At 38.8% G+C, this 52,556-nt stretch overlaps 7 protein-coding genes and 1 long non-coding RNA gene across 14 annotated transcripts; 1 reads left to right on the top strand and 7 right to left on the bottom strand.

Moving 5' to 3' along the window:
* The first annotated feature begins 221 nt into the window (after positions 1–221).
* On the top strand, positions 222–2,025 carry LOC131331505 (uncharacterized). Its single transcript, XR_009201395.1, has 2 exons — positions 222–729; positions 1,814–2,025. It is a non-coding gene; the product is annotated as an uncharacterized LOC131331505 (long non-coding RNA).
* Positions 2,026–4,806: 2,781 nt separating this feature from the next.
* Positions 4,807–11,047, bottom strand: LOC131331504 (G-type lectin S-receptor-like serine/threonine-protein kinase SD2-5). 2 transcript variants are annotated; one of them, XM_058365492.1, is made up of 3 exons: positions 8,855–11,047; positions 8,263–8,824; positions 4,807–4,836 (listed from the first exon to the last, which is right to left on the bottom strand). In XM_058365492.1, the coding sequence occupies exons 1-2, from the start codon at positions 10,799–10,801 to the stop codon at positions 8,318–8,320; spliced, it is 2,454 nt and encodes an 817-aa protein (XP_058221475.1). In that variant the 5' UTR covers positions 10,802–11,047; the 3' UTR covers positions 4,807–4,836; positions 8,263–8,317. The 2 variants fall into 2 exon arrangements, with proteins under 2 accessions (XP_058221475.1, XP_058221474.1); XM_058365491.1 differs by having other exon boundaries at positions 8,263–11,047.
* Positions 11,048–13,858: 2,811 nt separating this feature from the next.
* On the bottom strand, positions 13,859–16,237 carry LOC131331503 (uncharacterized). The gene is made up of 2 exons (XM_058365490.1): positions 15,587–16,237; positions 13,859–14,368 (listed from the first exon to the last, which is right to left on the bottom strand). The coding sequence occupies exons 1-2, from the start codon at positions 16,163–16,165 to the stop codon at positions 14,141–14,143; spliced, it is 807 nt and encodes a 268-aa protein (XP_058221473.1). The 5' UTR covers positions 16,166–16,237; the 3' UTR covers positions 13,859–14,140.
* A 4,475-nt stretch (positions 16,238–20,712) lies between these two features.
* On the bottom strand, positions 20,713–23,471 carry LOC131331502 (G-type lectin S-receptor-like serine/threonine-protein kinase SD2-5). The gene has a single exon (XM_058365489.1). It carries the CDS (start codon positions 23,392–23,394, stop codon positions 20,830–20,832), a length of 2,565 nt encoding a protein of 854 aa, XP_058221472.1. The 5' UTR covers positions 23,395–23,471; the 3' UTR covers positions 20,713–20,829.
* A 2,207-nt stretch (positions 23,472–25,678) lies between these two features.
* Positions 25,679–28,614, bottom strand: LOC131331501 (G-type lectin S-receptor-like serine/threonine-protein kinase SD2-5). Its single transcript, XM_058365488.1, has one exon. It carries the CDS (start codon positions 28,396–28,398, stop codon positions 25,936–25,938), a length of 2,463 nt encoding a protein of 820 aa, XP_058221471.1. The 5' UTR covers positions 28,399–28,614; the 3' UTR covers positions 25,679–25,935.
* Positions 28,615–31,227: 2,613 nt separating this feature from the next.
* On the bottom strand, positions 31,228–33,895 carry LOC131331500 (G-type lectin S-receptor-like serine/threonine-protein kinase SD2-5). Its single transcript, XM_058365485.1, has one exon. The coding sequence runs from the start codon at positions 33,799–33,801 to the stop codon at positions 31,336–31,338; it is 2,466 nt and encodes an 821-aa protein (XP_058221468.1). The 5' UTR covers positions 33,802–33,895; the 3' UTR covers positions 31,228–31,335.
* Positions 33,896–36,795: 2,900 nt separating this feature from the next.
* LOC131331498 (protein GRAVITROPIC IN THE LIGHT 1-like) lies at positions 36,796–41,604 on the bottom strand. Of its 6 annotated transcripts, none has more exons than XM_058365481.1 (3): positions 41,271–41,604; positions 40,962–41,009; positions 36,796–38,613 (listed from the first exon to the last, which is right to left on the bottom strand). In XM_058365481.1, the coding sequence occupies exon 3, from the start codon at positions 38,611–38,613 to the stop codon at positions 37,279–37,281; it is 1,335 nt and encodes a 444-aa protein (XP_058221464.1). In that variant the 5' UTR covers positions 40,962–41,009; positions 41,271–41,604; the 3' UTR covers positions 36,796–37,278. The 6 variants fall into 6 exon arrangements, with proteins under 6 accessions (XP_058221464.1, XP_058221466.1, XP_058221465.1 ...); XM_058365483.1 differs by having other exon boundaries at positions 40,962–41,056; positions 41,271–41,538; XM_058365482.1 differs by having other exon boundaries at positions 40,962–41,056; positions 41,275–41,538.
* Positions 41,605–43,932: 2,328 nt separating this feature from the next.
* Positions 43,933–48,540, bottom strand: LOC131331497 (uncharacterized). The gene is made up of 7 exons (XM_058365478.1): positions 48,347–48,540; positions 46,386–46,759; positions 45,751–45,978; positions 45,312–45,666; positions 44,927–45,051; positions 44,600–44,735; positions 43,933–44,489 (listed from the first exon to the last, which is right to left on the bottom strand). Exons 2-7 carry the CDS (start codon positions 46,727–46,729, stop codon positions 44,250–44,252), a joined length of 1,428 nt encoding a protein of 475 aa, XP_058221461.1. The 5' UTR covers positions 46,730–46,759; positions 48,347–48,540; the 3' UTR covers positions 43,933–44,249.
* Positions 48,541–52,556: the final 4,016 nt, after the last annotated feature.

The raw sequence follows: 52,556 nt of genomic DNA, 5'->3' as shown, positions 1-52,556 counted from the left end.
ATTTTGTTTAAAATATTTCATTTTGGGTCTCTTGTAAAAAATCATCTCAATCTGATGTCGGTAAAAACAATTACGAATCATCCAATTTTGCTTCTGAGCGGCTCAGGTCATTTATGGGACCCGAGACCGGCGTTAAAGGGATCTCTATGCGGCTGCTGCACTCCTAACTCCTTATCTTTACTGTTTTTTTTTTTTGAACAACTCCTTATCTTTACTGTTATATGACGTATAATCAGACCCCTGAGTTTTTCAGAATAGGAATCGGCTATAAGTAGACAAACTAACTTTCTAACTCAATCCTCCTGCAAATATCCAACATAGAAACCTAATCATTCTTCTCCTTTTCCCCTCCATGATTGTATATCCATTGATTGTATGCCCTGCTCTTGCCTATTTCCCCTAGAACCTCTCTCTCTCTCTCTCTCTCTCTCTCTCATGGCCACATCCGAGACCTCATCATCGCCAGAAACTTCGTCTCCAACCAGTAGTACTCCAAAGGTTCAGATTGTTTCGAAATCTTTATCCGACAGACTACTAGGCAAATACTTTGATGCTTCGGAGTTCGACTTCGATTACGAACAGAGCGGGCTGTGGTCTCCGCCGGTTCCTCGACGGGTGTTCTTGGACTCTCCCGCGGGTAACATCTGCTCCGACGACCACTTCTTTGCCAGGCTCATGACTGTGAAGAAGGCTCACTGGCTAATTTCAAGCCTCAGCTTTTGTTTCAGTGTACGTACTCAATTGCAATTATTTCCACAATCATCTCTCATATAGTAATACTTTTTCCCATGTAGTGCAGTAATGAACTAGTAATTAAGGAGAAATTCATCAGTGCCGAACGGGCACGGGACAGCCGGTGCCGAACACGTATCTCGGCTGTCCAAACGTGTTTTGAACGGCTCAGATCTATTTGGGTAATTTTTTAGTGTAAAATTATCAAAACACCCTCTCAAGCCCAAACAGATCTGGACCGTCCAAAACAAGTTTGAACAGCCAAGATTCGTGTTCGGCACCAGCTGTCCGTGCCCGCTCGGCACTGAAGAATTTCTCGTAATTAAGGGGTTGTAGTGCACCTCGGTGGGCATCTCCGAGATCTTATTACTCTGATTTGAACTGCTTGTTTCATCGGATATCGATAGTCATATGATCGGCCAACATTTTGTATGTAGAAAATAAATGATGATTAACAGTGCCGGTCCTAATGTTTGGATTGCCCAAGTTTTTGAGAAATTTTTTATGAAAGTAATGAGTGGAAGTATGGATAATGAGTAGAGAAAGATAGAGGGAGAAATAAAAATAATGATTGAAAGTATGGGTAATGCGTGTTTTTTGAGTTGATTTTTTTTTTTCCAAATCTTGATCCAAACAAGGCATAAAGACATACAAGTTTAAAAAAATCAAGGTTGCATGTTAAGTATACATAAAAAAAAAATTTGTTGCCCCATGGTGGGGGATTGGCCAAATCCGTAGATTTGTGGGGGTTGCCTGGGGCCGGCTCTGATGATTAATACAATTCCAAAAATAAGTTTTATTTCAATGATCAAGTGGCTAGTTATCAATGTCGGCAAACTCTATAAATGAACAGTTCAGTTTATGCTCATGGTAAGCTACAATTTCTTAGTACGTTTGGTGCATTAGAGGTCGATCACCGGTCCTTAGCAATAAATACACGCGCAATTTCTCTTCATATTTTTTCGCAGACTAACGTATAGCATTTTAGGTTCATTCATTTAAATTATTACACTCATTATTTTGTAATTTAAAAGATTGAGAATATGTAAGTAAATAAGATCCATATTTGTCCCTTTTGCAGGCCTTTTGCAGCTCTTAAAGGAGAACATGGAGCCTTCTTCAAAATGCAATTTTATCCAAAAGCTTGTTTTGCTATGGATATCACTATCTACACAGAGATTGGGCAATTTCATTCAAACTACTGAGCCAAAAGTTCAGTCAAAGCCCCGGGATGTGTAGCTTTGTATTTGCAATGTACTTATTGTATCTATATATAATTGGGTATATTGATCATCTCTCATTATTATTATTTTTTAAATAATTAGATGTCTGGACTAGTTCGGACGCACCTCAAATAATTCAGGAGGCCTGAAATTAACGGTCACACATCTCTCATCGGTCTTTTATGCTGTGGTCATGTACTTCTTTTATCCAATCCTCATATGTCCGGGACCCCAAACATTCATTTTCAAGTGGGAAAATGTAGATTTTCTTGTATACTAGTAGTATTACTCACCAGTCCACGGTTCCACAAAGGGGACTCAGAGAAAAGCTTTGCCCAAGAACATGTTACATATTCATGAGTATTCTTCGGTGCTCGAGCACCATCATGTGGGCTTCAGGGGCCTCTACAATCACACATTCTTATTAGATTCACACATTTAGCAGTGCGAATTCAATGAGTACACCATTATGTGCACACCAAATGTACACCGCCTTTTGTATGACTCACTTCGGGGTCCATCACAAATGATCGGAGCCGCTCAATTTGTTTAAAATATTTTTTTAAGCCTCCCTGTAACAATTCAACTCCGTTGAATATCCGTAAAATACTTGATCGATTCTACGCCCATTTTGCTCTAATCGAAATGTCCGCCAAGAATGATGTTAAAAAGGAAAAAGAAAAATCCTTCTGCCACAAACATTCTCTGCTTTGATAACATACAGAATCTCAGACTGCAGGTTCGGTTTGATTATAATCAAAAGATGGGGACTTTACATAATCAAATCAAAACTTAAAAAGAGGGACCCCCCCTGCTAACTGGGTCCCAATCTTTCCTTTTGTGAATTTCTTTTTTATTCAATTTCCGGCGAGGCCCTCAAGTATTTGAATTCGTACAGCGACCCTTCAACAACCGTACCGTATGCCATGCATATATGCGTTAGCTTACAAAAAGAATCTCAGTCTTCAGTTGTCTGCCAAGGCCAGAGATCTGCTTTGGCCTTTCAAGAAACAATGCTGCATGTAATCAGAAGGGTACTGTACTTCTAACGAATTTGTCTGATTTTGTCTAGGGATGTGCGAAGGTCCGGTTTCGGGGTTTGAATAAAGGTCGATTTTCGGGGGCTGAATCAGCCGGGCAGCCTCAAAACCGACTGCCAACTGGGTTTTTTTAGCGATTTCGTACCACGGATTTAGGCGGGTTGGATAAGGGAAAAGAAGAGTTTGAAATAAGAAAGCAAAAAAGAGAGTGCAATGTTAACAGTGGTCATCAAACAAGAGCAAAGAACGACTCTTCAACTACAAAAGTTGGAAGTTGAATCGGACTTCAGTCATGATTCAATTACTTGCTACGCATTAGGATGAAACACACCAATTGAGTGCTTTATTGAACGATTGCAGGTACCGCCTCTTGCAGAAGCTAGGTGTGACTCAAATCAAGCATAGCTTTCGAGAATGCAATGCATGTGCAGACCGACTAGCAAATCTGGGTTTACAAATGGAGCTTGGATTTCATGTTTTAGTTAATATGCCTATATGTATTTCTATTCAATTAAGGGCGGATGCGTTTTATACCCTAGACTTATGTATGCTTACTACTTAGTTTTATTTAAAATCCCCTGTTAACCAAAAAAAAAGAGAGAGCAAAGAACAACAATTTAGGTCATAAATGTTACAGAGCACATTAGATTTTAAAAGTTTAAAGTCAATGTGATGGTTATTTTCAACACAAATATGTAGCAGGGGGCGGGTTGAGAGGATTTAATCTCAATCAACCCAACCTGCTACCACACGGCTTATCACCTGCCCAACCCGATCCTTTCATTTCCCCAACTGCGGGTGTCAATGCAGGCTGGCTCGGGTTGAGTCGGTTTAGCTGGGTTTTTTTTTTGGCATACTCCATCTTTTTCCTGCTGTAGCTCGTGTTAGATTCTCTTTTTGCATTTTGCAAACTCATTTCCCACCTTATTCTATAATCATGTGTGGGATTAGCAAATCCGTGCTGACAAGTATGGCTGCTAAAAGAGAGTTATGTATGATGCTGAAATTGATTAAATTAAAGCAAGAGATAAGGGATGAGGTCTCGGGCACAAAGTGAAACAAGAGCTTCATCACAAAATAAGTAGGCCTACACGTTGTTGGAAGAACCGGGTCAGGGATTCAAGTACGTCGTTTTCTTTTTTACTCGTACATTCTCGGCTCTACAATAGGTTGCATGGTAGGATGTTATTTGCTGTACTCATTTTCTTATCTGATTGATTAAGACTTAGTGCTTAATGGTAATTTCCCCGCCCCCTAAAGTTATGCATATGCGGGTTAGGACTCAATATGTTCACTTCTTGTTTGATGAATGTCTCAATGAAAATGCAGACGAACTAGGTACATAGCCCACCATTGGTAACACAATCGCGTCTTGAATTCCTATTGTGCCAAACCCTCATTAAGTCAGTGAACTGTTTTAACAATGCTCATGAACAGTAATAAAAAGACAACTAGAACTATACTAGGAGGGAGATTCTTTGGTACCTATGATGGGCTGAGATCCTAGCAATCAGGCACCCAAAGGGTCGCCGAACGATCATAAAGTGAACCATAATAACTTATAAAATGACTGTGAGCTGAGACGATGGGAATCTGATGTGATCATTGATGGACATTACTCAAAAGGTTAAAACTCTGCGAACAATATGGTATACAATTGAGAAATAAGAGGCTAGCTTTCAAGTTGAAATGAAAGAGTTGAATCCTGACATAGATAAGCTAATTAGCAGCCAATAAACAGTAAATCTTTACATGCTTGATCTGGTACTGTTGGTGAAATTTTTTAATGTACATCGTCGCAGAATGCTTGAAACGCTAAAACTTCATATGCTTGCATGAACCTGACAAAAAATAAGATGTCAAAGTATATATTTACCAACAGAGTCAATTACCTTACTCATAATTTGGGTCCTGATATAAGTGAAGCCTCCGGTAGAAATGAAATATTTGAATCAACTTGCCACCAATGTGGCTCATAGTTAAGAAGTGATGATCGGTGATGAGATCCGTATCTACTAGAGAATGATGTTCGCAGCCATATAATTAACGTTGATATGGTGTGGTCAAGGGGCTTCTATTATCTCCACGAGGAGTGTCATAAGAATGTAATTCACTTTGATATCAAACCCCAAAATATCCTTCTTGATAGAGATTTTAATGTCAAGATTTCTGATTTCGGGGTAGCAAAATTGATTGACAGGAACCAGAGCCCAGTGTTGACAACGTTAAAGGGAATAATAGGGTATTTGGCTCCTGAAATGTTTCGGGGGTTCAAATATCTCAGTTAAAGCTGATATCTATAGCTTTGCGATTGTCATCTTGGAAACTATCTGCACGCCGGAGGAAGAGTGTAGACACCTCTCATAAATCGATGGCTTTAATTGACACGTCTCAACTTGTTTATCTTCACGACTGTTGCCATACAGGGCCTTCTATCATGGGTATGAAGACGCCATAGACCGATCTTTATCATCTTACTGCTTCTTCTTTGAGGCACCAAATATCCTTGTCATGATCATCGATGAGATCGTACAGTTGATCCTCTTCTGCCTTTATTTTCCCAATGCAATTGGAGCCTTATATTCATGAGACGCGTCTAAATTCTTCCTCCCGCGGATAGTTTTCAAGATGACAATCCCAAAGCTATAGATATCAGCTTTAACTGAGATATTTGAAACCCAAAACATTCAGGAGCCAAATACCCTATTATTCCCTTTAACATTGTCAACACAGGGATCTGGTTCCTATCAATAAATCTTGCCAAGCCGAAATCATAAATCTTGGCATTAAAATCTCCATCAAGAAGGATATTTTGAGGTTCGATATCAAAGTGAATTATACTCTCATGACACTCCTCATGGAGATATGGAAGCCCCTTGGCAACTCTTGCCGAATTTTCCAGCCAAGTGCAACATAATCGGTACTGGCACTAGTAGACTAAACAGGACTACCAAATCCATCTCGCGAAACCTTATCTCCTGCTGCTGTAAAATCTGGAGTTGCATTCTCTCCCACCTGACCGTTTCTATTCACAGACCATAGGACCTGTAGCGGCATTTGTGATCAGAGTTGGTACTCGCTGTTAGAAGAGTTCTTAGTAGTTATACGTAGTCGTGTCATCATGATGAAAACTACGTAGAAAGTAGAAATCCGAATTGGGAGTCCAAGTAGAATTTGAAGTTTTGCTTGTGAAGAACCAAGACTGGATGGAGGATAAGAGTTGGTTATGTTGTACTCAAGGAGCATTGGCCTCAAGGTGGAGCCAGTGACGAAATCCATACTTTTTCAAGAAAAGAGGGAGAGTCGGCCAATCTCAAATAGTATTGCATGGAATATTTTCGCGAAGAGTGCTCTCAACATCAACAAGTGGCACATAATTAGTGGTCGACCCAGTTAACTAATTCTTTCTTTTTTTCAAAAAATACTTCGAAGTTTTTTTATTTATTTTTAAATGACCCCTTGATTTGTGAGATATTGTTTTTCAATTATAGTACCCCGTAAACAATAAAAAACAGTCACATTCACGACAGACACATTATATAGATATTCCCCATACGAAATCTTCAATCTGATTTAGTTTCAACATTTGAAAACATTCCATGATCTGAGACATGTAATTTTTCTTCAAAAAGTGAGATTTCTGCCTTCCGAATCAAGAGCCAAGATGGTGCCGTACCACTCTGAGAGTTACATGCCGCAGATCATGGGTGCCATCTAGTTTTATTTTTCTTCAACTGTTGAACAAGCGCGTGCTCTCTCTCTCCAACCTTTTTCTGGGGAAGTAGCCACACCCGTCCGAGTTCATAGTCTTAGAAGGGTCGCCTCCGGAGTTGCCAAACAAGCAGTAGGCCTAATACTACTATGAAGTACAGATTATCTAATTACGAATGAGAATCTAAAACCATGTCAATCTACATTGAAAATCCCTCTAAGACACAATTCAACCAATAAAATTTGTACTCCAACATCTGTTAGACCTATCCAGGGAACTCTCCCACTCTGAAATTTCCAATCTTTCATTTACATTATAAACTAACAGACACTAGAATTAAGTCTATCCTCTCAGTTATACAACTCTTCATCATTCTACCTCTAATACCGAGACCTCTCCATCAACTCAAGTACATAATATTTTCATCTTTTTTTGGTATCTGGATACACTTTTAGTAGAGTGGTCGTTTCTTGGCGTTAAAATCTCCTCTTGAAGGATCGGTTACACACTTTGGGTCCATCCGCGACGACTGTGCAACTTCTTTTTTGTGCTTAAGTATTCGCCGCAAGAAGTTTGGTAAGAGCCAAAGCTCTTCATCCAAACGCTAACCTGTAAATCCATAGATTTATTTGATGCTTTTGTATGTTTCTATGGGTTGATTACTTTGTGTTCTTGAGTTTGGTAGAGGACCTTAAGATAAAACCTGTCCACAGCATAAGATTACAGTTAGATCATAAATTATGTCCAAGTGGCCAATAATTCCCATAGTCTTTAACTATTACATCATTAACAGACATAAATCTGTAATATTACTTCATGCAAATATATGTGTGTATATATAATATACGCACACGTTTGATAGAATATTGACCGAGTATATAAAAAGAAAGTAACACTAGTTGTCACCATCATCATCTCTCTCTCCGCGCAACTCATTGCCGGCCATCCCATTCTGGCAGCTCACCCTTGAAGGCCGGTAATCTCTCTCTCTCTCTCTATGAAAAATATTTATCTACGAAAAAGAGCAAAATTTTCCCTTACAAACATCTACAAGCATTATTTAACTGCAAAAGTTTGTAGTTGAACATTTTCATCCAAAAAACCACCGGAAAATTTTGATTGATCGCTAAAATTCCATAAACTTCGATTCAAAAAGGGAGGATCGGACAAGGCAGAAGGGCCATCCCTAAATCATCATAATTGTACTGTTATACGAAGATCAACATTGGATCTTTAAGTTAACAGGGAAAATTTCAAAAAATAACCTTCGTTGAGAAATAAAAAATAGCCTGTAATTTGAAATGAAAAAACTTGAATCCTGAATGGGTGACCTAATAGCATCCAATAAACAGCAAGATGTTAATATACTTGGCCGGGTACCATTCCTGAAATTTTAAATGTACATTGTGGCAGAGCCGCAGAAAGCTTGAATGCTAAAACTTCATATGGTTTCAATTTCATGAACCTGACATGAAAATCAAAAGGAACATTTAGAGGAGATAAAATAGAAGCGAAAAATAATGAGTTTACCAACAGAGTTAATATATATACTCACTCGTCATCTGAATCCTTGCAGAAGCGAAGCCTCCGGTGGAAATGAAATATTAGAATCACCTGTTATGGTCAGTGATTAGATCTATACCTTCAGAACCCTCCAAAACCTTCACGACCGTGGACATACAGGGCCTTCTATCATGGGTTTGCAGACACCATATTCCAATCTTCATCATCTTTATCACTTCTTCTTTATGCTGCCAGATATCGTCGTCTTGATCATCGATGAGATCGTATAGTTGATCCTCTCTGGTCTTCATTTGCACAATCTCAACCAAAGGCATAGATTCTTGATCAGATTTGCCTAAATTCTTCCTCCCACAGATAGTTTCCACGATGACAACCCCAAAGCTATAGATATCAGCTTTAACTGAGATATGTGAACCCCTATACATTTCAGGAGCTAGATACCCTATTGTTCCCTTCAACGACGTCAACACTAGGCTATGGGTCCCATCAATCAATCTTGCTAAGCCGAAATCAGAAATCTTGGCGTTGAAATCTCTATCAAGAAGGATATTTTGAGGTTTGATATCAAAGTGAATTATATTCTTATGACACTCCTCATGGAGGTATTGAAGTCCCTTGGCCACACCATAAATGATCTTCTGCCGAGTTTTCCAGTCAAGAGTTCGTTCTTTGTCTCGGTTGAATATCCATTTATCTAATGATCCATTGAACATGTGCTCATACACCAGAAGCCTATTTGATTTCTCAGCGCAGTACCCTATCAGCCTCACCAAATGGCAATGTTCAACTTTTCCTATTGTGTTAACCTCTGCCAAAAATTCTTTTCTTCCTTGGACTATTGAATCCAATTGTTTCACTGCAACTTTGATACCATCATGTAAGACCCCTTCAAACACAGCCCCAAACCCTCCTTCGCCAAGCTTGGTCTGGAAATTCTGCGTGCAATACTTCAACTCTTCAAGAGAGAACTTAGTCAATGATTGTGTAACTTGATCATCACTTTCTTCCCCAGCATTATCTGTGTGCTTTAGCTTTCTGTAACAGTAGCACATTCCACCTATAAAAGTAACAACTAGTAGGCCACCAACAAGAGGAGGTACCAATACCGGTGACAAAGATACAAGTTTATTTCGGCTGGGCACTTTCTGAACCTTGATAGATGCATAGGAACTAAAAATTTCACTGGAGGTCATGAAAGAATAAAGCTCATCTGATTGCAAAGAACAATTACCTGATGAGACATCTGAATCATACCGAAACAAGGCAGCTTTGCAAGAGCAATTGTTCAAACATGCCTCTTTGCATTCATCTATGGTGGTAGCGAAAAGTGTGGGCACAAAATCAAAGTAGGTGACATTTGGGAGATCCACGAATGTATGGTACTTTGAACCATGATCACAAGAAAGAGGAGTGATTTCTGCACATCCAATACCTTGTTCAAACGGCCAAAAGTAGTTTGAAGTTCCGGTGTTGTCTTGTGGACAAGCGCACAGTCCACCCCCAGAGCAAACCCCATAAGACCCACAAACTGCTGGGTAGCTGCAGTCTCCGAAAGAATCAATGATGGCTGCCAGTAAGTCACTACGTTGTGTGACTGCAAAAGTGTAAGGGAAAGAGGTATCCACGAAGTATAAAATTATATGGCCATTTGGTTCCAGGACGATAAACCGAAAATCAGTTGGTGATGCTGTGAAATTGAAATAGAAAACTGCAAAGTCGGTATGCAATCGGATTGCATTATATGCGTTCCCGAAAGCAGGACCACCTAACGCATGAAAGCTTCTATCAAGTAAAGTTGCATATTCTTCCGGGGGATCTGAATCAACAAAAGCCCGAATTCCAATGTAATCCTCTTTATCAACAGTCAAATAGTATATACCTGTTGATAAATTTGAAGATGAATTACTAGCCGTTAGCCTTTGGCCATTGTTGATCTTCTGGTTGGGGAGCCATGTGTCTGTCGGGTGATCATATGACTGCCATACCATGCCGTTGCTACCGTTCAGAAGCATTAAGTTTCCGGTCACACCTATCTCCATCCGAGCAACATACTTGGTACTGGTATTGGTTGACCAAACAAGATTACCAAATTCATCTCTCAAAACCAAATCTCCTTCAGCTGTGAAATCAAGAGTCGCATTCTCTCCCACCGGACTGTCTCTATTTGCAGACCACAGGACTTTGGGCGGCATAGTTGGAATAAACTGGTACTCACGATTGGAGTTGTTATCACTTACAGTTACTCTTGTCATCATGAAGACAACTAGATAGAAAACTGAAGTGGGCATTGAAAAAGAAATCGACGTTTTGTTTGTGAAAAACCCAAGACCGAATGGTGGATAAGACTGGGTTACGTTGTACACAAGGAGGATTGGCCTCAAGGTGGAGCCGTCGGCAAAATCCAAACTTCCTTGTTCATTGAAGGGGGTGTTTTTCCAGGAAACCGAGAGATTGGCCGACGGGAAGTCGGCGTAATAGGCTTCTGTGCCACAAGGGAAGTGGGAAAAGAGTGGGAGGAGAATCAGCAAAAGGATGGTAACCCAGCTGTTCATCAGACCGGCAGTAGCCATTGGTAGAACACCAGATACTTCGGCAAATTTTATCTTATGGCGCTTGCCGCCTTCAAATGCAATCAATGTCCAAAATATTTGACCGTATCTAATTTTAGAACGTAATACAGGTAGGGATGCGAGCAATTCGTGCTTCCCAACCTTTTTGCATTTGAATATTATGTGAGTAGAATGTGGAAAACTTTCTCACACTTAATTTTTTTAACGAATGGCCCATTCCCCTCAGTTTTGTTTTATGTTAATCTTTTTCACAAAGCAAAGCTTTTTGCTGATTTGGAGTCCCTCTAATGGCTTTATTGATTTCTTCGTAGCTTGCAATCTGAAAAGGGCGAAGTCCACTTTCACTCTCTTAGTTATCGCCATGTGCGGATTCCTCCTCATGGTTTAAAACTGACCACATAATCTACTTGTGGTTTTGAAAATGTGCGAATAAAACCTCTGTCGTCATGTTTTTCATCCATATTAACGGATGTGTATCTTACACGGCTCTAGAATATAATCTGAGTCGTTCATAATGTATTAAATAAAGAATAGAGTATTTATGTAAAAAATCATCTCGATCAAGTATCAATAACCCAATGATCTAATTTTTAGTAAATTTAAATTTGAAATTTTAATTTCATAACAAAATCGATTCGACCACGAGCTTTTCATTTTTTGATTGACTTAAATTTTGGCATAGATGTAATACTCGTCAAAATTTACAATATCAACTATTTGGATTCAATTTTTGGTATAGGAGATGGTGTGGTTAGATTTTAAAAAAAGAAGAATCAATGGACATAATGAGGATATATCGGTCTTTTAATGTTGTGTCCGTTAATATGGATGGAAAGCATGATGGTAGGGGGTTTATCCGCACAATTTCAAAATCACGGGTAGATTATGTGGTCAGTTTTAAACCATGAGGAGGGTATCCGCATATGACGATAACCACATAGGATCAAAGTGGACTTTGCCCATCTGAAAAATTCTTAGCACGTCTACTTTTTGTTTCCTTTTTTATTACCTTGTAACTTTTTTGAAGATTTTTGTCGGCCTCATTTCATTCAAAATCATGTCCCATGGTCCTTTTTAAAGAAGAGCTGCTGAATTCGGAGTAACAAACAGGTAGTCATATGAGGAATTCTTCCCGGGGGGAAAAAAAAAAATCAACATACGAAGAACTGAACGTATTTTGAAAATTCTTGTAATTGCCGTTCGACTTAGATATGAAACTTCCATGTTCGAAAAAAGCATTGTGAACAAAGTCTGACCTCCAATGTACTAAAACACAGCATGAGGCTCGTGTCTAGGAAAAAATCAACATTTTAAAGCAGACCGAAAAATGATTCGGGGTATAGTGCCAGTCAGTCAGAGAAAGAAGTGAATATTAACCAAAAATTCGTTAGGCTCCAATCCAACACAGATAATCCTAATCGAATCCATGTTCATATAGATGATTAAATGGTGTTTTACTGTGTTTTTTAAAAGGACTCTCTCTCTCTCTCTCTCTCTCTCTCTCTCATCTGTAGCTTTCAAGAATTCCAATCTTCCCATGAGCATTAAACAAAGATGATCATCCCTACAACTACGATGACCGCAGATTTAGTGACTGCTCACTAAATCAATGGTACAAAAGGTGCACGTAAGAGCATCTTTGAACCAATTCTTCATTTTGAATGATCAAACGTACCATTCTTTATTCAACAAGTGAAATTGAAATGGTAAATTGCCTTGACCTCCCCCTGAGGTTTTTGACAAATGTGAGGACCTCCCCTGAGGTTCTAAGAAATAAAAAGACGACCCTTGCTTTAAAAGCTACTTAACTAATTCTCCCTTGTTATTTCTTCTTACTGTTTTTTTTTTTTTTTTTTTCAGACCTTTTGGGTGCTTTATATTTGTTCGGTTATGAATATATGTTGGGCATATATGTTTGTGTTCATTAAAATAAAAAAGAATGCCCTCCCATTTGCCCCGTTGTCCATAAAAGGAAAGGAACCCTCAAACCCACGCCTTCCACCCCACCCTGCAGCCTCCCCACCGCCTCCGGTATGAAACCTCATTGCCTCTTTGTACTGCATTTCTTTGGGTTTTTTCTGTGCATTTTTTCGTTGATTTTTAGTTTCTTTTTCTAGCTAGCTATTAACATGTCATCTTCAAGCACTGGAAGCATTCTTAAGGCTAGGAGAGTTGAGTTTTGTTCACCCTCCACTTAAGAGGGTGAACATTACCCTCTTTCCTATTGGTTGAAATAGTGTAGACCTCACCACAAAGTGATTTCATGCTTATCAAAAAATGTATTGCATGATAAACATGACATCACTTTGTGGTGGAGTCCATATCATTTCAACCAATAGAAAGGAGGGTAATATTCACCCTGAGGGTGAACAAAATTGCGCTCAGGCTTGGAGCATAAAAGTGTAGGTGTGGAGCGAATGCCATTTTACGAGTGACGAGTAACGAGAAGAACAAAGGCAAGTTTTATTATGCGCGCCCACATGAAAAATGTGAAATGCGGGAGTGGTAAAAAGGAGAAAGGCATGATGGGTTCCTGAACAAATGCCAAGGTCAACAATAGAAGTCGAACAAGAGAACCGAACCAAACCAAACCAAACCGAGCCCTGTGTCCCGATAAATTGGAGCTTGTTGCTGACGTTGGTTGTGTCCCAATCAATTGAAGTTTCTTTTGCGGGTATCGTTTGTATCAAATCGATATATTGCTGGATGTTCTCTGTTTTCTTTGAGTTGCCAGTTTTGTACGTAATTTGCTAGGATACGGGTGTAACCTAATTGAGAAGCATATTTCTATCTATGACGCTGACTCACAACCCTTTCTCAACGTACCCGGTATCGTAATCGTGCTATTAATGTTTTTTTTTTCCCTTTTGCCGATTAAAGCATAAAGGAGTGTAAAAATTTACTAGTGATGCAACATTCTCTTCTGTTTCTTTAATTTTTTTGGACGGATATCAAGCAATGGCGTTATGAAAAAGCATCTATTCTAATATATAATGGGACAGCACCAGCTTGGTGTCTCCCATTTTTGAAGTCGTCCCGTCACAAAAGTGACTTCTATAATCTTTAATTTTTGAGGAGTTCGAAATAGTAATCAATTTAAAACCACCTATCATAACCGCTACCCCACTATCTCCACCTATCCTAAAAATGTGCACACACATAGTGTGTGTCCACCCTCTAGTAAAAATAGCGCCACTACAAGTTGGAATCTGGTGCACTAAATACAACCCTTGTGAAAATTGAGTTTAAAGGAGTCATATGACGAACAAGGATCCCTACCAGTATCTGAAAAATAAAATGCAGCTTAGGGCCAACGGGGTGATGGGGCTTATGAAATTATCATGTCGTGAGAAATTTCAAAAGCCTCTTTGCAAACGCGACTTCACCAGGATGTTCAAACTCTTCATCGTCGTCCTCTTCATCGTCATAGTTGTCCATGCCATGGGATTCTACCGGCGTCTGTTCCGGTGTCCCATTCACCTCCTCTTCCCTCAGTACCATGTTGTCAACTACTAGCTTTCTTGAAGTGTCAAAATTGCCATCTTCAACACCTGCTCTGGTTTCAAACTGACAAGGGCACAATAACATAGTCAGCTCTCGCTTTATGTATATCCAGGAAAATGCAACTGCACTACCACAGATCAGACCAATCACTTATTTTATCATCAATTCCATATATACAGGGAGAGCACCAGTTTGGTTTGGTGTCTTCCATTTTTGAAGCCCCATCACAAAAGGCAGAATCTTGGAAGCAGGGGCAAAGGGTGGGAGTCCTAACCACGATGCTCGGAGTTGCTGCCATGATAGCGATACTCGTGTATGCCTCATCCCCGGCGGGTGAGCTTGTACAACTAAGCTAATCAAGACGGCGTGAGGTAGAATATGAATTTTGAATAATTGCATAAACGCGGGATCCTCCAAGTGATTTCTATAATTGCCCCTCTAAAATTTAAGTATTTATGATAATTTCATTAAACAATCTTTATGGAAAAAATAATAATCAATTTAAAACCACCTATCATAACCGCCACCCCACTATCTCTGTCCACCCTAAAAATGTGCACACACAGTGTGTGCCCACCTTCTAGTCAACATATAAAGTTACACCAATAGCTACACTATCTTAGATAGATTTCATAGGTTACTAACATAAACTTATACAATTGAAGCACAAATTTGCATCAATGAGTTATAACCCAACTAATTCTTTATATCATCACCACAGCACTTCAACTGACAGAATGATTCTACACTAGTGTGCAATACATGAAATTCGAGAAAAACTCCATATCGTGTTGGGCTTTGGTCTCATTAAGGGTTATGCGCATAAAAGAATTTGAATTAGGACAAAAAATATAATGCGGCTTTTCTATTAACCAAACCAGCCCTAAAACTACATTGTAGATAAACCAATATCTGCACATAGATAAATGAATATATGGCCAACAACCATTTTTTTCAATGGTAAGCGGTTTACCTGGAAAGGATTGGAAACTGAATCCTAATCGGTCGCCATCGAAATTGAAGTAGTTGTAAGGCGATGAAGAAGGGAAAAAGATCAAAGAAAACGAAACACAATCAAAAGTGAAATACAAAAGTGCGGTAGGTTTAGGGGTTAACTTGGGCATGAAAATCAACAATCCTATTGACGTAAAGACTAAACTTCAATTATTCAGTAGTCTTGGGAGCACCACTCCGGACCTCTACTATAAAGCTTTTAAGAGAGGTAAACAAATTTCAAACACAAAGTTCATGGCAAGGGACTAGAAGAAGATATGTACTCACCATGGCATAGACTGCTGGGAGGACAGGGAAGATTGAGACGACAGCCTGAAGGAAATAGCCTTGAAAAACAAGAAAAACAGCAACCGCAGTAGAATGAGCCACTACCCACCTAGCCAAAACCAAACAATCCCTGCTAGATGCAACCACCATGAATGCAAACACGCAAGCGATGGATGCGCACGATAGAGAACCAACAAAGAACCAATTTCCTCCAGCTATTAGGCGGTTCGACGCATGAATCCACACACAAATACAGAACGCAACATGAGTTCTGCATTGTTGACGTAAAGCTTTGGCGATGAATTTTTCTACCCGGGCAGGGCTAAATTTTACCGGTATCCACGCAATTACAGCACAAAGGCTGGCGAAACCGGAGTAAATATACCAGCGAATCGGCTGATCAGTATCGAAAGGATGGGCACCCAAGACCGGGGTCAAAAAGTCCATCCTTTTCCTAGCCGCAGGGGAACATAAGGCTAGATCATCGAGACCAAAGAGCAGCAACTGGAAGAACATCAGAACGAAACCAAGTGCTGTGCCTCGGTACAGAGTTTGCCGCATGAAATCCGCCTCATCCATTCTTTCTCTGAAACTCACGTATAAGGTTTATTTGAGTCTGCCTATGTTCTTATGTACCACCTTTTACTTATAGGCTCATCGGGTCCGTTGAATCCGGACCGTTAAAAACACTCACGGACGACCGTGGTATGTCCTACATGCCCTGTAGTGCACCCTACACTACAGGGTTTCCGGTTCCGCTCACAGTATTTTGATTAGCTCCCCTGTTAGTTTCCTAGTAGGACTTGAAGGGCTTGTTTGATAACCTAAATTCAGCACTTAATACTGAATCAATTAAGTAATAAGTGATTCAGTAGGTTTGATAACCACATTTCATATTACTTAACAAATTAAGTACCATTTAAAATATAGGCTAAAAAGTTGGAAAAAATTAAGTAGCTTTGACTTTGAGCTACTTAATTCTGGCTGAATTTTTGTGTACTTACATTCAACCGTCATACCACCACCACAACCACTTCCACCAACACCTCCACCACTCCACCACCACCACTACCACCACCACCTCCACTACCACCACTCCTCCACCACATCACCACCACTCCTCCACCACATCCCCACCACCATCACTCCCTCCACTCCCACCACCCCCACCACATCACCACCACCAACTCCCCCACCACCACTCCCTCCACTACCATCACCACCACCAGCTCCACCACCACCACATCACCACCACCAGCTCCACCACTCCACCACCACCACAACTCAACCACAACCACCACCACTACCACTACCACCACCACCACCACATCACCACCACCAACTCCACCACCACCACTTCCTCCACTACCATCACCACCACCAGCTCCACCACCACCACATCACCACCACCACTCCACCACCACCACAACTCAACCACAACCACCACCACTACCATCACTACACCACCACCACCACCGCTCCTACCACCACCACCACCGCTCCACCACTCCACCACCATCACCACCACCGCCACTCCCCCACCACTACCATCACTACACCACCACCACCACCACTTCCTCCACTACCACCACCAGCTCCACCACCACCACATCACCACCACCACCACCACTACCATCATTACACCACCGCTCCTACCACCACTCCACCACCATCACCACCACCGCCACTCCACCACCACTACCACCACTACACCACCACCACCACTACCAGCACTCCTACTACCTCCACCACTCCCCCACCACCACAACACTACCATTACCAAAAGTATATTGTGACCGTTAGTAAATTAAGATAGAATTGGAACAAAATTAATTCATCATTTTTTTAATTCAGTACTTAATATATTTATCAAACAGTTTTTCAGCTTAAAAATTTCAGCATTCAGTTTCCAGTACTTAATTTTTCAGCTTTCAGTTTCAGTTTTCAGTTTTATCAAACAGCCCCGAAGTCTCCGGCTGATTGTGTTTCTAGACTTTTTGTTCATCCAATGTATCCCAGTCCTATACTCCTGGTCGGTTTTTTTTATTTTTTTATTTTTATCGACAACAAATTTATTGAGGAAAAGGACTCCTCAATCATCGTTGCTATGTTCCCAAGATTACCATTGCGCTGAAATTGGATTAGTTGTCGACCGTAGCGATGACTTTGAAATCGAATTTACCTCATCTGGCGGGTGTATGTTGAGTGAGATGCAATCAAACGGGTAAGAAAATCTTCCGGTGGAAATCTCTGGAAATTGTACGGGATATTCTCATCAATCAACTTTAATATATTATAAAAATGTGTATGAGCCCACAAGCCTCCAAACCTTCATTTCTAATTTCCTGGATTTTTTCACTTTTTTTTAGAGAGAGAGAGAAATGTGGGGTAGTTGGAGAGAGAGGAGAGGGGGGAAACGTGGGAGAGCGAGGGAGAGATCACATATCTTTCGGTATATAGAATGAGACTGCTAATATGTATCAAACACGAGACTGGATGAAAAATTAAACTACTATCTTTTTTTTAGCTAGTATTTTTGTCCGTTCGATACTTGGGGACTAAAAACAAACGAATGAAATTTTTGTTATCCTGTGTATCGAACGGTCAAAAACGCTAGTAAAAGAGTAAAAAGCAGTTGGATTGAGGAAAAACAAAAATGAGAGGTACCGGTCCCCTTGTTAATTTGTTAGGTTTTTATCGTCCATGCAAAAACAAAATTGGTCGAAAAATCGGTAAAGGTCCGATTTGATTACATTGATCATATGAAAAATTGGCTGGACCGTCCATTTCTCTTGTGAAATTATGTTTTGTTCAAGGGAAATGATTTTGCCACACTATTTTTTAATAATGCCACACTCTGCAAGTGTATTTTTGCACCAAAAAATACACTTGCAGGGTATGGCATTATCAAAAAAGGGTGTGGCAAAATCACTACCCTTTGTTCAAATGTATATTGATGTCCAATCAATCCGATGTTTTGTATGAATGATGGAAACATGGAGATTAAAAAATGAACAAACTAAATCGTCAAATAAGACTAGGAGGAGGATTTGGCTTAATAATCCTAGGAGGATTTTTTTTTTCTTTATTGGAAATTCTTTTGCATTTGTTAGTTATTCGTTAATATTTTTGAATTATTGGCTGGTCTCGACGATAGAAATCTAAAATATAATATATTATGATCAAACCCTTAAAAAAATCACTAAAGAAAAAACAATTCAAAATAAATAGACTTTTATTTAGATTATAGTTTGGTATTTATTCTACAAAAATATAGTTTGGTTCTTTCTTTTTTTTAGTTTTCTAATTTCTCTTGTCGAGATGAACTAATCCACAAAAATTTGATGCGAAACCAAGAAAAAAGATTTTTTTAATAAAGACAAAACATAATCCACCATAATTTTTAAGCCAAACTACCCCTTAGAGCATCTCCGACCCAATATTCCATTTGAGAATATCAAAACAAGATTTTTTTATTTATATAGTGGTAATAGAGGAAAAAACTACTATTCATGTTCACTCCAACCAAAACCCTATTTTTGTCTATAAAATTTCCCCCCAAAATTACCCCCCACAACTTCAAGTGTTTGTTTTCAAAATTTCAATATCAGTCTCATTTTAAAGATATTGGCCATATGTATTTTTTAAGACCAACTATGCAAAAATTGGATGAACACATTAGAACTTATGTGTATTTTATTAGATTAGGCAAAAAAATGTACAAAGGATATGATTGGTATAAAAATTTATTAGCAAAAGCTTAGAAGGACAAAATTGACATTTAAAAAGGTGAAAAGAATTATAGAGGAGCTCCTCTATATATCATCACATCCTCTGAATATAGAGAATGAAAATCCAATCGTCTAAAGTATAAGAGGTTATAGATGATGATCCGATACTCTCAAATGGAGTTTCAGAAGATGGGGTGGAGATGCTCTTCACATATTTGAGAAGTGTCAGGAGAGGGTGAAAGTTTTCGACTAGGCACTTTCTGTACCTTGATTGATGCATAGGAACCAAAATTTTCACCAGAGGGCGTGAAAGTTGTCTGCACCCCTAACATCCTTATGGCCAATCATCCGGTAAAATTATTCGGTGCTCGGGGCCAATGGTCCTTGGCTCCTCAATGCCACACAATGTTGTCGGGCCTATCACCAACTTTGTGGCCACCGGCTGTGATGAGCACGGGATCAATGGTTCCAGAGCATTGAAAACGTGAAATGATGAAGGAGCCAAACCCGCCTCGCTATTTTGCGCAAATGTGCCAAAAAAAAGGTAGTCTTTGTGTGGTCACCTGATTTTTACTTATTTTCTCTGGTTAAAGTTTCCAAACAGATATGCTTCCCTTTTGGGATGAACGAGTTTCAAGTACTTACAGAGCAAAATCTTGCAAATGCTGATTTGGGGTGCTGAACAAGAATTTCTCTTGTTTTGATGGATTTCAATTGCTTGAATCTTTCAAAGAAGAATCGACGCCTTTTCGGCTGCTCCAGCAGAGACTCATTCCAAAACTTCATAGGCTTCTATAAAACTCCTTTGCTCCTGGATTTCAGCCCACGGCTGTGTTTTCCCAGGAGATGACTCGTCAAACCGTTTCTTCAAATCCAAGACCACCATCTGATCAGCAGCTTGGACCCCATCAGCATCGTAAGGAGATTAAGCAAACTGCAACTGGGAATACGGTGCTTTAACTGTCAAACTGATTGCAAGCAATTTAGACACAAAGGCTTCCGCGGCCATTTTGTGCCTGAGCTTTTCATCAACATCGCCATCAAAGACATCATTGCATGATCTTTTCCTGAAACATAGTTTTCTTATGAAGTCCAATAACCGAAGCAACATCGGTTGCTGCTTCACTGTGGAAACTCTTCACTAAAGTCCGCGCCAAAAGGCTGATAATTGTCCGATCAACTGTTTCCATCTGAAGCAACAGATTAATTTAAACTATGATTATATGATAAGAGGGCGGAGATTGATCAGAAATAGCTCGACTGATTTCAGGTATAAATTTGGTAATGAAGATGACTAAGACAATCATGAGGGAAAACAAAAGAAAAATGCAGAATGCTTTAACTCTTAACGAGGCAAATGATATTTCTTTTGATTTTCGGCTTTGTAGATTTCTAAACTTTCGTTTGAATGCACCAAAAGAGAAGATTTTAGCGGAAAAGGAAAGGATGAACAGAACAAGAAGAAGATCATGAAGAGAGTGAAAGACAAATGATCAAGATTCAAGGACATGCTCAAAAGACGCGTACAATGTTCATATTCTGAAAATTATCTCTGTTGTAAATAGACTTGCCTTGGACTGCAATAAGACAAGGCGGCACCGGCACTGATACTATAATGCACTCCTCACCAAGTACAGAAGAATCAATATCTGCTGAACCCTCCAAAACCTTCACGACCATTGACATACGGGGCCTTCTATCATGGGTTTGCAGACACCATATTGCGATCTTCATCATCTTTATTACTTCTTCTTTGTTGAGCCAAATATCATCATCTCGGTCATCTATGAGATCATATAGTTGATCCTCTTCTGCCTTCGTTTGCACAATGTCAACCAAAGGCATAGATTCATGAGAGTCGTCTAAATTCTTCCTCCCGCAGATAGTTTCCAAGATGACAACCCCAAAACTATAGATATCAGCTTTAACTGAGATATGTGAACCTCTATACATTTCAGGAGCTAGATAACCTATTGTCCCTTTCAACGATGTCAATGCTAGGCTCTGGTTCCCATCAATAAATCTTGCTAAGCCAAAATCAGAAATCTTGGCTTTAAAATCTTTATCAAGAAGGATATTTTGAGGTTTGATATCAAAGTGAATTATACTCCTGTGACACTCCTCGTGGAGATATTGAAGCCCCTTGGCCACACCATAAATAATCTCCTGTCGAGTTTTCCAGTCAAGTGTTTTTGCGTTGTCTCGGTTGAATATCCATTTATCTAATGACCCATTGAACATGTGCTCATACACCAGAAGCCTATTTGATTTCTCAGCGCAGTACCCAATTAGCCTAACCAAATGGAAATGTTCAACTTTGCCTATTGTGTTAACCTCCGCCAAAAACTCTTTTCTCCCTTGGACTATAGAATCCAATTGTTTCACTGCAACTTTGGTACCATCATTTAAGACCCCCTCAAACACAGCCCCAAACCCTCCTTGGCCAAGCTTGATCTGGAAATTCTGCGTGCAAGATTTCAACTCTTCGAAAGAGAATTTAGTCAATGATTCAGTAACTTGGTCGTCAGTTTCTTCCTCAGCAATATCCGTGTTAAGAATTCTGTAACAGTAGCACATTCCACCTATAAAAGTAACGACTAGCAGGACACCAACAAGAGGAAGTACCAATATCGGAGATGCAAGTTTCTTTTGACTGGGCACTTTCTGAACCTTGATAGAGGCGTAGGAACCAAAATTTCCAGTGGAGGGCATGAAAGAATAAAGCTCATCTGATTGCAAAGAACAATTACCAGATGAACCATCTGTATCATACCGAAACAAGGCAGCTTTGCAAGAGCAATTGTTCAAACATGCCTCTTTGCATTCATCTATAGAGGTAGCCAAAAGAGTGGGGACAAAATCAAAGTACGTAACATTAGGGAGATCGACGAATGTATGGTACTTGGAACCATCTTCACAAGAAAGAGGGGTAATTTCTGCACATCCAACACCTTGTTCAAACGGCCAAAAGTAGTTTGAAGTTCCATTGTTGCCCTGTGGACAAGCACACTGCCCACCACTAGAGCAAACACCACAATGCCCACATACTGTTGGGTAGCTGCAGTCTCCAAGAGAATCAATGGCGGACAGTAAGTCACCACGTGGCGTGACTGTAAAAGTGTACGGGTAAGAGGTATCCACATGGTACAGAATTAAGTGTCCATTTGGTTCTACGACGATAAACCGATAATCAGTCGCTGATGCTGTGAAATTGAAATAGAAAACTGCATAGGTACGCTCCAATGTGACTCTATTCCCCGGGCTCCCGAAAGGAGGACCCTCTATGTCAGTAAGGAAGTAATCAGCAAGAAAAGTCGCATATGGTTTTGGAGGATTTGAATCAAGAAAAGCCCGCATTCCATTTTTATTGTCTTCTTCATCAACAGACAAATAATACATACCAGTTGATAAATTCGAAGGCGAACTACTTGCCGTTAGCCTTTGGCCGTCATAGATCTTCTGGTTGGGGAGCCATGTGTCTGTGGGGTTATCAAACGACTGCCATATCACACCGTTGCTACCATTCAGAATCACAAAGTTTCCGCTCACGTCTATTTCCATTCGAACAACATAACTGGTACTGGTATTTGTTGACCAAACTTGATTACCAAAATCATCTCTCAAAACCAAATCTCCTTCGGCTGTGAAATCTAGAGTCGCGTTCTCTCCCACCGGACTGTCTTTATTTGCAGACCACAGGACTTGAGGCAGCATATGGGGATTAAACTGATATTCCCCATTAGAGTTGGCATCACTTGTTACTCCTGTCAACATGAAGACAACTACATAGAAACCAGAATCGGGTATCGAAGTATTTTGTGCGAAGAAACCAAGACCAAATGGGGGATAAGACTTGGTTATGTTGTACACAAGGAGGATTGGCCTCAAGGTGGAGCCGTCGACAAAATCCAAACTTCCTTGTTCATTGAAGGGGGTGTTTTTCCAAGAAACCGAGAGATTGGCTGATGGGAAGTCGGCGTAATAGGCTTCTGTGCCACAAGGGTAGTGGGAAAAGAGTGGGAGGAGAATCAGCAAAAGGATGAGAACCCAGTTCTTCATCAGACCAGCAGTAGCCATTGGTAGAACACCAGATACTTTGGTATATCTTAGCTTATGGCGCTTGCTGCCTTCAAATGCAATCAAAGTCCAGCGTATTTGACTATATAAAATTGAAGTATTTATACAGTAGTGATCGGAGCAATTCTTAATTTCCACTGTTTGCATTTTAATATGTTGGTAGAATGTTGAAGACTTAGTCTCACACTTGGTTTTTTTAATGGCCCATGCCCTTCACTTTCATTTTGTGTTTATTTACTTCACTTAACTAGGTTCTGTTTGCCTATAACAAACAAAGCCTTTTGCTCATTTTGTGAGAGATCCCTCTAATGGTTTTCTTCGTTCTTCGTAGCTTGCAACCTGTAAAATTTGATTCAAAGTGATGTTGGTAGTTCCTTAGTCACAATCCTTCAGTACGGCCCCTTGCTCAAGCTCTCAATCCTCATTCTGGCAAAATTTAGTAGTTTGAGAACATTTTCACGCTTGCATTTGCGTTCCCGCTCACCCATCATGCACACACGCATTGTGTGACTTATGATACTTTCCGTTTTCTTTCACGTTAGTTTCGTTTTTTACTTTTCCTCAGGCCCTCGAATTCAGAACCCTAGCTGCTGCTGAATTTGGAGCTACACACAGATACATGTCTAAGAAACTCGACGGTAACACTCTAGGCTACGGATTTGGATCGTGACAGCTGAAGCAGTCTTCAAATTCATGTTTCTCTAGATACACTTATCTCCCCATGTCATCTGTAGCTTTCAAGAATTCCAATCCACCAATGTATCCATTAAACAAAGATGAATATCCCTACAACTACCATGATTGATCAGTCAGTAGATACTAATTTTTTTGATCAGTCGGCAGATACTAATTGGTGCACATCATTCAAAATTTGAATATATGAGTACTTTATGTTAGAGTTTTTCACAATAAAATTGAATTTTAGTTTGGAATTTTCAGAAAGGTACTAAGTGAGGATTTTGTGAAAGGTTGCTACACTTTTTCACATGAGTTGTGACTTTATGTAAATAGTTGTAATACCCATTAAATTGGGGTGTGTTCATTTGGAAAAGATGTGATTGTTAGGAAGGGATGTGAATCATTGGGTGCCTCCGAGAGGCATGGCCCTTCCTAATTATTTGTTTAAAGGGTGCCTACTAATAGGCATGTTTTTTCCATTAACTGTCTTCAATAGACATGACCATTTCTTATGGTTGTTTTCTAGAGACACAACCTTTCACACATTGGTGCTTATAAATCTATAAATATGCCATTTGTAAAGTCATTCGATGGATTGGAAAATTCCATACTAATTTGCTCTCTTTCTCTCTACACATTTTCTTCCTAGAAATGGCAAACTGATATTCTGTTATTTCTCAAAATAGAATATCAGTTCTTGGTTCTTTTACATTTGCTTAGCGGATATTCTGTCTATCTTCGTTTGTGCAAACGCAGACAGAAAGAACCTAGAGTTCAGATTCGATTTATCTTGAAGACGGATTTGCTGTAACCCGGTGCACACCTTTTGGTGGGAGCAAATACTATCTTTAGGAAAACGTTCTCCTAACGTGACTCGAATGCTTCTACCGTTCCAAATTTGAAGAGACGACGCCATCACTTTCATCATAATGAAGACAAGATTTTCAACACTTTATTCTATTCATCCAATGCGCAAAGGAATTAAATTCTTTCAACGAAAAAATCGATGCCTCTTCGGCTGCTCCAGCAGAGACTCATTCCAAAACTTCATAGGTTTCTATAAAACTCTTTTGCTCCTGGATTTCAGCCCACAGCTGTGTTTTCTCTGGAGATGACTCGTCAAACTGTTTCTTGAAAACCAAGACCCCCATCAGATCAGCAGCTTGGATCCCATCAGCATCGTACGGAGATTGAGCAAACTGCAACTGGGAATACGGTGCTTTAACTGTCGAACTGATTGCGAACAATTTAGACAAAGGTTTCCGCGGCCATTTTTGCCTGAGCTTTTCATCAACATAGTCATCATGCTTGATCTTTTCTTGAAACATAGTTTTCTTATGAAGCCCAATAACCAAAGCAACACTGGTTGCTGTTAATTGTCCGATCAACTGTTTCTATCAGAAGCATAAGATTAACAAATGATTATAGGATAAGAGGGTGGAGATTGATCAGAAATAGCTCCACTGCTTTCAGGTAACCATAAGTTAAACAATAAAAGGAAAAGTTGTGGTGATGATGATGACTAAGACAATCATTAGGGAAAACGAAACGAAAAATGCAGAATGCTTTAACTCTTATCAAGGCAAATGATATTTCTTTTGATTTTTGGCTTTGTAGGTTTCTAAAGTTTCGTTTAAAAGCGCCAAAAGAGAAGGATTTTAGCGGAAAAGCAGAGGATGAACAGAACAAGAAGAAGTAGAAGAAGATCATGATCTGAGTGAAAGACAAATGATCAAGATTCAAGGACATGCTCAAAAGACGTGTACAATGTTCATATTCTGAAAATTATCTCTGTAGTAAATAGACTTGCCTTGGACTGCAATAAGACAAGGCGGCACCGGCACTGATACTATAATGCACTCCTCACCCAAGTACAAAAGAATCAAGATCTGCTGAACCCTCCAAAACCTTCACGACCATTGACATACAGGGCCTTCTATCATGGGTTTGCAGACACCATATTGCGATCTTCATCATCTTTATTGCTTCTTTTTTGTTGTGCCAAATATCCTCATCTCGGTCATCAATGAGATCATATAGTTGATCCTCTTCTGCCTTCGTTTGCACAATGTCAACCAAAGGCATAGATTCATGAGAGTCGTCTAAATTCTTCCTCCCGCAGATAGTTTCCAAGATGACAACCCCAAAGCTATAGATATCAGCTTTAACTGAGATATGTGAACCCCTATACATTTCAGGTGCTAGATAACCTATTGTCCCTTTCAAAGATGTCAACGCTAGGCTTTGGTTCCCATCAATCAATCTTGCTAAGCCAAAATCAGAAATCTTGGCTCTAAAATCTTTATCAAGAAGGATATTTTGAGGTTTGATATCAAAGTGAATTATGTTCCTATGACACTCCTCGTGGAGATATTGAAGCCCCTTGGCCACACCATAAATAATCTCCTGTCGAGTTTTCCAGTCAAGTGTTTTTGCTTTGTCTCGGTTGAATATCCATTTATCTAATGACCCATTGAACATGTGCTCATACACCAAAAGCCTATTTGATTTCTCAGCGCAGTACCCAATTAGCCTCACCAACTGGAAATGTTCAACTTTGCCTATTGTGTTAACCTCCGCCAAAAATTCTTTTCTTCCTTGGACTATCGAATCCAATTGTTTCACTGCAACTTTTATACCATCACTTAAGACCCCCTCAAACACAGCGCCAAACCCTCCTTGGCCAAGCCTGATCTGGAAATTCTGCGTGCATGATTTCAACTCTTCAAAAGAGAATTTAGTCAATGATTCTGTAACTTGGTCATCAGTTTCTTCCTCAGAATTATCGATGACCTTTAGCATTCTGTAACGGTAACACATTCCACCTACAAAAGTAACGACAAGTAGGACACCAACAAGAGGAAGTACCAATATCAGAAGCAATGATGCAAGTTTCTTTTGGCTGGGCACTTTCTGAACCTTGATAGATGCATAGGAACCAAAATTTTCACTAGAGGTCATGAAAGAATAAAGCTCATCTGATTGCAAAGAACAATTACCTGATGAGACATTCATATCATACCGAAATAAGGCAGCTTTGCAAGAGCAATTGTTCAAACATGCCTCTTTGCATTCATCTATAGTGGTAGCGAAAAGTGTGGGCACAAAATCAAAGTACGTAACATTAGGGAGATCCACGAATGTATGGTACTTTGAACCATTTTTGCAAGAAAGAAGGGTGATTTGTGCACATCCAACACCTTGTTTAAATGGCCAAAAGTAGTTTGAAGTTCCAGTGCTGTCCTCTGGACAACCGCACTGTCCACCACCAGAGCAGACGCCATAATGCCCACATACTGCTGGGTAGCTGCAGTCTCCAAGAGAATCAATGGCGGCCAGTAAGTCACCGCGTGGCGTGACTGCATAAGTGTATGGGTAAGAGGTATCCACGTGGTACAGAATTAAGTGTCCATTTGGTTCTAGGACGATAAACCGATAATCAGATGGTGATGCTGTGAAATTGAAGTTGAAAACTGCAAAGGCGGTAGCCAGTTCGACTCCATTGTTTGGACTCCCGAAAGGAGGACCCACTAAACTAGCCAAAATGTTTTCAGCAAGAAAAATCGCATATTGTTGTGGGGGATTTGAATCAAGAAAAGCCCGCATTCCAATTTTGTTGTCTTTGTCAACAGACAAATAGTATATACCTGTTGACAAATCTGAAGATGAATTACTAGCCGTTAGCCTTTGACCATTGTAGATCTTCTGGTTGGGGAGCCATGTGTCTGTGGGGTTATCAAACGACTGCCATACCACATCGTTGCTACCATTCAGAAGCATAAAGTTTCCGCTCACATCTATCTCCATTCGAGCAACATAACTGGTACTGGTATTGGTTGACCAAACAGGGTTACCAAATTCATCTTTCAAAACCAAATCTCCTTCGCCTGTGAAATTTAGAGTCGCGTTCTCTCCCACCGGACTGTCTCTGTTTGCAGACCACAGGACTTGGGGCGGCATACATGGACTAAACTGGTACTCGCCATCAGAGTCGTTGTCACTTGCATTTACTCCCGTCATCATGAAGACAACTACATAGAAACCTGAATCGGGTGTCGAAGTATTTTGTGCGAAGAAACCAAGACCAAATGGAGGATAAGACTTGGTTATGTTGTACACAAGGAGGATTGGCCTCAAGGTGGTGCCGTCGACAAAATCCAAACTTCCTTGTTCATTGAAGGGGGTGTTTTTCCAAGAAACCGAGAGATTGGTCGATGGGAAGTCGGCGTAATAGGCTTCTGTGCCACAAGGGAAGTGGGAAAAGAGTGGGAGGAGAATCAGCAAAAGGATGAGAACCCAGTTCTTCATCAGACCAGCAGTAGCCATTGGTAGAACATCAGATACTTTGTTACTCCTATATTTTAGCTTATGGCGCTTGCCGCCTTCAAATGCAATCAAAGTCCAGTGTATTCGACTATATAAAATCGAAGTACGTAATCCAGACAGTGATCGGAGCAATTCGTGTTTTTTAACCTGTTTGCATTTTAATATGTTGGTAGAACGTTGAAGACTTAGTCTCACACTAGGTTTTTTTAATGGCCCATACCCATGCCCTTCACTTTCATTTTGTGTTCATTTACTTCACTTAGCTAGGTTCTGTTTGTCTATAACAAACAAAGCCTTTTGCTGATTTTTTGAGATATCCCTCTAATGGTTTTCTTTGTAGCTTGCAAATCTGTAAAATTCGATTGAAGGTGACGTTGGTAGTTCCTTAGTCACAATCCTTCAGTAGGGCCCTTCGCTCACGCTCTCAATCCTCTTTGTGGCGAATTTTATTAGTTTGAGAACGTTTTCACGCTTGCATTCGCGCTCCCGCTCACCCATGTGCACGCACATTAATGTGTGACTTAGGGTACGTACTTCCTGTTTTCTTTCACGTTAGTTTTTTTTTTTTTTACTTTTTCCTCATGTCATATGTAGGCATCAACAATTCTAATCCACCCACGTCCATTAGACAAAGATGAATATCCCTACGACTACGATGATTGATCAGTCGGCAGATACTAATTTTTTTGATCAGTCGGCAGACACTAATTGGTGCATACCATTCCAAAGTTGAATCAACAAGTACTTTATTCTATTCATCCAACACGCAAAGGGATTAAGCTCTTTCCGCCAGCCTGTTCATAATGCCATATTTTAGCCGCATGTCGATATCACAGAAAGATGGGAATTATTGGAATTCTGTTTTAGTATCATCAGAATTAGGATGTTGATTTTAGCGCTCCGCTTTTGTACGCATGCGCTCCACTTTGTTCATGAATTTGCTAGTAACTTCATATACAAAGTGAAGCGCATGCATACAAAAGTGGAGCGCTAAAATCAATTTCCTTAGAATTATTATCGTCAAGTATTCATAGTAATATTATAACTAGTATTAGTATTTTAATTACATGTGTCGGCTTAACGCTATTCATTTAGAGGTTAAAAAGACCCATGTCATTGTTCTACACATTTGAAAGTTGAAGAGAAGTTGTTTGGACAAGTTGGAGCAAATGATTGAAGGTAGACAATACACTATGGGAGCAGTTTCAAAATAAATAGATTATACAATTCGATGCCTTGATCGCCTTGCCGCCCCCTCTCTCTCTCTCTCACGCACACACACACATTGAGTCTTGAAATAGAGATCAGTTTTTTTGTGTCACTGAGTTTTTGGAACTTAAATTAACGGAAAAAACATTTAACCAGGTATGTTTGGTCATTATGAGAACAATGTGAATCACTCCAATACTTGATTCGGCTTGATTGGCGGGATACTCAACAGTAGAGAAGGATAATTCGCTTAAACTATGTTTAGAACGTGTTGCTTCGTGCCTTGCAATTTCTAATCGATAATACTATATTATCAAAAAAAATTGGGGGACATGAAATCAAATTTCAGAGATTGCTCCCACCGAACAATCCTGTCAGTCCACAAGCTTTCTTTTTTGAAAAAAAAAATAGCAACAAAACAGAGAGACCAAAACCCCAGGTGATTGAACTGTGTAAACCCCACAACAGACTTAGACACCAATCTTTCTATATTCCCAAAAAGTCGAGGAACGCACATTTAAAACACAACTCTGGATACAACTGTGTCAGAAACCGTTAGATGTATGTGGATCCATATGCATTTAACGATTCCGGACATAGTCATGTTTTAACAATGTATTTATAGCACCCTTATAGCATTGCTCTTCTATTCCGTAACGATTACCTAAAACCTATAGAGACAGAGGAGTCCAGTTCAACCCATGATTGTTGTGAGCCCATATTTCGACAACGATTCCTCCCATTTTGATGGCAGATCATCCGGTAAAATTATCCGGCGTGGCCAATGGTCCTAGGCTCCTAAGTGCCATAAAATGTTGTTGAACCTACCACCTATCGTGTGGCTGTGAGGAGCGTGGGACCATCGGTTCAGACCACCGGATAATTTCTCGATCATTCGTAGCTTAAGGAATGCAGGAGCCAAACTCACATTGCCATTTCAGCAAATGTGGCAAAAAAAAAAAAAGCGTAGTCCCGGGGTGGTCACCTGATTTCAAGAATTTTCTCTCATTCAATTTGCCGAAAAGAGATGTTCCCATTCTGAAATGAACTAGTCTCGAGTACTTATAGCGGAGCGAAATCGTGCAAATGCAAATTTTTTTTTTTTTAACAGCAATCTTGCAAATGCTGATTCGGGGTTCTGAACAAGAATTTCTCTTGTTTTGATGGATTTCAATTGCTTGAATCTTTCAAAGAAGAAACCATGCCTCTCCGGCTGCTCCTTTGAAGACACAATCCAAACACCATAGGTCTTGATAGGACCCTTTTGCTCCTGGATTTCAGCCAACAGCTGTGTTTCCTCAGGAGATGACTCATCAAACTGTTTCTTCAAATAGCATTGCTTTTACTCGGACAAATTCTTCGACTCTGATACCACCATCCGATCAGCAGCTTTAACTCTCACCGAGGCCATGAAAGGGAATATGGAATTACATTTTGTTCTGGGTTTTGAGAGTTTCTCATTTGCTTCCCCTTGAAAGAGCCCAAAAAAGCGGATTTTGATAGAAAACCAAAGGATGAACAGAAGAAGAAGAAGAAGAAGAAGATCATTAACAGAATGAAAGACTAATCGAATAGACGCTTATAGAGTTTAGAAGAAGATCATTAACAGAATGAAAGACTAATCGAATAGACGCTTCTAGAGTTTATATTCTACAAATAATACTGTAGAAAATAGATTTGCCTTGGTTTGCAATAAGACAAGGCTGCACTAGGAATATAATGCACTCCTCAACCAAGTGCAGAAGAATCAATATCTGCTGAACCCTCCAACACCTTCACGACCATTGAGATATGAGGCCTTCTATCATAGGTTTGCAGACACCATATTGCGATCTTCATCGTCTTTATTGCTTCTTCTTTGTGGTGCCAAATATCCTCGTCTCGATCACCGATGAGATCATACAGTTGATCCTCTTCTACTTTCGTTTGCACAATGTCAACCAAAGTCATAGATTCATGAGATTCTTCTAAATTCTTCCTCCCACAGATAGTTTCCAAGATAACAACCCCAAAGCTATAGATATCAGCTTTAACTGAGATATGTAATCTCCTATACATTTCAGGAGCCATATAACCTATTGTTCCTTTCAAAGATGTCAACGCTAGGCTCTGGTTCCTGTCGATCAATCTTGCTAAGCCGAAATCAGAAATCTTGGCTTTGAAATCTCTATCAAGAAGGATAATTTGAGGTTTGATATCAAAGTGAATTATATTCTTATGACACTCCTCATGGAGATATTGAAGTCCCTTAGCCACACCATAAATAATCTCCTGCCGAGTTTTCCAGCCGAGTGTTCTTGCTTTGTCTTGGTTGAATATCCAATTATCTAACGACCCGTTGAACATGTGTTCATACACGAGAAGCCTATTTGATTTCTCGGCGCAGTACCCAATCAGCCTCACCAAATGGAAATGTTCAACTTTGCCGATTGTGTTAACCTCAGCCAAAAATTCTTTTCTTCCTTGGACTATAGAATCCAATTGTTTCACTGCAACTTTGGTACCATCATTTAAGACCCCCTCAAACACAGCCCCAAACCCTCCTTGGCCAAGCTTGATCTGGAAATTCTGCGTGCAAGATTTCAACTCTTCGAAAGAGAATTTAGTCAATGATTCAGTAACTTGGTCGTCAGTTTCTTCCTCAGCAATATCCGTGTTAAGAATTCTGTAACAGTAGCACATTCCACCTATAAGAGTAACGACTAGCAGGACACCAACAAGAGGAAGTACCAATATCGGAGATGCAAGTTTCTTTTGACTGGGCACTTTCTGAACCTTGATAGAGGCGTAGGAACCAATATTTCCAGTGGAGGGCATGAAAGAATAAAGCTCATCTGATTGCAAAGAACAATTACCAGATGAACCATCTGTATCATACCGAAACAAGGCAGCTTTGCAAGAGCAATTGTTCAAACATGCCTCTTTGCATTCATCTATAGAGGTAGCCAAAAGAGTGGGGACAAAATCAAAGTACGTAACATTAGGGAGATCGACGAATGTATGGTACTTGGAACCATCTTCACAAGAAAGAGGGGTAATTTCTGCACATCCAACACCTTGTTCAAACGGCCAAAAGTAGTTTGAAGTTCCATTGTTGCCCTGTGGACAAGCACACTGCCCACCACTAGAGCAAACACCACAATGCCCACATACTGTTGGGTAGCTGCAGTCTCCAAGAGAATCAAGGACGGCCAATAAGTCACTGCGTGGCGTGACTGCAAAACTGTGTTGGTAAGAGGTATCCACGCGATACAGAACTAAATGTCCATTTGGTTCCAGGACGATAAACCGAAAATCATTTGGTGATGCAGTGAAATTGAAATGGAAAACTGCAAAGGTGGTAGTCAATACGACTGCATTGTCTGCGTTCCCCAAAGCAGGACCCGCTAACGCAATAGTGGCATTTGGAGCAAGAAATTTTGCGTATTCTTGTGGGGGATTTGAATCGAGAAAAGCCCGCATTCCAATGCGATAGTCTTTATCAACAGATAAATAGTATATACCGGTTGATAAATTCGAAGGCGAGTTACTAGCCGTAAGCCTTTGACCATTGTAGATCTTCTGGTTGGGGAGCCATGTGTCTGTTGGGTTATCAAACGACTGCCATACCACGCTGTTGCTCCCATTCAGAAGCATAAAGTTGCCGCTCGCATCGATCACCATTCGAGCAACATAATTGGTACTGGTATTGGTTGACCAAACAGGGTTACCAAATTCATCTCTCAAAACCAAATCTCCTTCGGCTGTGAAATCCAGAGTCGCGTTCTCTCCGACCGGCCTGTCTCCATTGGCAGACCACAGAACTTGGGGCGGCATACGTGGACTAAACTGGTACTCCCCATCAGAGTTGCTGTCACTTACATTTACTCCTGTCATCATGAAGACAACTAGATAGAAACCTGAATCTGGTACCGGAGAAGGAATCGAAGTTTTGTTCGTGAAGAACCCAAGACCGAAAGGCGGATGAATCTTGGTTATGTCGTACACTAGGAGGATTGGCCTCAAGGTGGAGCCGTCGTTGAAATCCGCACTTCCTTTTTCATTGGAGGGGGTGTTTTTCCAAGAAACAGTGGGATTGGCCGACGAGAAGTCGGCGTAATAGGCATCTGTAGCACAAGGGAAGTGGGAAAAGAGTGGGAAAAGAATCAGCAAAAGGATGAGAACCCAGTTCTTCATCAGACCAGCAGTAGCCATGGGTAGAGCACTAGATGCTTTGGCAAGTTTTTGTGTCCGGCGCTTGCCGCCTTCAAGTGCTATCAAAGTGCTGTGTGTTTGACTTATGTCTAATTTTAGTGGAGTAATACGTCCGTCCCAATTTAATTGTCACTTTTGAAAGTTTGTGTCACTTTTCAATTGATTATATCTTGTAATTTATTATATTTTAGGTGATTTTAAAAATATTGTATTATAGAACAAATCGAAATCTATCAAACAAGATCCATATTAGATATAAAATTCATTACCAATTTAAAGATATAACTAATTTTTTTATTCAGTTAGAAAATCTACAGTGGAATAATCAAAAGTTGCCACATCATCTTTTGATTATCTATTTACGGGGTTGCTAAGGTTAGCAATGTAGAGGTCCACAATGGTACAATCAAAATTGAATAATCAAAACTTGCAACATCACCTTTTTAACTTATAAAAATCAAGAAATTGTAGCATAGAAAACAATTTTTTAAAAATAATTTTGAAACTAATAAAAATAGGTTATTAGAAAAAGAGAAAATATTTTTTTGTAAACTTTGATTAAAAAAAACAATTTTTGGGAAAAAAGTAAAAAAAAAAAAAAAAAAACTGTTTTTGAATAGAAAAAGTTTTTTTTTTCCAGAAGAATAGTTTTTGAAAAAAAGTTTTGAAATAAAACTGTATAAAATTTTTTTTGGGAAAAACAGTTTTAATAAAAAAAACTGTATTTGCAAAAAAAATAAAAACTGTTTTTAAAAGTATTTTTGTTATAAGCATGTTGAAAATAGAAGAAAAAAGGTTTTTGTGTAATGATGATATACTTGATTGAGGAAATGTGAAGACAATTAGATTTGATTATTGGCAAAAAGTTGGTAGTTTTGATTATCCAATGACCAAAATTTAATGAGTTGCTAAGATGTTTCTAACTTTGGTTATTCCAATGTGAGCTCTTTTTGAACAAATGTTGCTAATCTTATAAACTTTTTTTGTTTTGATTATATCACTGTGGATGCTCTTAGAATAGAACTGAGATAAGTAAATTGGGACGGAAAGCAATTTGTGTTTCCCAAGTTGTCTTTCAGTGTTTGCATTTTAATATGTTCGTTCCAGGTGTTGAGAGGTTATTTTTTGGTGTGGATTCTCGCTTTAGTTTTTTGGTTGATTTCTTACCTTCCTTCGAATTTGGTTCTCAGGTGGCATTTTCGCCGATATACAGTTAAATATTTATAATCCTTTTCAAAGATTTATAAATTTTCTTTGCTTATAAAAAAAAAAAAAAGAATGTTGAAGACATAATGCTCTATTTGGAACTTGCAGGAAATGAGAGAATTGTCACTGTACTTAGGCTCCCTTCCGGAACCAAAAAAAAGTCCTTATTTTTTAAGAAGGCAATTTCAAGCTAAAAAATTATGAGCTTATTGAAATCTAAAAAATGTAATATGGATCTTGTTTGGAAGATCTCGATGAGATCTTTTATATGATGCAAAAAAAAATTGAAAAATTATTTTTCATTTATTTTATTTTTGAGTTTGAAAATGTGAAATAAACTGCTTATTTTTTAAGAATGTTTTTGGAATTGGGCCTTAATAATTAATTAATTTCGTCGTTTTCTCTCATATTTTCTCTCCAACCAAACAAAGAAAGAGAAAATTTAAGCATTAAATATCCACAATGCTATAATCAAAAGTAAAAAGTTTTTAAAGTTAACAATGTTGGTGCAAAATATGACTCACAATACTATAATTAAACTTAACAACCTCCTTATAAATAATCAAATTTTGAGCTTTGAATAACCAAAATCAGCAATCTTTTGACAATAACAAAATTTAATAGACCATACATATTCTCAATCAAATACACCAATCATTATACAAAAATGTTCTATTCCTCTTCCCGTTTCCTCTCTCTCTCTTTCTTTTCAAACAATATTTTTGAAAAAAAAAATATTTTACAATTTTTTTTTTAAAAACAGTTTTTTTAAAAAAAATTCTAAAAAAAAGTTTCAAAAAATATTTTCTATTTCTAGTAAATAATTTTTATTAATTTCAAAATTATTTTTAGAAAAACTATTTTCTACTGTTCAAAAATTTTAATTTTTTATAGTTTAAAAAGATGATGTGACAAATTTTAATTATCCAATTTTGATTATATAGACATCTACATTACTAACCTTAGCGATCTCTTAAATAAATAATCAAAAGCTGATGTGATAACTTTTAGTTATCAATTTTTAATTATAGCATCGTGGATACCCTTAGTCTCCTCTTCTCTGATCACACTTGGGCTTTTTTGATGGCCCATTTCCTTCACTTTTGTCTCGTATTCACTTGGCTAGGTTCTCTCTGTCCGTGACAAACAAAGCCGTTTGCTGATTTACTGAGACATCCCTCCAACGCTTTTCTTCGTAGCTTTGCTATCGAAGATCGGATTCCAAGTGATTTCTGGGCCTCTTCTGAATTCAAGATCCTGATTCGGTCCCTATCATACACTACCGAGGAAATCAACAGAGATTTCGATTCGAATTCATGTTTAAAGATGATCCAACGGTTTCGATGTGGTTATTGAAAAACTCTAAACACTCCTATCAAGTTTGTCTATATTATTTGTAGCTTTCACCAATTCCTGATCTTCCAATGTCCATTAATTAAAAATGGATGAATATCCATACAACTACGATCACGAATCAGTTGGCAGATTTAGTGAGGGGCCACCAAATCATATAGTACAAAAGGCGCAACAGTCAAAATTAATACTCCTAACGGATAATGCGGTGGGACGAAGAGGCAGGTAGGCTCCACCAGCCGATTTGATTTCTCTTACTTCCTCCCACCACATCCACGAGCAAATCGGTGGTCTCTAACATTGCGGCTGTTAATTTTGACGAGTTTTTTTAATTTTGTGGTTCGTTTCACTTGTTGTTCGGACCTTCGGGTTCTTTGTACTGTTTGGTCATAAAAATGAATGTGCAAGTACTTTATACCGTATTCATTCATCCACTAGCAAATAGAGACATTTTTACATATATGATATGAAATAGATAAATATAATACATCTGAACCGTCACTTCCCTGATATTATCAACAAAATTTCAGAGATTGCTCCCAACAAACAGTCCACAAGCTTTCTTTCTTGAAAAAAATAGCCACAAAACAGAGACCAAAAAGCCCAGGCGAAAATGTGGAAACCACATGACAGACTCAGGCAACCCATCTTTCTATTCCATAATAATTACCTAAAAACTACAGAGACAGTGGAGTCCAGTTCAACCCATGATTGTTGCGAGCCTTTCGGCAACGATTCCTACCCGGGTGATGGCCGATCATCCGGTAAAATTAACCGGTGCGCGCGGCCAATGGTACTTGGCTCCTCGGTGCCACACAATGCTGCTGGACCTATCCACCTATTGTGTGGCTGTGGAGAAGCGCGGGACCATCGGTTCAGACCAGTGAATAATTTCTGGATCTTAAGTAGCTTTAATGACTAAGAGGAAGAGAGGTACACCTGACACTGTATCACAGTTTTACCAATCTTGAACCCTGGAACCACCGTGAATGCCACCGGCGGGTCAGTTTCTGTAGAGCCCTCAGGAGAAAAGAAAGCTTCTTCGCACGCACTTTCCATGTAAACTTCCGAAAATCGAGACCCCTTCCCGGCTTGAAAGATCGACGCTTCAGGCTCAAATGAAAATGCCAAACAATGCAGGAGCCAAACCCGTTTTGCCATTTCAGAAAACGTGGCAAAGAAAGTAGTCTCGGGGTTGTCACCTGATTTCACTAATTTTCGCTGATTCAGGTTGCCAAACAGAGACGTTTCCATTTTGGGATGAACGAGTTTCAGGTACTTGGTAGAGCAAAACCTTGAAAATGCTGATTTTGGGTTCTGAACAAGGATTTCCCTAGTTTTCATGGATTTCACTTGCTTGAATCTTTCAAAGAAAAATCGATGGCTCTTTGGCTGCTCCGGCAAAGACTCGTTCCAAAGAGAGAAGTTCGGGTTATTGAAACCATCAAACATTTCGCGGCAAACAAAGGACTCGAATGCAAAACAAATGTGGTCTGGATTCGAGAAACAAACACCCGGTTCAATTGCTCCAACAGCGGCATCTAAATCCCACCCGGCTAATTCCATCTCATTGACCATCAACCGAATGAAATTCTGGATGGATTTCGTGGTTTGTCGAAGAAATGAAATGAAATGGTTGGGACTCAAGCCTGAGAGGTGAAGATTATCACCAACAGACAACAACCCACTTGAGTTCAATCTGTTCTCAATTCCCTTGTTCTCCCTGTTGGCTTCCTCCAATTTCTCTTTCAGAAATGTAATTTCAGAATTCTTGAGCTTAAGCTCAGAATCCAGCTTTTTCCCAAAAACTTCATATGTCTTGATAAGACTCTTTTGCTCCTGGATTTCAGCCAACAGCTGTGTTTTCTCAGGAGACAACTCATCAAACTGTTTCTTCAAATAGCATTGCTTTAACTCGGACAAATTCTTCAGCTCTGATATCACTATCTGATCAGCAGCTTGAATCCCATCAGCATCGTAAGGAGATTGAGCAAACTGCAACTGGGAATATGCTGCTTTAACTGTTGAAATGGTAGCAAACAGCTTCGACAGAAAAGCTTCTTTGGCAATTTTGTGCCGGAGCTTGTCATCAACATCATCGGCATCAAAGACATCATGTTTGAACTTTTCTCGAAACGTAGTCTTCCTGTGAATTTCATCGGCCGGAGCAACACCGGTTGCTTGTCGAATGTGCAAAACCTTGGCAAAAGTCCGCGCCAAACGGCTCTTAGTAGTCCGATCAACTGTTTCCATCTGAAAGCAAAAGATTCAAAAATGATGATATGTTAAGAGGGGGAGATTGATCAGAAATAGCTCAAGTTATAGCAGATATCAATAAGTTCAAGAATAAAGGGATTAATGTGGTGATGAGTGGTGACTAAGACAATGATGAGCGTGTTCCTACAAAAGGAAAAAAGCAGATTGCTTTAACTCTTATCGAGGCCATGAAAGGCAAACAGAACTTCCTTTTGTTTTTGGCTTTGTGGGTTCCCAATTTGCTGGCCTTTGGAAGTGCCTAAAAAAGGGGATTTTAAAAGAAAAGCAAGGGATGAGCAGAAGAAGAAGATCATGAACAGAGTGAAAGACTTATTGATCAAAGATTCAAGGATACACTCAAAAGATTAGACGCGTATAAAGTTCATAATCAAAAAACAATACTGTAGTAAATAGAGATGCGTTGGTTTGCAAGAAGACAAGGCTGCACTAGTGTGTACTATTATTATATGCACCCTTCACCCAATTTCAGAAAAATCTACCCCCACGTATGTTAATTGATTGGGTTTGATTCTGAGAATGACTTTAAAATCTAAAATAATCAGCTTCGATTTGGCTGTTTCCATGACCGGATTTTACAGGGAAAAAATTACTATAAATAGTAAAAGTTAGTAAAAAACAAATCGAATCATAGCTTCTCAAAAATCAACCTTTACTCTCTCTTTTTTTTCTTTTATGATGTTTTTTCGCCATAAATCAAAAAAGCGGGAACTATGCTAAATAAACTAGCATAATTCCCCCGCCAAAGATCATAATGTCACACTACTTAAGTCGCGACAATCAACCCAAACAAGCTGCATGTCATGCGACAAACACCTCATAAATCACCGAGAGCAAGATAGAAATTGCGAAGACACGAACGAAACCAAAAGATGGCAAACACCTCATAAATCACTTAAGAGCTAACTTCTAGTTGATAGACTATTGAGCGATGGGCACTACAACGAAGTCACACTTAAACTAGATCATCCCACCCAAAAATAACTTGGAGCCTAAATAGAACTTAGAGAAGAGAGTTCCCATCTACAAAAAGAAGCTGTGGGCTAGATCAAGCCATTGTACCACATCCATCCATTCTTGTCTGGATATCTAGGAGAAGAACAATTTTGTTGTAGGCCGAGTAAGAAGTACTATTAAAGGGATGTTAAATAACACCATTTTGTGCCGGAGGGATGAGAAACTTGGGACTGAGCTCTAATCCAGTTAAATCTCCTTCAATTTGGTCCAATTTTGGACTGTTGCGGATCCATTCGAAACCCATAAAAATCATTCAAACCATCCATGTCCAATGCCCAGTGACAAAAGTTTATCCACTCCGAAAACCACCTCATTCGGACATCATAGCCACATAAAGAAATCACATCTGAAGAAATAGTAAATGCGGTTCAAGACTTAAAAAAATATTTGTCCAGTCTACTTTTTGGTCCGTTGATACGATTTTGTTCATATCCATGTCCAATTAAACTAATATCTGGCTCATAGACGGAGTCTTTTCTACACGGGTCACGGCCTCACGGGATACGTTCTGCGAAATTATTTCACTTCGCCCTGCCACCAAACTGGAGGGGACGAAACATGTACGTAGCTCAGCCAGAAAAAAGCAAGCGTAGACCTGTAAATCGATGATAACGGACAAATTTTTACTGCGCGGTCTTTTTAGAAGTATTCAAAAGTACCATTGGATTCCCTTGGGTCCATTCCACTCATACCGATAAGTTGATGGTCCAAAAACACAATTATATACCCGTGGTCTCAATTGCATGTTTGGGTTTTCTGGGTAACCCCATGTGGCCATTTTTACACGGCGGGATTTGTCATCAAGTGGACGGAAACATTAAACTACGAATATCGCGCGGGCCCCAAGCGTTCGCAGCAGTTGGATCCAATTCAACGGGTAGGAACGCTGTTCCAAACACTTACGGTTATTTGATTTGATTGAGCTGATTTGTCGTGGGGCGACTCAAAAAAAAAGTTTTAAATGTAATGGACGGCTCGGATCGTTCGGATCGTTTATTGTGAGACTAGGATGGGCCCAACTGCGGTGCATAAAATCTGTGTTAAAAGACTTTCTGTATAAAGAATGTACAGTGAACTCTTTCAACTTCAAGTAAAAACATATCGAGTAAAATAATAGAACAATCTAGACAAAACTTTAAAAAAAAAAAATCAATAAAATTGTACAAAAAGGCTGAAAATTTCGATCTTCCGCCAAAAACTTTTACAACTAGTCTACATTTTGATTATTTGAACGATTCCAAAAGGCAAACAAAACAAAACCAAAAAAAAACTCTTTGAAACTACTATCACAAACTGGTCAAGAAGATTACCTCGCAACGAGAGAGCTATTTCTACGCCGAAAACCGAGTGAGAGAAACCTGCAAAATGGAGAGAGCAAACCACAGACCAGAGCTTTAAAAGAACCCTAACACCGTCAGACATTAGAAAATCGAACAGTACTATTATTTGGGTATTCAAAAATATATATAGTACTATTAATAAAGGACTTTTTTTTTTTGCTTTTCGTACTTTCGGAAAGAAAATAATCCAACAACGGAATCTGACTTTTCAATTAATGGGAAAAAATCCGGGCTTCATAGAGTTAGCAAAAATGCATTTTGACAAAAACCTTGACTCACCTACCTTAGAAACTCGCCGGCATTGAAACATTCGTCGTCTTCTGACCTGAGCTGAGAGCACTCGATCGAACTCTTCAATGACGGTTCGTTGAGCGGAAACTAGGGCTGTCAGTGTTTGGTTGAGAGGGCATGAGCTGTTTATGGGAGGGAAATTGACAGGACTAGCTTTCAGGAGAGAAAAAGGGAAGCGTTGAGAGAGAGAGAGAGAGAGAGAGAGAGAGAGAGAGAGAAGTTGGAAATGGAAGGGGGGACTGGAGGAGGAAAAAGACGAAAACAACCAGCTCTAAATTGGGGAACGGTCCACACTGGAACCATAAATGAACACCATACATCGGGATGACAAAAGGGGCATAGTCCATTTTTCGTTTTGTTATGACGCTCAACTTGTGTCGTTATTACGGACTAAGCCCTTGTTCCTCCACAGGGTTTTTTTGACTTTTTGGGGGTTTTTTTTTTTCATTCTTATTCAATTTTTTTTCGTTTGTATATTTTGTAATAAATTTTTGTAGATTATTGATTTGCCTTAATAAGAGGGATCGAAAAAAAAAATTAATATTACCTAAATATTTTTAAAAATATTCAAGATAAAACCCAAAAAAAAAAGAAGAGATTATGAAGATTTGATGGTCAGGTTAATTAGTTTGGTACTCCTTCCGTCCCAATTTACTTGTCTCAGTTCTATTCTAACTGGATTAAAAAGCTATTGATATCTTTAAAGTGGTAATGAATTTTATATCTAATCTGGATCTTATTTGATAGATCTCGATTTATTCTATAATTCAATGTTTTTGAAATCACCTAAAATATTATAAATTACAAAATATAATTAATTGAAAAGAGGCACAAACTCTAAAAATAACAAGGAAATTAGAAAGGATGGAGTATTTGTTATCTCTGCTAGAGCACTTAAAATCTGTGAGAGCATTTGAAGGGAGGGAGAGTGAAGATTTGAGGTGTTTGTTCGCTGGACTTGCTAATGTGCACGTCAATGTCAGCAGGGCTAATTTAGTCCATTTACAGAAGGGCCTGATGTGATGTGAATTGACAAATCCAGGGCCGGTCAACAAAAACGGAACGGATGAAGAAAAAATTACACTGTCCCTGTTTAGTGAAAAATTATTCAGTGCTCCTGTTCCAATTGCGCAGAGCTACCCACACCACAGAATACTATTGATACGGAAGTCTGTGGGTACAGATTTCATATGCACACTTTGTGGGTACAGGTCTCATAAAAACGATTTGAATTGTTTATTAAATTTAAAATATTTTTTTAAAAGTAGATTTGAATTGAAAAATTAAGTAATTTTTTTTTTGGATTTGTTTATTTTGCGCCAAATTTTTGTGATTTATTGATTTATCTCGACGAGGGGAGTCGAAAAAATAAAAAAAATTGATCGAAACTCATAATTTTTTAAAGAAAAACAAAAATAAGTCAACTTATTTTACTTATTTGTGTCTTTTTAAAAAATTATGAGTTTCGATCAAAAATTTTACTTTTCCAATTCTCTCGTCCATATGAATCAATAAGTTACAAAAGTTTGACGCAAAACTAACAAATGCTAAATTTTTTTGAATAAAAATAAATCACTATTTGACTTTTAAAGCCAAATTGGCACTAAGTGATCTTGTAAATAAAATTTGAATAAAAAATTAAAAGATTTGGTCAAACTCTTGCAGTCACTGAGCTGACCTGTAAAGAAATTTGAAAACAAAGTTAGGAGATTGGATCAAACTCTTACGGTTATCCAATTAACTTATAATGAAAGACACTTGAAAAAATATTTTAAATTTAATAAATGGCTCAAATTATTTGTGTGAAACCCAATGTGCACACATATCTGAGCACATAGTCAAACTGATACTACTAATATTCAGAAGCATTTGATTGGAGAATCTTATTTTTATTACAAGCCATAAAAAATTATCAATATTTTTATTATTTCAAATAAGACATAAACTTAAAATTAGATTAAATCTAACTGATAGCACATTAATAGAACAAAATAACAAAATAAATAATCCTTATTCAGCAAAAGAAATAGTAATTGACCTTTGTCATGACCCCTGCCCTTTCCCCTACCAATATGTAAAAGACTGACCAATTAAACTAATCCAACTAATTAGAGAATTTCTTTTTCTAATTACCTTAAGGATTGTGATTTTGACACTTTAAAAATTGATGGAGGAGTTTTAAAACTGAATTATATTGATACATAAAACGACGTCGTTTTAAAACCCCTCCATCAATTTCATCAATTTTTGAAATGGTAAAATCAATTTCCCTTGCCTCAAAAGGACAAATCATCTTTCTCCATTCAAGATAAGAGCTTCACTTACATGTGACGTAACGTGGATAGAAACTCCAGAAAACTTTGCCCCTTATCTTTCATCACATTTTCACGTTGGTGCTTGAAGTTTTCATTTTACACATTCATCCTCCTCTAATTAAGTTTCCAGTTTCGACTCAATTTATGCCGCACCAAACCTCTATCCATTTGTCTACAGAAAGAAATTGTTCAGGTTGCTGAAATGGAATCATGGCACAATCCCAAAACTGATAAAAATTTCTTCGTTCTTTAATGGTTTTTTTCGCTCTGCAAATCCGTAATACAAGCAAAGGAGTCAAAGGAGATAATTGGAATCATCATGCAGACCTCAATACTGAACTCTAGGAACTCTTGGAATTTATAAAATCCAATTGATAACTCGAGGGACAGAAGCAAATTTTTTTTGACAAGCATTGCTCTAGGTAAAGCACTTCTCTCTCAGGGGTGGTGTCAACCTCTACCATAGACAAGATTAGTGAGAGAGCTGCCGATATTTTCTCAAAAAAGGTTAGAGACAGACTACAGACTAACCTACAAGCTCAAGTTTGAAAACGGTATTGTCGAATTGAAAATCTACTTGCATCTCTCAGCTCACCAAAACTGCCGGCAGCCTGTCGCAGTAGCCAACCATTGTTCAAAAATCTATAAAAGCTTAGAAGCCAAAGAAACCAAGCTCACTGGCTTTCTCCTTTTCGAACGTTTCAAAGTACTGATATATGATTGTGACTGCTAGCAGAATCCCAGTCCCTGAACCAATTGCTCCCATAAAATCGGCCAAAACTGTGAGTGCACCGATACACACGCCCCCAAATGCTGCTGCAGTGGGAATGTAGCGGTTCAGTTCCTTTTGTAGATTTGATTCTCGGTGGCCAGGCATCACCATTTGTTGTTCCTGAGAATCAATAGGGAAAACCCAAAACCAGCAGGGTGAATAACTGTGAAGAAAATCAACGCACTCTGATCAGATAAATAGGATAACAGAAGTCACATTAAGGCCTATACCTTGAGCTGCTTAGCCACGTCTCTAGCAGAGGAACCAGATACTTCAATCCAAGTTTTTGAGAACAGAGCACAGGCTGACAACATGAACACGATGTAAAATAGCGCATGGAAAGGATTGGCTGCCATGTCGGCCAAGCTGCAAATCAGCAATTAACATTAGTTTTATGGTGGGGAAGAGGAACTAAAACTACTTTAAGGAATGCAGGCTGTGTGAGTATTGTGTGGGTGGGTGGGTGGGTGTGTTGGTGAGTGTGTGTGTGTGTGTGTGTTTGTGTGTGTGTGTGTGTGTGTGTGTGAGAGAGAGAGAGAGAGAGAGATCATCTATACCTTGATGGAGCAGTTATATAATACACAAGACCGCCAACAGGGATAGATTGGCCAGAATATTCAGATTCCTGCCACTTACCCAGCAAGTTGACAATGAAATTTCCACTGAACCTCCTGTAAAGCAACTGCATAGAGACCGAAATATAAAGGGCATCAGTATCTACCTCTTTGAAATACAAAACTGTACCGTATCTATGACAAACAGTGGCTACAACTTAATAAAATTGTTGGTAAAGTTGCTTTGAAGGGTTTGTTTGAATCGTTTTTTTTTTTTTGGGGGGGGGGGTTGGGGGGGGGCTAAGGATTTGTTTGAATCTTTGACCTCGTGTTAGAATATCTTACTATAACAGCAAACCATAGAATGACTCCAAAACCATAGTAGTACCTGGGAAATGAAGTAAAGATTGGAGACAAGGGCAGACTGCAGAATGATGGGCATATTGGAGGTGTAGAACAGTTTTATCGGATATGAACCTTGCTGTCCACGGGCATTCTTTGATCTCACAGGCAAGACCACACGGAACCCTTGGAAGTAGATAACAACAAGGAAGATCAACACAGTAGCGAGCAAATTTGTAACGTTCGGAAGGTTCTGCCGGTAAAATGCCTCTCGGAGTGCACGAACCTTGTCAGTCCGAGTAATTAGCAGGTGGAACAAAGCAATAATGGCACCTTCAAATTCAGCTCCACGTCCACTATTAATTGTGGTGGGACTAAATGCTTTCCATATAATGCTCTCACTACAGAGAAAATCAAAAAAGTCTTAGGTAGCAAATATTTTAAGCTGTAAATCTATTAAAACCCAAGAAAGTATAGTAGCTCACCAGATGTTGGTTGCTATGAAAAGGGATATTCCCGAGCCCAGACCATAACCTTTTTGAAGAAGTTCATCCAAACATATCACAATAATACCAGCAAAGCAGAGTTGGAGGATAATAAGAATGGCATTTCCAACTCCAAGTTGGTTAACACTTCCATACATCCCAGAGAGAACATATGCAACTGCCTCACCAACGGCAATCAAAATGCCCAGTAACTTCTGTGCACCATTTCTGAAAGATGAAATGAGTCGTCATGAATAAAAGTAACGATACAAGCTGCAGACATATTTTGCAGTTAAAGAAGGGGAGAAACCATCTCACTACATAAAAGAACCATGACACTTTTCAAGCAAAATCAAAGCATGAGCATATGTGTCTGCATGCACAGTGCAATACAAAAAGGCTAAACTATTATGACGCATTGGAAAGCCAAGAATTGGTTCTTCCACCTAATTTCGTAAGGGTTGCGTAAATTGTGTTGCACGGCGCCACGGCTCATAGATACCAAGGTTTGGAGCAAAGACAGCAGAAAGGACCAAACCAGGCAGAGACTATGCAGCACATGTGGATCACTTACATAAGGTATTCGTTTTATCAGACCATATAGCTTAAAGAGTTGAGACTCATCAAATACTTACAAGAGGGCACGATCCTCCCGTACATTATTGTCCACTTCAATGATCTTGGATCCAGCCAAGAGTTGCATAACTAGTCCAGATGTCACAATGGGAGTGATACCAAGCTCCATGACAGTCCCACGATTCGAGGCAAGAATAACACGCATCCAATAAAATGGATCTGCACCTGTGGTAGAGTGTATGCCATACAGAGGGAGTTGACTGCATACCAGAAAAATGAAGAGAGAGATCACAGTGTATATAACCTTCTCTCTGAATGGAACCTTCCTGTCAGCACTCTGAACTTCAGGCAAAAAGGAAAGGAATGGTCGGACTAGATGAAGCACCCTAAACCCACCTCCCATGTTGTTTTGCACAAACTAAAGTATCCAATCCTGCATCATGGATTCATGCGAGCGTTGGAATCAACAATCAAGTGCATACTATCAAAATTGCATCAATTATAGCGGGGAAATTGAATACATTAATTTTGTGCTAAATTCTTCCAACATCTTTATAAAAGCATTATAAGGGAAAAATACAAATTATGTTGATATCTTCTATTATATTAGAGGGTAACAAACCAGTATTTTACAAATAAAGTTCAGACAACTCAACTGTATGACATGTATAATTGTATCCGCGAAACCAAGTGGTAACAATAATCAACATCACATCGAAAACAAAAAACTGAATGGCAAGTTAAGCAAATAGTTGATTTCTATTTCTTTTGATTGAGCGCTGGTTACTTTTGGAGTCTCTTCGTGGGGATGGAAGGATTCGTGAGAAGTGTACTTATGTAGTCTATCAAAAACAGTCAGTTACATGACTCATTTTCTCTCCTGGTTGCTGACGGGAACTCAGTCTAGTGCTAGAGAAGGAGAGAGATTTAGACAGGAGAAAAAACTACACCATTTAATTTAAGTTCTTTGTATTGAGAGTCTAAAGGTCTTTGTAGGAAAGTCCACGAGTAGTGTTGGGAAGGTCAAAAGTTGGGTCTATCCTTATCCTTTAGCTAGAATAAATAAGATTGTAAGCCTAAGGGCAAATCAACTTTTGAATCAATATTAATTCAAGAGCCTCTATCTCTTTTCCTTGTGGATTTCAAGGGTTACTCATTGATTCAAGTAATCATCTCATCTTCTAGAATGATATCTAGCCTCTGTATTTTCCGCTACGTCAAAAACAAAAGAAGCCATCCATTATCGTATTAGTTAAGTAGTTTGGAGCCTGATAGGTCCCGTAGCAGTGCCCCTTGCCCCAAACGTGCATTTCGTCAGGGCATTGCGTAACTTGTGTCCTGAAGACAAATTTTTACAAGGGCACGTTTTGCATTTCCAAAAACTTAATCTACCTATACACCAGTGAATGCCTCTGTTCTAGTATGGACCTTTACCCAATTAGAGGGAATCAAATCATCTATACCGAAATTCTTTGTACCTCTGGACCAGTGCATTTTCGACCATTGGGTCGCATAAAATTTTTAAAACATAATCTGTCAAAAAAAAAAAACCTATACACCAGCTACCATGGACGCAGCCTAAATTGGGTGAAGCACGTAATCATGTGAAATGTTTGTTTACTTTCTCGCATTTGTTTACTGTGCGGCCACGCGACCTAAGGTTGCGGTTGGTTGGATCTGTTCCAGATTACTCAATGCTATGTTCCTAACAGGTTTGTCAAATCAAATAATCACGATTCCATCACATCACACCAAACTAAAAACGCGCATGACCTAATCAATCACCAAAAATCAAAATCACCGTCAACAATTCTGCATGCATGTATAAAGCAGATCACAGATCCGTGTGATCTTTCAAGCCCTATAAAATCAGCAAAGAGTAATTGAACACATTTAGGGGAAAAAAATTAACGACAAATCTATTGCTCTCAATACATTATTTTCCTTTCTCTCCTTCTTCAAATTAAGCAAAACAAAGGAGTCGAATTGAAGAAGAAGAGAGACCAGAAGCAAGAATAACCTTTCGATACCGGAGTAGGCGGACCCCCGGAGAGTCTGGTTTTGTGGAAACCTGATCGTTCGGAAATGTGTTTCAGAGTTTTCGATCTGATGAGAGAGAGAGAGAGAGAGAGAGAGAGAGAGACAGATCAAATAGGGAGGAGGTCGCAGGCAGGAGAGAGATTGGCGTTACGAAGAGGTTTCGGACGTGGCGTTGTTTGGCTGCCAAATGGTTAGTTTTTGTGTTTTTTACGTAGGCGGTGCCAATGGTTATTTGACACGTGTGAAAACGGTGCTGTCAAGGGAAATGCATTCATTACTCAAACAAATGGTCGCTTAGATAGAAAATGATTTTGACACTCTACTTTATTATAATAATATTTTATATTTTATATTTTAGTGTAAAAATTATACACAATAAAATATATTAAAAAATAAATTTTAGAGCATTATTATAAAAAATTAAAAATTAAAGTGTCAAAATCATTTTTCTTTGAAAATCTCAAGTTTTTTTGGAAACATTGTTATTGCGTTTCTATTACCTTTCAAAACGTCATCATTTCATACACTACTAAATTTCGAATGGTATGAATAAAAGAGCAAGGGGGTGTTGCACACTTTTTCCAAAAAGTAATTTTTTGAAAAATAATAATAATTTTAAGTTCAAAAATTATGTGTTTATGTAAATAATTTTCCTACTAATATGAATTTTGTTTGATAGATCTCATTAAGATCTTTTAAATGGTGTAAAAAAAATTTAAATTTTTTTACATTTCCATTATATTTGAGTTTGAAATTACCTTCTTTTTTCAAAAAGTAATTTTTTTCAAAAGTGAAACACCACCTAAACTCGCTGCTGAACAGGAAAATTCAAAAACAAAAGTAAAACACATTCACACAAGCATTCACATTAGTGTGTTTTGCATTTATTTTGTTCAAAGTGTTTTGTAATTTTAAAATGATTGAACAGAATATTTGTTACTACTTGCACATGAGATTGCTATTGAAGATTCTAACTTCTTTAGCATTTAGGGAGTATTATTCATATGCTGTTTGACTAATGGTTAGCCAAATTCTAGTGCTAAAAAGGAGAACAAATTAAAAAATTTAGTGGAGTGGTTTTATGGGGTCCAGTTTATAAAATATAGTAAAATTTTGATTAGATAAATGAATTAATGTAGAAGTCAGTGTGCTTAAATAAATCCACTTAACTATATGTAGCTGCACCTTTGGTTAGTGTCCCAACTCCGCAATAATTGCATACAAGCGCAGTATTCTTGTTATGCACAAAAACATTACTCCTTTCGTCCCAAATTGGATGTCAATTTTTGATATTTGTGTCAATTTCAATTACTTATATCTTTCAATATGGATCTCAAAATATATGCAATATGGATCTTGTTTGATAGTTCTTGATTAGTTCTATTATACAAAGTTTTCAAACTCATGAAAAATATTATAGATTGAAAGATATAAGCGATGAAAAATGACACGAGTTTCAAAAATTGTCATCCCTTTTGGGACGGAGGGAGTAATAAATTATGTTAATGGTATATTTCATCTATTTACAATTTCACATTAATTGTAGAAGATCTATTAAGAGAGAAAGCATAAACGGGAGGAGAAGTTTGAAAGCCTTTTTTATTTGTTAAGCGGAAAATCAATAGGGAGGGGAGATGACTATTGATGGCTGAGGTGGATTAATGTATATGATTTTCTATTTTATTTTAAAGAAAATGAGATTTTGTCGTGTGTTACAAACGTACTTAGGATATGGTATCATAATCATAGATACCATAGGTCATGCATAAATGTTTGGTTATATAGGTAAGAATCCATGGCAGTTCCGTCAAATCTTCACTACTATTTTCATCTTTAACAATAACTAACCGACGTCAGAATGTATTATAGTCAATATAAATAAATTGCTCATACTACTCGACTGCTCTACGAGATAATTGTAATATTTACAAAGCATCATTTACTATTTTGAGATATTTTTCTATTTGATCATACAAGACAACATTATTTTACATAGAGTTCATACATTGCCTCAAAAGTAAGGATAAAGAGGGATAGATTTATTAGGAGAATATTTCCGATGACTATAAATTCAATGCGAAGTGATCCAACGGTTGTAAAGATTGCCCACCCGAATGCCACCCAAAAAAGTCCGGGAAACCTCCCCCAGTATTGTAGGAACCTTCAAGCTCAACGTTGATGGAAATGGAAGTATGTACGTCCGACTCAGAACCTAGTGTTAGAGGCCTAATACGAGATTGGAACGGACATTGACTCGTTAACTAGCTTCTCATGTAAACTTTTGGGTTGTATCTAGTTTAGCAGCAAAAAATTGAGCCCTACGCCATGGCCTCCAACTGCTTAAGCAACGAAACATTGTACCCGTGAAAATTGAAACAGATGCCACCAATGTTACCCCCTGCTCAACTCGAATTCACACGATTGATAGGTGCTGAAAAGCACCCATTTAATTCACCTAATCTACGCTTTGCCGGTCTGTTTACATTATCACTTGATATATTTAGCGTTTTGTGGTGTTTGTAGGCCTTGGAGACCGATGAGTGCAAAAGCATGCAAGTTAGAAGGTCTTACGGAAGGTTGCCGCAAAGACTGGCTAACATTTATTCGGCACATTATATGGCAACGGGATGTGGCCATGCCATAAGTGATGGGGTGTTAATTTGTCCATGGCAACTTTTCTATGATGCCCCAATGTGATATTGGGGCATGATGCCCCCATTTAATATGGGCTATTAGATAAGGTTTTAAGTGAATTTGAGCTTTTCTGAAATCAATGGCCGGAAACTAAATGAGCAATCCAAGGCCAAAAACATTTTGGGGGCATGATGCCCCAAAACCACTCTAAGGCAGAAGCTGCGCATATCACTGACTTCACGGACGAGAACTGCGGCTAACTCCATTCTTCAAGAGAAGATGAAGCTCCGTGCCAAGTAACTTTGTGTTTGCAAAGATTGTGGTTTTTATTAGAATCGGATTATGTGTTCAAAACTCTTTCCATGATATCAACGGAATGGTTTTAATTCTTTTTATCGGTTGAGTATTTGTTTCATAGGTTTTCAAATATCGTTCACATAATGGTTTTCATTGTTCTCAATCTGGGTGACTGAGGTGGGTTATGGGTTATGCTTGTGAGACGGACCGTGCCATTGGGCGGCTAGACCGCGCTAGTAAGACGGTTTGTGCCGTGGGATAATCCATGTCGGTTGACGGATTGTAGAGATTTACTTGGCCACTATCAATAGGGATTGCAAACCCTAGCGATAGTGATTTGCGATTTGAGTGTCAACCCAATTTATGCTATACGCAATTATGCGGTTGGGGTGGATTCTAAACCCTAGACCTTTCCTCCATCATTGTCAAACCTTTTAATTAATTGCTCTAGTTTAATTAGCTTACTCAAAGCAGTCCAAATCAATCAATCTTTTCCCTTAAGAATTAATCTGAAAGTTAATCAAATTTTAAGTAACTTAACTAATCTGTCTCTGCAGATCGACACTCGGTCTTGACTACTATTCTATAGAGTAGTAATTAACTCCAAAGTTTTTATAAATTTGTTTTTGACACGGAATGACGCATTCAACGACCACCATCTTTATAACTTGATCATTGTTTGCAAGTCCCTACTCCGGAAAATAGGCCAACCTCAGATCAAGAGAATCATGCGGAGAGTATCAAATGTGCTGACCTGCTTGCTCAAGACGCCAAATTGCATCTCTTTCCTTATCTAGTCCTAATGTATATTGGGCGCCGCTATTCGCAGCCTTCTATTTACTCCCGTAGCCCACTAAATTTCAGTAAATGATTGTTGAAAATCATAAATAACATTTCGGTAAATTGCTGTTGAAAACAAAATTATATTTCGGTAACTACATGTCGAAAATATGTTCAACTTTCGGTAAACAACTGCCAAACATGCATTTTCGGTAAACATCTGTTGAAAAAAATATTATATTTCGGTAATTGGACGCTGAAAATATATCTCAATTTCGGTAACTAACTGTCGAGTATAATTGAAAATTTTTAATGGGCTACGAGAGTAAATAGAGGACTGCGAATAACAGCGCCTATATATTTCTATGCCGCATTGTATTTGTAAGCTCTATTTATGAAAATTTCCCTCGGGAACTTTGTGAAAATTTCCCGTTTGACCAAAATAAAATAAGGCTCTGTTCTGTTGAGGTTGTTATTTT

This window comes from Rhododendron vialii, chromosome 6a, assembly GCF_030253575.1.
Source record: "Rhododendron vialii isolate Sample 1 chromosome 6a, ASM3025357v1".
Taxonomy (NCBI): Eukaryota; Viridiplantae; Streptophyta; class Magnoliopsida; order Ericales; family Ericaceae; genus Rhododendron; species Rhododendron vialii.
The sequence above is the reverse complement of the archived record's forward strand: the minus strand, read 5'-3'. Positions and strand labels throughout refer to the sequence as shown.

What these genes read in the sequence shown, in the direction of transcription:
- LOC131331504 (XM_058365491.1), bottom strand. Translation starts at nt 10,801, where the DNA reads ATGGCTACTGCCGGTCTGATGAACAGCTGGGTTACCATCCTTTTGCTG.
- LOC131331503 (XM_058365490.1), bottom strand. Translation starts at nt 16,165, where the DNA reads ATGGATGAGGCGGATTTCATGCGGCAAACTCTGTACCGAGGCACAGCA. An exon ending in TCCCAGCAGTCTATGCCATG is followed by an intron (nt 14,369 to 15,586) that starts GTGAGTACATAT and finishes TGCCCTTGTCAG; the next exon opens with TTTGAAACCAGAGCAGGTGT.
- LOC131331502 (XM_058365489.1), bottom strand. Translation starts at nt 23,394, where the DNA reads ATGGCTACTGCTGGTCTGATGAAGAACTGGGTTCTCATCCTTTTGCTG.
- LOC131331501 (XM_058365488.1), bottom strand. Translation starts at nt 28,398, where the DNA reads ATGGCTACTGCTGGTCTGATGAAGAACTGGGTTCTCATCCTTTTGCTG.
- LOC131331500 (XM_058365485.1), bottom strand. Translation starts at nt 33,801, where the DNA reads ATGGCTACTGCTGGTCTGATGAAGAACTGGGTTCTCATCCTTTTGCTG.
- LOC131331498 (XM_058365479.1), bottom strand. Translation starts at nt 41,301, where the DNA reads ATGTTTCAATGCCGGCGAGTTTCTAAG. An exon ending in AATGCCGGCGAGTTTCTAAG is followed by an intron (nt 38,614 to 41,274) that starts GTAGGTGAGTCA and finishes TTTTGCTTTCAG; the next exon opens with ATGGAAACAGTTGATCGGAC.
- LOC131331497 (XM_058365478.1), bottom strand. Translation starts at nt 46,729, where the DNA reads ATGGGAGGTGGGTTTAGGGTGCTTCATCTAGTCCGACCATTCCTTTCC. An exon ending in CGGGAGGATCGTGCCCTCTT is followed by an intron (nt 45,979 to 46,385) that starts GTAAGTATTTGA and finishes TTCATCTTTCAG; the next exon opens with AAATGGTGCACAGAAGTTAC. An exon ending in TATATAACTGCTCCATCAAG is followed by an intron (nt 44,736 to 44,926) that starts GTATAGATGATC and finishes GCTGATTTGCAG; the next exon opens with CTTGGCCGACATGGCAGCCA.